This window comes from Neophocaena asiaeorientalis, unplaced genomic scaffold (genome assembly GCF_003031525.2).
Source record: "Neophocaena asiaeorientalis asiaeorientalis breed wild unplaced genomic scaffold, Neophocaena_asiaeorientalis_V1.1 scaffold371, whole genome shotgun sequence".
Taxonomy (NCBI): Eukaryota; Metazoa; Chordata; class Mammalia; order Artiodactyla; family Phocoenidae; genus Neophocaena; species Neophocaena asiaeorientalis.
Genome location: NW_020172369.1, coordinates 6,227,221 through 6,292,618, shown reverse-complemented (window position 1 = coordinate 6,292,618; position 65,398 = coordinate 6,227,221). Strand labels below are relative to the sequence as shown.

Below are 65,398 nucleotides of genomic sequence, written 5' to 3'. Positions count from 1 at the left end.
ACAAAAAAAAAAAAAAAAAAAAAAAAAAAAGAAGAAGACTGAAGCCATTATGGCTCACTCAGCTGACTTTGACCAAAATGAGAACAAAGTTATGCTAATAGAGAAATGTTACAGTCTTACCTTAATGAAGGAGCGGAGTTCAGCAGAAGTCCAGCCAAGAGTTCAGCAAAAGCCATACCCAGAAATAAGACAATCACTTTCAGTCACAGGATTTCTCAGAAAACTCATAAATAACTAAAGTTGCCTTCCCTGCCAGTCCCTGATGAATGCCACCTTGCTTCAAGGAAAATGTTCCCCCTGATAAATTTTAACTAATAAATTTTAACTAACCACCTTGCCCATGGACCAAAAATAATATTTCACTGTTCCTCTGATGCTGTGGTTTTTGCTTTTATAAACCATTCGTTGCCTCAGTTCCATGATTGATCTTCATCACATGTGAATAAATATCAGCTATGCTTTTAATTAAACTGAATACATCCGAGTTATTCTTTGACAAGATGATCCTGTATCTAATCAAGACTTGAAATTTGACTTCCATTTACAGGAAACTCAGTAAAAAGTTAAGTGACCAACTTACCTGCAGAATGTAAAATAGTTCATAGGAAAATTGACCCAGTTTCTGCAATAACTCAATGGCAGGAATTTTTTAAATGAAGGGATGTCTGCTGCAGATTAAAAGAGATTTGAGAAACATAAAACAGAATAGAATGTGTGCACCATATTTAGGTACCATTTCAAAAAAATAAACTGTAAAAAAGCATTTTCAAAACCATCGTGAAAATGTGATTATGAGCCAGGTATTAGATGTTACCAATGAATTACTAAAATTGTTAAGTGTGACAATAGAATTGTATTTATGTAAGAAAAGGTGCATATGTTTTAGAGATACCTACTTAAATATGTAAGAGCAAATTTAAATAATGTCTATTTCCTCTTAAAGATTTCAACAAAGGTGGAAAAAATAAAGAAAAATTTAAAAATAGAAGCAAGGAAATCTTGATAGTTTTTTAACTTGATTGATATGAGTTCATTAATTGTTCTCTCTTCCTTTGGGTCCATTTCAAATTGTTCATCACAAAAATATTCTTAGTAAATATTCTTAATTTTGATAATATAAGATGTGTGCACAAGTTTTTGAAACCGTTTTTCCAAAAGAAGACATTTCCTGCATATTCTAAATAAACCCAAAGAGGAAAACTGTAGGCACCATTTGCTACCTAATCTGTACATTTCTCCCTTGTCGCTGACCTGAATTCCTGAAAAGTTAGCTGTAATTAGTCACCCTATGATTAAGGAAGCAACTGAAGAAAAAAAGAGGAAGAAGGAAGAGTCCATGAAGGTATGAAAAGATGGGCTTCCCTGGTGGCGCAGTGGTTGAGAGTCCGCCTGCCGATGCAGGGGACACGGGTTCGTGCCCCAGTCCAGAAAGATCCCACATGCCGTGGAGCGGCTGGGCCTGTGAGCCATGGTTCTACTGTCTATAGCAGAGCTCAAGGCTAATGTTACTGTCAAACTGAATTTTTTATGAAATCACTTTTTAAAAATTCTACCTATATCTATTAATTCAATTCCATCTCATAATAAAGCAGGATGGGGTGGGGAAGTTCAGAGGGTTAGAGAATGTGTTAATAAATGATTAGTGGAAAAGTATCTTTGGAAGGCTGTACAATCAATTGCTTTTGCTTTTCTCTTTCCTAATTCCCCCTCCTCGTCCTTCCAGATGCGACTTAAATAAAACAAAGTTCTTAGGCAACTAATGTTAACTGTATGTATAGTGCAATGTTTATGGTGGGGCTTCTGTTTAAAAAATAAAATAGAATAAGCCCTGTGGGATAAATGCAGTGAGTCATACTTCTAGGTTTCTCTTCCAAACACTTCAATATTGCCTCTGTTGTGTTCTCACTCGAGTGTTGAAAGCTAAAATGATGAGTGGAATCCCAAGGGGAATCAGCTTCCCAGCTTCAGTGGTGTCCACCGAATGTTCTCCTCGGACTGAAGTTGTAAGTCAACACACAGAAAGAAGGAAAACATTACAGTAGTTGCTGTCAAGATAGCAAATAGTTTTTCAACATTACCAATTTAATGTAGGGATTCAACTTATTAAATGTTCATTAAGTCTTTCTTATGATTAGTGCAAGTTCATTTCCAGAAAAGTTCAATTATAAAATCGTCAATAATACTTATGAATTTCAATAAGTCATTTTGCTTCTGGGTAAATTATTCTTATTACTAATATGTGCAAGTCCCATTTGGACATAAAGAAAACCCCAGGGATAAGAAATGAGATAATAATTAACTAAGCATTCTTCATTTTTAATAACTAACCTAAGAGGAAAATAATGATATGTTCATTCACCACTGCAGAATCAACCAGAACTTACTGAACGATGTAGATTTCATTGTTAATAGAGAACACTAACTCCCTCCTTGAAATGATTTTCCTTTTAAATAAACCATATTGGATGGTTCTATTAAAGAACATCACTACAAACAATAAATGCTGGAGAGGATGTGGAGAAAAGGGAGCCCTCCTACACTGTTGGCGGGAATGTAAATTGGTACAGCCACTATGGAGACTCCTTAAAAAACTAAAAATAGAACTACCATATGACCCAGCAATCCCACTACTGGGCATACATCCTGAGAAAAACATGGTTCAAAAGGATACATGCACCCCAGAGTTCATTGCAGCACTATTTACAATAGCCAAAATATGGAAGCAACCTAAATGCCTAGCGACAAATGAATGGATAAAGATGAGGTACATATATCCAATGGAATATTACTCAGCCATAAAAAAGAACAAAATAATGCCATTTGCAGCAACCTGGATGGACATGGAGATTATCATACTAAGTGAAGTAAGTCAGACAGAGAAAGACAAATATCATATGATATCGCTTATATGTGGAATCTAGGATAATCGATACAAATAAACTTATTTACAAAATAGAAACAATCTCACAGATGTAGAGAATGAATTGATGGTTACCAGGGGGGAAAGCTTGGGGGAGGGATAGATTGGGAGTTTGACATTGACATATACACACTGCTATTTTTAAAATAGATAACCAACAATGACCTACTGTATAGCACAGGGGAACTCTGCTCAATATTTTGTAATAACCTAAATGGGAAAAGAAATTCAAAATGATAGATACATGTATATGTATAACTGAATCATTTTGCTGTACGCCTCAAACTAACACAACATTGTAAGTCAACTATACTCCAATATAAAATAAAAATTTTAAATAAAACAAAAACAAAAAATAAATACATGATAAAGGACATCGGGTCCTTTTATTTTTCATTAACCTATAAGGGTTTAAATGTGGCAAAATGATTAAAATGTTAATCAGTTAACTTTTTTCATGTGTTTGTGTTACTCTTTTAGGTGCATCTCTAGATATTTTCAGCTTTTACTGCATTTCCAATCCCCTAAAAAAATTCTATGCCTTTTTTTTCTTTTTCATAAACTTCTTTTGTAATCAACTGAGGTCAGATCAAAACAATTAATTCAATTCTAGCAATATTTTTCATATCTCACTAACTTTTAATAATTACTTTAAGATTCCTTCCCAGACCCTTGATTATTATTAGCAGAAAATCACATGACTGTATTAGATGACATCAGCTAATCCTCCAAAGCAACTGCTCCTCTACAGTTTGGAAAGAAACCAACACCTCATGCCTCCTTGCAGAGATAATACACAATACACCACCGAAAGCCACAGTAATTAAAATCTCTGTTAGCACGCCTTTGATTTCCACAACTTGCTCTTACTGCTGTTAAAGATTTTTAAAACTACCAAGGATCTTCTACTGACATGAGCTTTATCCCCTTAAGTCCTTTTGGGAATGGGGCAGGATATAAATAAAGAAACAATAGTAAACAGCTTAGTACCTGCTCCCAAGATGAGCTAAGCAAAGAAGGGCTGTTAGAAGCATCGCTATGGTTTCACTGGGTTCAGTCATCTTGATTTATTTTCAACAGTGTTGAAAATTGTTGTTGCTGTTATTATTTCACATGCATTTATTGACCATCTACCATGTGAATCATGAAGCCAAGCACTAAAAGGGATATAAAGATATACACTACCCAGTCCCTACCTGTAAAAATGTTAATTGTATTAAAAACCATAAACATCGTAGCCATAATTTATTAAACATTCATGGTGATTTAGGCAGTTTACACATGGTAACCCTTCAGCCTATCCCAAATTCTGTAATATAGGAATTGTTGTCCTTATTTACATTGTACAGATCTAGTACCTATTCTTTAATTTTGGCATCCACCATCCTCATCAAAACCATTTGCTTCACGAGCAGCTGCATGGCACAGGGAGCTCAGCTCGGTGCTTTGTGACCACCTAGAGGGGTGGGATAGGGAGGGTGGGAGGGAGGGAGACGCAAGAGGGAGGAGATATGGGGACATATGTATATGTATAACTGATTCACTTTGTTATAAAGCAGAAACTAACACACCATTGTAAAGCAATTATACTCCAATAAAGATGTTTTTAAAAAACAACAAAAAAAAAACATTTGCTTCATGGAAAGCTGATTCTCATCTTCAGACCTCTGGGACCTGCTCAATCTCTATAGTTAGATGAGCTGACAAATCCCCTTCTATTATCAAAGCTAGTTTGCATTGTTTTTTCTATTCTTTGCAACCAAAAGCACTCTAACTGATACACAGGATAATATTCATCCTTCAAAATTAATAACATTTTCTTAAGAAGGTGGGGGTTATAGCTTCCTTTATTTTATAATTTTTTAGACACTAAGGAGAAGCTTAGCTGATTTCATAATATAAAAACCTGAAATGTCATTAAATAAATATTTGCTGTATGAATGAACTGAACAAATGAATGAATAATGATTAAACTATTGAATATGAGATAATTTCTCTGTCCCTATTTTGCCCCTACCCCATCAGGCTAAGATGCATGATTGACATTGTTATGTTAAAAGAACATAAATATATAACAATAATTGATGTAACTCAGCTCTTTGAATTTATTTAGTTTTTCTTAGGCAGTTGATGATAGCCCCAGCTTGACATTATTTGAAAATCATACATAACGGGGGTTAAGTAGCTAGCACCTAGAAAGTCAGAAATAGATAAGAGTCACCCATCTAACACTTGCCCCTGTGAATACTGACCTCCATCTCACATTCCTATACATCAGTAAGTAATGTTCCCAGAGAGTGAGAGATTAGACCATAAAATGTGTGTTTTGTTTTGTTTTACTCACAGTGATCAAAAGTGCAATAGATCTTGTTCAACTGTTAATGGTGGTTGTTAAAGACATTAATGCCATGACTTAGGGACCTTTTTCTCCAAGGAAGCTAAAGAATGGGTAGTAATGACACATAGCCTGAGGGGAAAGGGTGTGGTGGGGAGAAGAGGAATACTTTAAAGATATTAATCACACAGACATACTGAAGATCCCTCATCTCACGATTGGAAACTACTCCACTGAGAGGGAATTAGCTCTCACATTTAAAGTGGGAAGTGACTATAGAGAGGGAGAAAAGGGCTGTTTATTTCCAGACGCTGCCAAATTCCATATTGCTCTCTTGCTGTGTCATAGTCACAGACCTGTACAATGACAGGAAACATAATTTCTAATCTTCCTGTTCAAGAAATGATTTTATTGATCTCCACTTTATCTTTTATTTTTCCTATGATTCAGCAGGTTAGAACTGCTCCAGCTCCTGTAGCTTTCTATCATTCAGCAAGATGTCCATGGAGTTAAAATGTCTTACAAGTTAATAGGAGGTGAAGAAATTTATTTCAGCACCAAGGAGAGTACCCTGTTATTTTCAAATGGTTTTATGCATTCAAAACTACATATTACTCATGAGGCTAGAAAGAAATTTTGAAAGGTGGTTTGACAGAAAGCTGCTAAGAACTTATTTCATTCATGAGAAAAATTCTAATCATTTCTATAAAATTAAAAACTTGCCACTTTTGTACCTGTACATGATTTCAACAATGCACTATTCTTTTAGCTTCAAAATGCAATGGGATTCGAGATTATTTGTCTATTTTTCAAATGTCAAAACCACAGATTCTGGATGGACTTAGATTGCAGGAAGTTTCAGTGAAGTCACAGAAGAGTTAAATTAACAGTGATGTTCCATGATGCAGCTAGAGATTATCATACTAAATGAAGTAAGTCCAAAAGACAAATACAATATGACATCACATATATGGAATCTAAAATATGACACAAATGAACCTATCTATGAAACAGAAACAGAATCAGGGACATAGAGAATAGACTCGTGGTTGCCAAGGCGGAGGATCATGGGAGAGGGTAGGAGTGGGAGTTTGGGATTAGAAGATGAAAACTGGTATATATAGAACAGATAAACAACAAGGTCCTATTGTATAGCACAAGGAACTATATTCGATATCCTGTGATACACCGGTCAGAATGGCCATCATCAAACAATCTACAAGCAATAAATGCTGGAGAGGGTGTGGAGAAAAGGGAACCTTCTTGCACTGCTGGTGGGAACGTTAGCAGTAATTAAAACAACATTGTAATTCAACTATACTTCAATAAAAAATAAATTAAAAAAAAAAAGCTCCATGAGAACAAGTCCTAAAATCTTTCTCACTGCTGTATCCTCAGAGCTTGGCTCATGGTAAATGCTCAATGAATATTCATGTCAGTCAAGTGAGAAAGAATGAATTAATGAATGGCATTCATTAAGTGAGTAGGAAGGAATTAAGGAATACCTTGTTTGTAATGAATCACTTTCTGCAACTGGTCTCAGAGATCCTCACATTGCTCAGCCTGAAACATGGACACATCTTGCTTTGCCCTGTATCAATGGTGCTCTGGATCTCAGAAAAAATCATGCCCCAGATCATGCCTCTCAGCTCCATTAAGCTTTCAGTGTAAAGGGTTCTCCTTAGAGCCCTGGAAGGGTCACTGAGGTTTCTATCCATGTAATCCTACATCTCCAGGGTAGCATGGCATCCACCCACCTGTGGCTCGTCCAATGCTCAAGCCAACCAGTCAGGTTGGTTCTGCCCTGTTACCAGTCGGACAGGACCCAGTCACAGGAGGCTAACTCTCATCCTTTTCCACAAAGTCCCCAGGTAGACCATAACTACTTGTCCTTATTCCCAAGCAACCCAGGCAGCCCCTTCCTTCTGTGCCAAAAGTAGAAAATATCAGGCCTTGCTCTACTGAGAGATCCTCAAGAGTCCAGCGACATCTTAGTTCAGATGTGCTAGGAGACAAAGGACAATAGTGCAGTTCTCCTCTGAGTTACCACCATAGCCAGACATGAGGTCACCCTGAGAGACTAGAATCTACCAGAGACATGGCCAAAGGTGAAAGAGGAAACATGAACGAGTAAAAACAGTGTTGAAACAAATGTTTCTGACAGTCAGCATGGCATGAAGACTTCTCAGGCCTCTGAATCCCTTTCCTTGTTTTATGTCTATTTGTTCAATGAAACACGTGCAAATCAAGTCAAGCCTCCTGGCTCCCAGGTAGGTACAGCCCAGTTCTTAGCTCCTAGAAGGATTCTGGGCTAAGGCTCCACTCTACTTGGACTGTACTATCAGGCCCCCAAAACGGGGGGAGCTGGCAGGGAAGGACTGATTTCCATTTCAAACTGCATTCTGGTACTTTGTACTCCAGCACCATTGGCCGATCAATATTTAATGCTTGGAGATTCTGACTCTGCGGGAGTCATGTCAGGGGACCTTGGGAGCCAATCTGCTTGAGCTTCTGAGTGATAATTATTCATGGGCTCCTGCCTCTTCTTGCTCTTTCTCTCGCACGGTCCCACTCTGCAGACTCAGTGCCTTATTCAGTCTTCTCTCTCGCTCTCTCCGCTGCTGTAGCTGGACCCTCCGCCTTCGCCAACGCTCAGCATCTGCACATCCCTACAATGGCTAAAACAGCAATGGGTAAGGCATCGCGCCTCGTTCTTCCTCGGCTCGACCTGGAGCCCACCTCTCACCCTCTCTCTTACAGCTTGGAAGACATTCGGAGATATTTTATAGAGAAAAAGTCATTACTGTTAACATAGCAATCGGGAAGGATGGAGGCCGCTCTGGGGTTTGAGGGAGGGCAAAAAGGGGATCCTTGAAAATCTAAAGCTAAGGATTTTTTTTTAAAGGTGGAAGAAGGTAAGTTGCCGTCCCATGGGTAGCGAATTTATTCTGTTTCCATATTTAAAATTAGGGCTCAGTCGTGGGGGGGAGGGGTCTACTCGAACTGTATGCCTTAAATGGGGTTAAGGGACATTTTGGAAAGTGCTTTGTAACATCCTTTATTTCTTCTCTAGTTAAAAAAAAGAAAAGAAAAGAAAGAAAATAGGGGAGAGAAAAGGGGGCGGGAGAAAGGAAAAAGAAAAATGCAAAGTCAAAGCGGTCCCATCTAGGCTGTTTGAAAGATGGGTGGAGACGAGGGAGGCGGGAGAACCGGGCAAATGTATCGCATTGTCTGGTCGGAAAAACTGATGGTCCTGGGGCGCGGTGCGGAGAGGTGAGGGCGCGGGGCGGGGTTGGCAGTTGGGGGGAGACCTACACTCTTTTGTTTTAGGGAAAGGGAGGGGAAGGAGACAGGAAGTCGGGAGGGCACGGAGGGCGCGGGTGGGCAGCTGCAGGGGCGGGGAAGCGCGCGGTTGGGGAGGGGTGGAGGGACAGCGGTTTCGCAGGCTCTCGGGTGGGGTTTCTTTGTGTGAGGACGAGCCGTCCCGGGGGGGAGGCACCTGCAGAGCTGGGCACACAATGCGGATGGCCCCACCCTTTGCGGAGCCGCGCTGGTGCCCTCCCCCTCCCCCCTCCCCCCAACCCGGTGCCGCGGAAAGGGGGCCGGGTGCGGAGCGCAGCGCGACGCCCAGGAGCCCAGCCCTGGGGAGACAGCAGCGCCACGCCCGGAGCCTCGCGCTCCCGACTCCCACCCTCGGCTTCCGAGTGAGACCTGACCATTGCCCCCGCCTTTCCCACCCTGGCCATATTGTTCCGTTTTACAGAGGGAAGGGGGGAAAAGTGGGTTAACATTTTTCTTTTCAAAACCGCATTGCATAGGGTTGTTAGACATAAACGCGATAAAGCCTTCTTTGAACTCATTTGATCGTTTGGGGGAAAAGCTTCTGGAACCTAGATACGAGTATACATAATAATACAGACACAAAAGAGGTCAAGGTCTTAAACTGAGCCAAGTGAAACATGTTTTGTAGGTCAGACAGGGCCAAATATCGGCAATTTTCATAGGCTCAGCCTGTATCGGAGAGACGGTCGAGACGCAGAGACCAAACGAGGTTCCGGATCCAGGGCCGCCATCCCCACCGGGTCTTGCGCCTCCAGTACCCCTCGGTTCGGCGCTCGGTGGCCCCGGGAGAAACAGGCAGGGAGGGACCGGAGGTCGGGTGGCGGCTGGAAGCACCCCTTCCGCGGGACCCGGTGCGGGATAAGGAGAAGGGGGAAAGAGGCCAAAAGGGCTTGCTCTGGTCAGCTCCGCCCTGCCCTACCCTCCCAGGCGGAGCCGGAAAGACCTCAGGCTCAGATACTGGGCAAGGAAAGGGGGCTGGGGAGGGGCCCTTGAGCGGTCTGCCGTCCTAGAGTCCTTTTTTCCAGCCCCGCAGTCCATAACAGCCCGGGGGCCCCTCGATGTGCGCAGACAGCGGGCGTTGCTCGGAGTCGCAGCGCCGAGCCCCTCCCAGCAAAGTGCGTGGCTCTGCGGAAAGGCCGGCTCGAGCCCCGCCCGGCCACACAAAGGCGCCGCCCCACCCCAGCCGGCCGCGGGACCGCAGAGGTGACCCCTTCCTAGGAGCGCGGGGAGGGTCTCTTCTCGCCCTCCCACAGCCCGTGGAGCATGGGGCTGTTTCCCGTAGCCGAAGCCCACGGCCCACGCCCTGTTCTCCATGCTTTCCTGGGTGGAGACCCCTTGGATGGTCTCGGTAGGAGAGGCCCTCGCTCCTTGAGCCAGCGCCTCGGCCCCACCCTTCCCAGCTGGGGCCCAGGCCCGACAGCCGCTGGCCGGATGGGGGCGCACGTGGCGAGCCGGCGAGTGGAGCGCAGCCAGCCCTGCAGAGCCCCGCGCCGCGCCCTGCGCTCCCCTCCCCAGGGCTGGGCGCTCGCCCGCGTGGGTGCAGCCGGGAGACGGGTTTCTGCGCAGTGTCCTGAACTACCCCGGCCTCCCGCGGTTCGCGGTTCGCCTGGCAGTCCGGCAAGGTTCTGAGAATGGGAGGTGGGGGCCCTCTCGCTCTGCGCTCTGCACCCCCACCGAGAGGTTTCTGATGCAGGCGGGCGTCTGCAAACTCAGCAGTAGCAGCATTATTGCTATTATTTTAAATTACTATTATTGTTTCCTGACTCACTGGCCATATTTGTTCAAAAGGTTTGAATGACTGCATTTGAATAAGGATTAACCCTTGTTGTGCTCACTTTTCTTCCTCCTGTTCCCAACCCCCCCTCCCCAAAAAAAGAATGCATTCCCCCTTTCATTTTACGTTATAAAACAAATACATGTTCGGTTCCTGTAGGGACTTTGTACGTTCATGTGGGTCAGATACAAGTGCAGGTGCTTGCTTAGGGCAAGGCTTGTGTGCCAAAGATTGCTGGAAAATTCTTCGCGGAGAATTGTTTGTGGCCGCAATGGATGAAAATATCCGTATATAACTGAAATATTTTGATCTTCACCTTGTAGTCCATAGACCCTATCTATAAATATATAAATATAGGTTATGCACAAAATTTTAACTTTTTGTTTTTATTGCTAAACTCTTCTTCCAATTGCTGATCCTTGATACCGACTCGATTCTGCACAGAAACATGGATGGTGAAATAGCCACCATCCCATTAATAAAAATCCCACCCCAAATATGACAAACGTAACGGCCCTTTCTGCCATGAGTAAGCAAATCATGAAAAGAAGAACAACCTCTGCATTATTAAAATAATGGATTTTGAAGTCATTCCAGTTGCAAAGCATAATCAGTTAATCACCAGGGCGGGAGATTTTTCCTGATTCATTAAACAATTATTGTATTCAGCAAGATTGTACTAGGTGTATATAATATTCCCTGTTAACTTCTCAAATGAAGTGGGCACCTTATAAATGGATATATAAATAACTAGAAGTGTAAAGAGGAGGATTTTGTCAAATTTTCAGGATAAAATTGAAAGAGAAATAGCAGTAGTTTATCACTTAATCTTATATGCATAGTTCGTACCAGGAGAGTAAGCTGAGCCTGCAGTAAGCATTACTGACTGACCCAGTGTAGCAGCGTTACTGACCCAGTGTAGCTCAAGGCAGGTAGCTGGTTTAATGATATAAATTAATACACTGGGTGGTGGTTGTCTACCTACGCATGGTAAAATTCTCTGAAAGAAAATTAATTTTTCAATGATAATTATCAATGATTATTGGATTGGATGGTTTGTCATATTAAAATACACAACTTTAAAGTTAATTAAAATTAACCATGGTTTTGTGATGTGACTTACCGAATAATTGTACTAAATTATTCTAACGGGGAAGGGAGTGTTTTTATTGTCAGAGCAATTGTCTCTGCCCTTAATCATTAACAGTTTAGGCAGAATTGTATCTGTTGCATTAAAAATACTTTTACTTACTTTCATATTCTTTTAATTGTTAATGGCTAGATCATGGAATAAGCATTTAGTTATTTGGCACAATATATTTACCTTCAAATAACTTGTTCTCAATGGTGAAATGCTGCAGGAGGCTACATTTTCCTCAGATTCAAGAAATGTCCTCTCAGAGTGTCATAAAGCCGGTTCACGCAATAAAATAGCTTTCCTCCCTGTAATTTAGAATCAAAATAGTTACTCAATTCTGTGAATATTTGGTAGTAGCCATTAAGCAGAGTTTTAAAGTTAAATCTGTACAATTAAAAATGAAATGGAGGATAAGTCAATTACATAATTAATTGAGGATTTTTGTCATTGATAAATCCAGACCATCTTTAGGAAAATTCCTGACTTATCGGTCACTCGTGTTTTTTATTCCAACCGACTATACACCCACCCCAATAGCTCACTGCTCACACAGGCTGGATGAAGCTGGCCTCAGAGCTAGTGACTGCCTGCTTTGGGTGTGGCCACCCCAAGCTGTTATATCTAACTCCAGCGCACACCAGTTTTCCTCCGCGGTCTTAGAAAAACACACATTATTCTGTTGTCACAGAACCTGTGACCTTATGTGAAGAATGCAAGAAATTTTCCCGGAAAAAAAAAAAAAAAAAAAAAAAAAAACGGAATTAGCCAGTGACCCAGATGTTTCCAGAACCAAGGCTTGGAGTCTGCATTAACTTTTCATCCCACTAGAGGGCACTCAGGTTCTCCAAAGAAGTAGATTGATTTAAACCCTGTTCCAAATACTTGCTATTTAAGAATGTCTTTTATCTGGAGCATTCAATTGCTTATTGGATAAGTTAATGCCACGCTTAGCCTAGTGAATGGAAAGAGTTTGTACTCTTTTTCAAGGAGACGAGATGAAATGAGCCATGTTCATAATCTGGAAGTAGGTGTAGGTCCTGGTTAAGTATTCTCTGATGATTTTACTTTCTAGTATCATTACATTGTTACTGTAACATCATTTATGTTATTAGGGGGTTTGTAGTGGATAAATAGTATACGGTGGTCAGTAGTAATATCAAGATTATATAGGAACAGAATGTTTCAATGTTTAAATAAAGGAATAATTAAACAAAAACATTGTTTAGTTATTCATTTATTTAAAATGTGCTCAGTGTTGAGGACACACCTGAATGTCACTCACCACTTCCAGAGAGATGTCATGTTAGTAGATAAAGCAGGTAGATACAATGTGATACTGAGAGGGGGCCCCCCAAACTGGCTGTTACTCTTTTTCCCACTTCCTGTTTTTGTTTTTTTTTTCCATTTAAAGGATACCTTTTAAACCAAATCCAGTGTGATTTCAGCTTGAATATTTAAATCTAATGTTATGTCAGCTTTCAATAATTATTGAGTACCTCCTTGTAGTTTTATTATTTAGTAGAAAATTGATGTTAATTTTCATGAAATAAGAAATAGATAAGCATAAACTAATTTTTAGGATTATCAAAAGTGGATTTTTTAATGTTTGCTATGGTAGGAAATTCTTTTTCTCTTATATGTCATATACTATAATCCAACCATGAAATATTTAATAGGTTCATATTACTATGCTCCCCAGACTTTAATGTGCATGCGAATTACCCTGGATTTTCATTAAAATGCAAATTCTAATACAGTAGGTCTGGTTGAAGCCAGATATTCTGCATTCCTAACAAGTTTCCAGAAGATGCCAATTCTAGCCACCAAACACGTCAGTTTAAGCAATATAAAATTGTGATATATACATTCCTCCCACAGTAAGCTCTGGCATTACGTCTTAACATTCAAGCCTATGGCAATCTTTACAAAATATTTCACCTCCAAACTCATACACTTAAGGATTTTATTCCTCTGGGAGTTATGTGTTCTGTGCCATCATTCTCTTTTAATTGGATTTTTTAAATATATTCATATTGCAGGATTCAGCAAAAGACCTTCAAGAGAAATGTGGAAATAAGAATTTGACTCTGGGTGGGGGGGGCGGTGTGTGTGTGTAAGAAAAAAATGAATGTGGCTTGCAGCACAGTTGAGAAGGACGATAAATCAATACTGCTAGTTTACTGTCGTTTACAAAACAATGCACAGAACAAAAAGTTCAATTCGGAAACTTTTAGTTATGGAATACAGTGCAAAAGTCTGTAACCCCATTTACCATATGGCTAATTCATTGCAAGTACTCTACATACAAAGGAAATTAACACAGAGGATTGAGCAGCTCTAAAGTTGTCCCTCAGCATATCCCGTACTTATTACTTACCAAGTTATCCAACAGAACACTTCTTCCTGGATACCACATGAGCAAATTATTAATCATTTATTGAGTATGGCTGTATATTTGAAAACATTACGCGTGTGTTTTCTGCTTACTTAAGCCAATAAAGGAACTCCATTATTCTATACTAACTTTCTAAGAAAGTCAACCTAGAGGTAAAAAATGGGTCTTCAGGGAATATCATCAAAGATATACTATGTCAGTCCTGGCATGCAGTGGGTGGCTGACCCTGCAAACATCACCACATCTCGGGAAATGCTCTCCTGCAAAAATGATACTATGCATGAAATATCTCAAATTAGAAATTTACCGTTTCCCAAATAGGGCACTAAAAACGTGGTCCCAAATAAAACTGGCCATAGAGATAATAAGATGTACTTTTTCCTCATGAAGTTGGATTAAGCCTAAAGCTTATCCATCCCTTTGTTCCTGTTGTTCATTTCAGGGTCTCTCAAAAGCTAGAGAACTTTCAATTTTGCAACTCCTGGTACATTTAAAAAGGAAGAAGACATGCTAAGACAGCATTATAAAAGTAAAATGTGTTTTAAATGTTTAATCCTAGCAGTCTGCTGTAGCTGTATGTATACTTCATTTGGAGATAACAGAAATTTAAACTAGTGGACCCCGAAAAATGAGGCAAAAAATTTCCTGACTGGTCCTTCAATCAACAATTTTCCTGTGACATTGCTTATTTTCAAGGATCATTTCTCTGGCATAGAAGTAAATTTCAGAGTGTCTATAAGAAGTTACTTTAATTTATTGCTTTCATCCTTACATAGTGTATATAACATGCTAGGCACTAAGCACTTTACACATATTAGCTATGTTCATTTATAACATGTTATAACATGTTCATCATCCAATAATCCTAAAAAGTATGTACTATTACAGATGAGGAAACTGAGGTGCAGAAAAGAGGAATGACTTGCCCAAGGTCACACAGTTATTCAGATCCAAAATTTGAACCCAGGCCTTCTGGCTCCAGAATCTTTGCCTTTAACCAGTACCCTTAGACTTCAGAGGTGTTCCCATCATGGGGTTTGAACCAGTGATACTACTATTTTGTTTAACAAGCCCGATGGTCTTACCCTTTCTGAGCACAGATCCACCTTGAAGATGAAATACCTTCAAATTAATGACTATTTTAATAGCTAACCTGGGACTTATTAAAATAATTGCTGTGATTTAGGCTTTTGGTGAAAGAGAGCTATAAGACCTTGGGGGCTCTAATGTATGGGATCACTTTGCTCTCTGAAGGCTCAACTAAGAACACAGCAGGGACTTCTCTTGTGGACACAGTGATTTTTTTTCTGGAAAAAAAGAATTCTTGACTTATCTAATCAGTATCTTCCGGTTGACACATTTCAAAATGGGCTCTTAGCTGGTTCCGTAGACCCTAGATGTTTAACCTTAATATTTTGTTTTATGAAATAAATCTAGAGCTAAAAGAGAGATACAGCCATGGCATCCACATTTAACATAATCATTAGATATTACTTCAAGATTTTCTCCATCTTCTTACCTCAAAAGCAGACACTCAGGCAAGAGAGATCTGTGGGAAGGCTCTGACTCCCTTGCAAAACATTTCTAATTATCTTTTAATAAAGGAATCAGGTCCTGTCATTTGTCAAGGAGACATTTGCAGTAGTAAAACCTGTGTTTATATAACCCATTTTTATTAGTCATGATTAAGATAACATTTTGTATACATTGTTCTCACAAAACACTTTTATGTGAATGTAAAGGTTAATTAATGCATTTCAGCAGTCATTTTGCTAGTCATCTAGAAATATAGCTTCTCTGGGAATTGTACTTAAGAAAACAAGCCACACGTTATACTGTAAAACCATAGCAAAATTTTAAGGCTTTTCCTCATTTGCAATTTTGTTGACCTCCAGATTAAAATATTTAATACTTTGAACAATTATAAGATTTAAAAAATTTGTTTTTGTGATCAAAAATAATTACAGTTCTTGTATACTCCATTAAATGTAGTATTATCTGGAATTGATTTTTTTTAATTGTAAAGCAATGACTATAAGTGTGCTTATTTAGCAGTTATTCTTCTGGAATAATTGTACTTTGGATGTCAGAATTTGTACATCACCCATCAGCACAAGTACTTAGTATCACAATAGATGATCAGTAATATGAATCTGTCAACCTTTTAGTTGTATGCCTTTATATCCGGAAAAGAAATAGATGAAATTCATCTAAACTTAGTTCCACAAATACTTGTACAAGAAAGCATTTTCAAGTTTAAATTTTCATTCTACTCCCTGTTTCGGAAGATTTTTTTTTTTTTCTATTAATGGCAGCCATAAACTTTAATTTCCTTCAACAAAACTGCTTACAGTAAACCTAATAACAGTCTTTCAGTTTGGGCTTCCTAGTAAACAGAAACCTAACTCTCATGATAAATCTAAACGGTATAAAACATTTGACTGTTGCAAAAACTGAGACCAGAAAATCACATCAAGATGTCACTTGTTACCACTTCCAGACTCTGATGGGGAGGGGCGCCAACCATCTCAGGCAACTGAACAGCAGCTAGAGTTACAGCAGCCTGCCTTGGAACCCTGCTTCAGAACATAATTGTCTTTACTACTGCGTGGTTCTTTTTTGTTCCTGACACACTAATATCTACTGCTGTTTTTTAAGTCTTACAGCTTTATCTGAGCAGTGCCAGTTAGCATCTGTCTCATTGTTCAAACACGTGACAAATTACCAGAGTTGATTCTAGCCTTTTCATGCACAGATTACATGATCCAAGACCCCTGTCGCTTTTAAAATCATCTTTTCATTCTATTTCTGACCTAATCTTTACTTTTAGAATAAAAAAAAAAAGGAGCAGATAAACACAGAAGACTGAAAACATTCAAAAGAAAAATTGGATAGCATGATCTATCAATGTGGGACCTTGTAGTTCTCAGAAAATACTCACCTGTGCTACACTTTGTAACCTTCCTATAATTCTTATGAGATGGGCATAGTATACATGTCACTCTGTTTAAAAATGAGCAAATTTAAGCTCAAAGAATTTAGTAACATTCACATGTGGTAAGTTTTAGAGCTAGGGCCAGAACACAGGTCTAACAAAGATATATGTATCTATGTATACATACAATATATGTGTGTGTGTGTGTGTGTGTATGTAATTTCACTGATATGTGGAATCTACAAAACAAATGAACAAACAAAACAAAATAGAAACAGAGTCATAGATACAGAGAACAAACTGGTGGTTGCCAGGGGGCAGAAAGGGGGGTTGGGCAAAATAGGTGAGGGAGACTAAAAGGTACAAACTTTCAGTTATAAAATAAATAAGTCACAGGGATGTAATGTATAGCATAGGACATATAATCAATAATATTGTAATAACTTTGTATGATGACAGATGGTAATTAGACTTATTGTGGGAATCGTTTTATAATGTATGAAAATATTGAATCAGGGCTTCCCTGGTGGCGCAGTGGTTGAGAGTCCGCCTGCCGATGCAGGGAACACGGGTTGGTGCCCCGGTCCGGGAAGATCCCACATGCCGCGGAGTCTGCGCGTCCGGAGCCTGTGCTCCGCAACGGGAGAGGCCACAACAGTGAGAGGCCCGCGTACCTAAAAAAAAATATATATATATATATTGAATCAATATGCTGTGCACCTGACACTAATACAATATTGAAGTCAATTATACTTCAATAAAAAGATATAGATATCTAATATATATTAATATATATGTATTAGATAGGATTAGATTAGATATATATATATGAATATATCTAATATATATTACATCTATATTAGATATGATAATATATAATAAAAACAAAACTAATAAAATGTAGCACTTTCTCCTGTCCAGTAACAATATGCACAAGTGAGGAAAGGCACACACTAAGTGGGTTTACCTTCAGTCTAAATTTATTAATAGTTAATGGCATTCGCATAGCACAGGGAGATCAGCTCGGTGCTTTGTGACCATCTAGAGGGGTGGGATAGGGAGGGTGGGAGGGAGGGAGACTCAAGAGGGAAGAGATATGGGGACATATGTATATGTATAGCTGATTCACTTTGTTATAAAGCAGAAACTCACACACCACTGTAAAGCAATTATACTCCAATAAAGATGTTAAAAAAATAGTTAATGGCATTAACTGCAGTAAAATAGATTCAAATACCAGCTTTGTTCTGAAGCCTATGCTAGGTATTGTAAAACTATAAATAATCATGGTCCTTACCCTTGGAGAATTTAGTCTTTTGAAGAAAACAGGACCCTGTACATACAAAAAAAATTAATAACCAGTAATTGTAGCTTGTAACTATAAATAGAAGTCTCCACCATTTTAACAATCTTATTACACTACCCTACAATATTATGAGGCAGCATATAATGATACACTAAGATCATCAATTAGGAAGTACAGAGAGCCACTCAAGTGCTCTAAGAGACCTCTTGCAGATAAGAGGTGGGTATGGGAATTAGATGGATGTAATTTTATTTTTATTATTATTATCATTTTTTTTTTTGCGGTACGCGGGCCTCTCACTGTTGTGGCCTCTCCCGTTGCGGAGCACAGGCTCCGGACACACAGGCTCAGCGGCCATGGCTCACGGGCCCAGCCGCTCCGCGGCATGCGGGATCTTCCCGGAGCGGGGCACAAACCCGCGTCCCCTGCATCGGCAGGCGGACTCTCAACCACTGCACCACCAGGGAAGCCGGATGGATGTAATTTTAAATCTTACTCCACCTATTCACTAGTTGATAATCCTTGAGTGAATTATTATTTCTATACTACTGTTTTCTTGGTTATATCTCACAGTATATCTCAGGTATAGCTCAGTTATATCTCGGGGAAATAAGACCACCTAAATTACATGGTTGTTGTCAGAGAAAGAAATACTGTATAATATTACTTATATGTGGAATCTAAAAAGAATACAAATGAACGTATATGTGAAACAGAAACAGACTCACAGACATAGAAGATAAATTTGTGGTTACCAAAGGGAAGAGGGAAGGAGCAAATTAGGTGTATGGGATTAACAAATACAAACTACTATGTATAAAATAGATAAGCAATAAGGATATACTGTATAGCACAAGGAATTATAGCCTTTCTCCTAGTAACCTATGATGGAGTATAATCTGCAAAAATACTAAATCACTATGCTGCACACTGGAAACTATTATAATATTGTAAATCAACTATACTTCAGTTTTTTAAAACATCACATGTTGTGGAGGGGATTAAGTAAGTAATTCAGTGTTAAGCACTTTGTAATCCAAAAGAGTAATCCCCTTCCCTGACACCCTAGATGGATGACGAAAACACTAAATAAAAATATTATTTAAAGTAAATAACTAAATTCTTATACTTTGTAAATTTCTACATATAATAACAAATCTACTGGAATTACTTGGAATTCAGGAAATAAGCATCACTCAATAATTCTTCGTGGTAAGGGGAGAACTGACGTGATATTTATGACACAGCGGCCAATATAGAACACCTCCAAGATAAATCCATTCCAGGCAATGCCAGAATTAAAAATACATTTCTTTTGCATTTATTTCTCATCTCATGTTTCCCCGTTATACTTCATATCTCATCCTCCTTCAAATGCGTATATAGCTTCAACAAAACTAACCCTTCTTGCCTACCCAGTAAGGCTCATCAACATAAAATGTCACATTCAGTAGAAATAAAAACTGATTCCAGAAACATTAAAATGTAAAAGTCTTCCCTGACGTTTCTTGGAGAGCAGGAAAGGGGAAATTATATCACATACCACACACACGCACGCACGCACGCACACAGTCTCTTGTTCCTAAAATCCTCTTAACCCATCAATTTCACCCAAATCTCACATCACTTGACCGTTTCATAATCTCTCATTTCTGTTTCTCCAGCCTCCTCCCTGCCTGGAACTCTCCTGCTCTCCTACTTCCATTTTCAACACCTATCCTTCAGCTAGATCTTTTCTTTCAGGGATAACTTCAGGTATTTCTTACCTGGGTCCATTTAGCCTTGCTACTCTCCACCCATTAGTAGATAAGTACAACAAAAATACTAGAGCCAAACAGTACAAACAGAATATTCCTTAGATGACTGTAGTAAGGAAAAGGATATAGATACTTAGAGTTTAGTATATTATTCTCCCAGTACTCATGAAAATAATATGTTTTCAATCAGTAGTGTTCCAGGTACCAATCAGTAAAACACTAAAATGTTACTGGAATGTCATTATTAAAATAATAAAGATATCCTGAGAAATCTAATTAGCATTCATCTGACATCTGACTTGACAAAGGCTTAAGGGAGCGTAATTCTGCTATAAAAGAGCATTACAACTATTTTGTTTTGCCTTCAAAATATCATTTCATATAAACACATGGTACATAAAGTTGGAATTATATTTATGACATAATTACAGGCATATTAATAGAAATATGTTTACATTTACAAGTATAGTCCTTTTTCAAATTAGATACTGTTGATAATAACAATCTACATATAAAAATACTCAATATTGTTTGTATTTATAGGCCATAAAATGCAGAGGATAAGATATACTCCTACTTTCTCATAAACGTGAAATAATGAAAAAGGAGGAGCTTTATATGAAAGCATCAATACAGTTTAAATGCTCACGAGATCATAAGATATTGCAGTGGGTAGAAGAGTTCAGCTTTAAAGAAAATGTAGACATTTCTTTCATTTTAAAAAAATTGAACACGCTTCCAAAATGCCTAACCAAAACACAACGGTAGAAAGAAAAGAACTTCGTCTCTTCTATCAACCAAAAATCTGGTTTAAAAAAAAAAAGCTTAGTAGTAGAACAAATAAAAGAAAATGAAATTCAGTATCTGGGATGAGAATTTTTTCTAAGTTCAGCATTAACGTTGAAGAAGTATTGAATTATGCTGCTTTGAAAGAACTGGATTCCACGTGCTGAAATTTTTCTTAAAATGAATTTTTTTCGAGCGTGTACAGTATCCAGTCTGTATTTGTTATGAGTTGCAGGAAACTGTATTCCAACTTATGCAAGAGAAGAATTGCAGAAAAATATAACTTGGGAGAGAATGATGAACTTTATGACCTGCTTGCATAGCTGAAGAGAATAAACGCCTACCCACTTTTGCAAAGGGACGGTGCTGCTGACAACAAATAGCCAACATTTTATAACTTTTGATAAATTTTAGACGTGAATGGTGAATACATAGGGTGAGGACAGTCAGCTAAAAAGTCAAATAGGATTTCTCAGAATTGCTTCTGAAAAAGCTTTGTTCTGCTTGAGAAAAAGAGTAGCAGGCTTTGCAAGGCAGCCTCAAATCTAGCTTTGCATGATCTTCCTGTGACAGCTCCTCCCTGCTCAGCCACCAGAAGATAAACAGGTTTACTGTTTAACAATGAGCTTGGGGATTAGCCACATACCTACTTGCAGCACCTTTTTGTGGTCATCATATTTCCCATCATTTATTGTCCCCTACTATGCATGAACCAGTCACATGTCACGTGTCCCTATGCTCTTTTTCCCGTTTCTTTTTTTTTTTTTGCGGTACTCGGGCCTCTCACTGTTGTGGCCTCTCCCGTTGCGGAGCACAGGCTCCGGACGCGCAGGCTCAGCGGCCATGGCTCACGGCCCCAGCCGCTCCGCGGCATGTGGGATCTTCCCGGACCGGGGCACGAACCCGTGTCCCCTGCATCGGCAGGTGGACTCTCAACCACTGCGCCAACAGGGAAGCCCTTCCCATTTCATTTTTATGGCAACTCTTAGGTTTCATTATTCCCACTGGACAAGGAAGGATAGGAGAAACCAAGGGAAGTGACTGTCGAAGTCACACACCTTGTTCACGGCAAAGGTGGGTTTCAGATCTCAAGCCCTCTCTCTTCACTCCAGCTGCCTCACTGGGAACAGTTGTTAACTGTGTTTTGCTACAGACATTTCTTTATCTTATACGCAACTATACTGAAGGCTTCTTTTAGGCCAGAACCACGTTTCATGTACTTTGTCGCCCTCACAGCATCGTATGACCGGCAGTAATGATACTACTGGGTAACGTGTATTGAGTGTAGTGTGCCGAGTGCAGTGACAGCTGTCCCAAGCACCTTGAGAAGATTATCACCCCCATTTCCACAGCTGGGAAAGGAAGGCAGGGAAGGAAAGCCACATGCAGCCAGTAGGTGCTAAGGCCAGGATTTGAAACAAATCAGTCCCTGGAGCCCTCTTAGGCAACCACTATACCTACAGTCTCCCTTGGACATAAGTAGGGGCTCTGTGTTCGGTAATTTGATGAGCTAAGGATGTAGACTTCAAAAGTCACTCAAAGAATAAAGAGCAAATCAGAGAAGGTTAATCTTTGCTAACAAGATCTTACATGAGTTAGCACTTAAGTTTTGCAATACATTATTTAATTCAATCTTTACAATAATATACCCATTTTGTGGATAAATAAACTCATGTTTAGAAGGTTTAATAAATTGTTAAGTTTGGATAGATCCTGAGCTAGAGCCTAAGTAAGTCTTCAGCTCTTACTCATAGTTTTTTCCATTATCCCAAGGTAATATCTACTCATCTTAAGTCAGTATTGTGGCCAAAAAAGCAACAGAACGTATAAATGAATGCAGAGGAAACATTCATCTGCCTCCTTTTTCTCCTTGCATAGAGAGAGGTGATTACCTGTTTTCATGAAGTTGACTTTATGAAACATAGAGGTAGGTGGGGCTGCTTAAATTTTGCCTGGGATCCAAGCAATTACAGCTGTGCCACTAACTAGTGCCATTTTGAAACTATCGCCATAGCTACAGCTATGGGATAAGGGCTAAGTGAGATAAGTAGGCCACTTCAAAGCACCCGGAAATACCAGTCTGTAGCATAAAAGGAAGTTAGTAAATTTAGTGAAGATAATCGTTGAGCTCAATCTGGCTCCAACATCTGGACTCTTAATCCCCACTCTTAAGCTAGTCTCAATGGGAAGCCAGCTGAGCCACTGATAGATCCAGGGGGTATCATTTGGAGCTGGTGACAGCTCCTCCCTGCTCAGCCACCAGAAGACAAGCATTTATAGAACACTAATGGCTACGTATAACTACATGCATGCATTAAATGAGACACCTTCTCTCGCCCTCAAAAAACTTAAATATAGTTGGGAAGAAATGATTAGCAGCGAACCCAACAGTAGAGAAATAAGGGCTAAGCTTTGTGAAACAAGCCAGGAACATGACTGTGTCTTTGAAAGGAGAAGAGACTCAAAGCCCTTTGCGAAGGAAACCATTAAGTTTGAGTCACTTCTATTTTTAGGGAGATGCGAACTCAGCCTTATGGAATTGCATGAATCAACCACTGGAGACATTTCTGAATTGTCGCCACATCCTCGTACACAGATCCTCTGTCCTGCTCTACACATTATTACTTGGCCAACTTTTTGAAATTGTGAGCAATATCCCAAACCACAAGTACACTTTTTCATGAATGTATTTAGGCTGAATAAATCTAGAGAAAACAGAACGTGAAGGAAAGCCCATATTGTGCCTTTAAGTATTATGTATTACCAAGTTATGATTTTTAAAATAATATCAGCAATTTATTATGCCAAATTCTGATTCATATTTTTTGAAAATTTAAATGATGAGTTGCTTTATGAATGACATTATATATAACATTTTGTGTCTATCATGTAAATATTTATTATGAAATACCAAGATTTGGAAAGAGGAAACAATTTACAAAGCAGAAATATGAAGAGTAAGTTTTCCTTTTCTTTAAAAATGTAATGCCTTAAAATAATCTGTTTAAAAGAAGGTAGGTAGAGAAAACCCTTAGTGCAGAAAACGCAAAAAACTGAATCTGTGTGTAATGAGGAAGTTAATTCATTTATAGACAATATTTGCTAAATTTGTAGAATCATAGAATTCCAGAGCTTGGAAATACCAACTATCAATGAAAAAAAGGTCCAGAAAAATTAAATGACTTGCTCAAGTTCTTAACAGAAAAATCTTAAGTTTTAAGAAGACCTCAAAGGTCATATAACCCAGCAACCATCTAATACTTCTTTTCCTACCTGAAACATGGGGTTAATTAAGGCTTGAGCTACTATCCAAGAGCGTAGTTTAATCGCAACACATTACATAATTTTGTAAAGTAAAAGAGAAATGCCATTCTTCATGAAAATTTTGTAAATGGAGGAATTCTACAAGTAATACATGGTACGTATATATTGCCTTGGTCAGCGGAAGCAGCAAGTACCACCATTCTGGGTGCATTCCAAGAATTTTGTATGTATACGTGAGGCACTGGTCTTCACATGCAGATGAATTTGCTTCCCAAGAAGTTTGAAAATGTGTGAAGCCCTCCGAAAGGCTGTTCCAAGTGCTCTGGAAGAGGAGATCAATGATCCTTAGGTTTTAGGAAAGGAAAAAAAAAAAACTGCCACAATGCAAATAAATTTCTTTGTATCACCCAACATCAAAAATGCACAACAAGATTTAGAAGCAGGAGAAAGAGTCAAATATCGAAGAAAGATGATTTTTTTAAAAGCCTTTCATCACTTCCACTCATTACACCTTTCTCCCATTGCTGTTTTCCCCTCTGTCCCTGTCATCACCACCACCACACCATCTACCATCCCCAAAGTGGGGAAAGGCCTTTAAAAAACTAAGGTTATCAAGTTTGATTTCTTCATGTATAAAATGAGACTATCATTAGATTATTTAGATTATTTCTGCTGTTCCTTCCAGTTCTACAATGCTAAGGCTAGTGATTCCAATTACATTAGACAAAATGCAGACTTATTAATAATCTAAACATATTTATATTGATGACCTTAAAGCAACTCTTTGAGAAACTGCTCACCAATCCAGGTCAACCAGATTTCACTAAAGTACAGAAACAAAATGCATAACCAAAACAAACTAAAAACCTCATACTATATTTCCTCAAAGTATGAACAAACCCTCCTGATCACTCAGGTATTTTTATTTGTATCTTATAGGTTAAGCATATTATGAAATCCACCTGTAAGAGAACATACAGTTACTTTTTTAATCTTTCTGGGTTTTTTTGTGATGTGTATTGCTTATTTCAAATAAATCAAAACCCAAATTTCAATCTCTTTATCCTTTCTGTAGCCATTTACTTTATTACAAAAAAGGCAAAATGATACTTTGGCATGCAAAGAACAATGACTTAACAAAACTACACTTATCGTAGCATGAGCATACAAAACGTTTGCATCACTGAAAATTACCGTTTCTTAGAAGAGTTTTATTTCCAGAAGAAACAAAACGCATGTGAAAGAAAGAAAATTTAGAAATACTTTTCTTGGGCCAAGTTGTCTTTTATATTTTAATCTTGTTTGTAACAGTGATGACACGAAAGGGACTGTGGAATTCAGAAGCTCCCGACATTTTTCTTACTTTCTTTTTACACTGCTTTTCATTCCTGGCAGAAAATCATACGAATTCAAGTTCTAGTATATGATGGGATGAATCCTATTGCAGAAAATGAGGCTTTACGTGGCAAAGCTTGAGGAAGTAGCATTTGATTTCCAAAACAAAAAAGCAATTTTCATGGCATATCTACATTAACCTGAGGATTTCTTCCACGCTATTTAGCTGCCTCAAGAATGGACACTGAAAATAATTACACAGTGGAAACCGTAATATGAAGAGGTTTCACACTCATCTCAAAGGCTCCAGTACTCTCACATACTCGCAGAGATAATCAGTGGTATCGCTCAATTTTTTTATTATCAGTGGCAATTCTAAACCTTGACAATATTTACATTTCCTGTAGTTTTAAATATATATTTGTTCATTCTATTCTCTTTGACACAAAGTGACTGTAGGACACATTACTTAAGTGTGACTAACAAAGTCACAAGACTTGTTTTCATTCAGGGGAAAAAATTTACCTGACTGCTCAGTTTTTGTTCACTAAGCCAGTTACCTAAGCTTTTAATACACAGGTTTTGAATGGATGACTAAAACCAAACTCTAATAAATATGATTTAAAAATCCAACTTTTAGAGCACTATTGAGTAAATGCTACATACTGTTGCATTTTACAAAGTTTCATTTAAGACTCTAGAATTCTTAGGTTTTGGGAAGCAAGCAAAATGCTGGCTCCTACATGAGGCTTTTGTGGCCTTTTCCTGAAATATTGTCTATTAATCATTTATATGCTGTTCATTTCCTAAGAAAGAATTTAGAAAAACTGCTCTAAGGACAATTTGTATACTACCCAGATAAGGATTCTATTCAATGGAAACTTAGTAAGTATTATTTGGCAATAACAGCAAGTTAAATACTTCTTTTATTTGCAGTTGATGCTAGTAACTATTACAAGTAGTAAGGATTTTGTAAGACGCACTTAGAACTAAAACAACAGCATGGGACTCTTTAAATGTGTAGAAACTTTACACCGTTCCAAGGGAGTTGAGGTTTATGGGCAAACTTCAAGAACTATGCTTTTGACTTTTGGCAAATTTTCAGATTGGTAGAGGAATTAAATCAGGATATAACTGATAAGGCTTATCACACAAATTACTGCAGAGTCCCCGCTTAATCGGACTGTGTTTCTTCTCAGTGTTCTGTATTAATTAGCATATTCCATTATCTGAATACAGGCAACCCCATCTTGTAATGATAGAGAGGATTTTCTTTGAAATCATTGTTTGTATTCTCAGCATCTAAACCACTGGTTAATTCATGGGGAAATTCAACTGACCTATTAAGTGAGATAAAGTCATGTGAATCTTATATTACAGGTTTTTTGTTTTGTGCTTGTAATAAAAGTCTTGCATTTTTCATTTCTGGAAGTTCCTGCTTTCACTGAGAACATAATAAGAAATTCACCATATATGCAGTTTTATACTTCCTTATGCAATACAAAAACATGAATCATAGTCAGACTTAATTCTAAAATCCATGTGAAGGAGAAGCCAGGGCTTATTTTCTAGAGAAAGGCTACATGTTACAACAAAGTGAAAAAGGAAGCCAACATCCTCATCATCAATGACCAAAACATTTTTGATTCTAGAATTTATACCACAAATGCAACAGTCAGTCTGCATAAGAAGTATGTTTTGCTGAATTAAGAATGGATGCAAAGTATTTTTTTACTCTTCAACCAAAAAATTAAAAAATAATGGGAAGAGATTTAAATCACTTGGGTGTCACATTCAGCCATTGTGGAGACACAATTCAGAGAACATCATGGCAGCCCTCAAATGGAGGTTGCCTCCCCATCAGGAGACTGAAGGGAAGGGGAGAAAAGAGTCATTCCTCTATGAGAACTCCACTCAGCCAGATGCATGGTCTCTCTGTTCTTTCACTCTGGCTTTGTCTCATTTAAGTTCCAACCAATTTAGCTATCATCCTAGGCTTGTGACTACTACTGGTGACTTAAGAAAAACACATCCCTCGGTACCCAGAATTAGGCTTGCCAATAAAACTTGAATTGCAGACAGAATAAAGTGCTCCCATTACCCCTGTAAACCACAGCGTAGTTTGGTCTCCATGTAGAACTACAAGAATTTCTTTACCAGGGGAAAGATAAAAGAACAAGACCCTGCATGATAACAGCGGAATTCTCATTAACTCAACAGGTGCTTGACCTGGAATCAAGAGTAAGGTGAGGTCCCAAATTGATACAATTTACTGCTTTTATTACAATTTTGATCACAGGGACTGATTCCCGTCACCCAATTTCTTTTCCTTGTCACAATTGTTTTTCCAAGAATCAATGGAATTGAAATTTAAGAGCCTCATATGTTTCTGTAAAATCCAATGATGGGTTGTACAGCTTTGACCTTCTTAAATGTTCCTTTATTTGATTTGATATCTATTCCTACAGAAAAAATATGCTGCTCTGGCTTATCAAAATATTAATCTTTCAGAACCTCCCTGGTTATTATAGCTTAGGAGATCATAATCCTTGTGGGGAGATGTGAGTGGAATAAATACAAACCGAACCCATATTTATTTGGATTAGCATTACATCATCATGGCAGAAATATCTAGAACATTACTTCATATCAGTGATCTTCTGGGATGTTAAAATAGATCTTGAAAAATTTGAGATTTATTTTTCATGTAAATGTTGAATTCTCAATTACATATTCATCAAGCTAAGTTTTTTTTAGGGTCCAAATTGAAGCCAGTATAGTATGCAAATGTTTTAAATAGAATCATTCTAGTCTATTTCATCTTTCAAGAAGAAAATCACAGTGATGGAACTCCTGAAAGTATTTCTAAACGGGATGATAGATTTGACTTTTAGAAGATAATCTGACCTCAGGCTCTAGGACCTCAAAGCAATCAGACTACCAAACACAATACACATACACACACACACACACACAATAACACAATACGGCCAAAATCAAGTTAAGATGAGCTGTGGGAGCTTAATTTATGACATGGATAAAGAAGGCATCAAAAAAAGAGCTTATAGGTAACAGATTCCCATCTATTTAAAGACACATAATAGGAGGCACAGAGAGAAGGCAGATCTAGGAGATCAGTGGTAGAGTGTGAGTTCAGTGTTTAATGACTGGGTGTACGTCTTGAGTCTTTTTAGAATCAATTAGCAGAGTACCCTGTTTCTCCCATTATCTGTCATTTAAACCCTGGCAACAGCAACGAGGACTGCCAGGAATGTCCACAGCTATCGCCCCCAGCTTGCCAGATCCTAAAGATGCCCCTACCTGGAAATGACAGCGATTTTTCCCAAAGAAAGAGGTGCTGCTTTTTTTTTTTTTTTTTTTTTTTGCGGTACACAGGCCTCTCACTGTTGTGGCCTCTCCCGTTGCGGAGCACAGGCTCCGGACGCGCAGGCTCAGCGGCCATGGCTCACGGGCCCAGCCGCTCCGCGGCATGTAGGATCCTCCCGGACCGGGGCACGAACCCGTGTCCCCTGCATCGGCAGGCGGACTCTCAACCACTGCGCCACCAGGGAAGTTCGAAAGAGGTGCTTTTAATTCACTGTTTATATAAATTGGAAAGCTTCAAATAAAAAAATGTTGTCAATGAAATCTCTTAGAAACCAATGCAAATCTACTTGCTGTAAAATCATTGCAAGGAACTTATATCCTGCGTTCTGTATATCACCTGTGTCCTTTACTTTCTTCCCAGAGACCTTTCAAAAGAAGAAATTTAGGTTGACTCCAAACTGAGTATCTTAGGACTTGCCAAGAAACCCCACCCCTACCCCCTACTGGACTAAAATGATCAATGATTGAAGGTAAAACATGAGAAAGGCAAGGAGGAAAATCAATGTGCTAACAGACCCTGAGCATCCCTCATCGGAGCCCCCAAAACACAAATCCATGGTCAGGCAACGAGTGCCTTGAATGACTCTGTTCTTATGGTTAACACTGCTATGTGGGAACACAGACCAGTAGCACATCCAGAGATTATGAGATATTTTCTTCCAAAGTAGTATATTAATGACATTTTCAGAGCATTCCTTAACTGTCTTTCACATGTTAACAGGAAATCTAATACATATTATTTCTTTTTTATACTCTGCATTAGCCAAAACTGAGTCAAATAAAATTTTTCCCAGAATGAATAAATGGAAGATATTTTTGTGATACTACTGATTCTAAATCAAATAACAACACAGTAAGTATGAGAACTCATATTGATGGTCGTTCCCACACAGCCAGGTGAAAAAAAAAAATGAACATTTTTAAAACATTTATTTTTAATTATTCAAGCCTTTCAAAAGTAATGGAGTATATTGTCATGAATAATATAGATTATTGTCTTGTTGAAACACAAAGTATATAAAATTAAGATGTATTTGAAATTTTGAGCAAAGGGCTTAGAGCTTGTGATATATATTTAGAAGAATGGGATAAATAATTTTATATGTATATACATACATATGTGTGTGTGTGTCTATTTCATATTTTACTAAGTAAACAAAATCTCTGCTATTTTAATCTATGCCAAGATCTAATCTGATAATTAAATCTCTAGTACGGATTGTATTGTTCTCCTCAACCACTCTTTGTTCCTCGAGGGAGAAGTACAATCTCCAGATTCACACACACACACACACACACACAGGAAAAAGCCAAAAAAAAATTAAGAAAATTTAGGTGATTGCCTGCCAAAATATATCATCCTTAAAATAATAATCCAAATAACTGATGCAAAAGTATTTGTTTCCTAAAATACCTAGATAATTACCACTTTCTCTTTTTACCTCATTAGCTGGAATATGTGTAAGGATATATTTACTCATATAATAAAATATACATATACTCAAAGTTCCCTTTGAGAAACTGTTCCTGCGTTTTCTAGCCATCTCTGTACCAAGTAAAATCCACAAGTTAAAAAAAAAGTTACATTTTCTTTCTATAAACCCCTACACTTACCTATAGCCATGCAGTCAATAAAGTTAAACAACAAATGCCAAAGAAAATATGGGAAAGAAAAAAGTCTTGAACTCATCATTTTAAAAGTCAGTAATAATATGCATTATTTTCTAGTTAGAGACAATATGTAGATGGTGAAGGTAAGAGTAATACACCTGAGCAAATTCTTGGGGCAGTGAATAACGTTAGCAGCAAAGCGTTTGGAGTCAGGCAGACCCACATTCAAACTAAACTCCACACTTTATCATCTACTGCACATTGGGCAAGCTACACCACCTCTCTGAGTCTTTTAATTTCATCTGTAAATCTGGGCTAATTATAGTACCTCTTATCGTATTGTTGAGATGATTAAATGAGAAAATACATGCAACCAGCTAGCACCATGCCTGGTACATTGTTTGTTCTCAACGAATCGCAGCTGTTGCCATTATTCATAGTTCATTGTAGCCATTTAGAAGAGTGGAAAAAATATCAGCGTTCATACACCATGAGGTTAAGTGGATATTGCTATAAAATCACTATGCATCATGTGGATTGAATTTTAAATGAATTTACTAGAGAAATACACTTACCTGTAAACATCAATAGTAAATAGCAAATGCAAGTAACAATGAAAAACATTATATGGAATTACCTATCTCCTTCCACATCCTTACAAACATGCACGCTCTGCTTGGTGTTGGGTATAGTGAAAAGATGAATATATGCTGATTTCCAAAAACCAATGAAGAAAATGATTGTCAATTCAAAGTATGAAATTTCAATACTGAAATCTTAATAACATGTTTCTAATAGCACTCACATTTGCTTGGGATTTGTTTTACTGTCAATAAAAAAGTTTATTCAAATTATATATATTTCCGTACCTCAACCCATGGTCTATCTTCTGCAAGGCCAGCTCATTCAATACTGAAATCTTAATAACATGTTTCTAATAGCACTCACATTTGCTTGGGATTTGTTTTATTGTCAATAAAAAAGTTTATTCAAATTATATATATTCCGTACCTCAACCCATGGTCTATTTTCTGCAAGGCCAGCTCATCCTAGATGAGCTGGACTCAGTTTTAGCAACCCTTTTTCTGGAAAGCTTCCCTTGGCTACCCATCCATTAGGATCTCTCACTCTCTTCCATCTGCCCTTGACTCCAAATTTAGGTATTCTTTTCTATCAATTCATCTTTCATAAAGTCCCCTGCATCTTCCCTTTCCTTTTCCTCTGCACTACCCTTTCCCCAAACCACACTGCATTACCTGCTGAACTTTATTCAACTGTTTCTTAAGTGTGTCTCCTAGCGATGGACCTTTCCTGCATAAAACGGCCAAATAGGTCTAAGAAGAGCTTTTATCAGGTAATTCCACTTTCAAAACGTTCAATGGCTTCCTGTTGCTAGGATGACTCGTAATAGCCAAACGTTTCGACCGTGAATGGGGATGTTATTAATGTTACTAATGGGCTTAAACCAGAACGATGCAGGCAAGCCAGGACTTACAGTGAACCAACCGATTGCCAACTCTGTGCTTTTCAAACTTTCTCACCTAAATATTCCTAAGGGTGGACTCATAACTAAACTCTCAAATTCAAATTTCTTTTAAGTTTACACATTTAAAATTCTTGAAATTCTAACATTCTTGTATACATCCATGTTTTAATGTACACATAATGTTTTTAAGTCCCAGCAACCCTTTTACATGAGCAAAATTTCAGAACATCTTACCCAAAATCTTGGAGCCAAATTGACCTCAAAGAAGACTTACTATCAGGACACAACTTCTAAAAACCCTTTGTAGTGTAGTCTATGAAAAAGCTGTCTCCTGAAACAGAGAAGGCCATTCGCAAAGACCTGGAATTGAATTATGCTCCCTGAAGTTGAGTTGAGTCATCCATCCTTATGTAAACTCACTGTTCCACTCACAAAAGTTTTCCATATGGTCTCTTTATAAACCCATTTCCATGTCAACAATAACAAATATACCTCCTCTCTTCTTTGCTTTCCTCAACCCTACTCAGTCTTATGACCCTGGTCCATTTGCTCTGGTTGCCATATAAAATAAAAGGTACCCAGTTAAATTTGAATTTCGCAAAAGCAAGGAATGGTTTTCAGTATGTCCCGTGCAATATTTGGATTAAAACTGAACTAGGTATTGGTATTTTTATTTGCTAAATCTGGCAACTCTAACTGTAAAGCCATTGCTGACCACCCTCCCTACAGCCCCAGGGCTTTGAGGTTCTTCTGAATTTCTAGTACAAATCACCTACCTCTATTTGACACTTACCCTATTTTGCATGTGTTTCTATCGCTTTTTATATCCATATACTTCATTTCCCTGACTTGAAAGCTCCTTAAGAATGAGGACACATATATATCTTTTTAATTTCATAATGCCTACAGAAACTCTTGACCATAGGTGGTGATCATAAATATTGATACTTGTCAATTGAGAGACTGATTTAAAATCAGGACTTCCCTGGTGGCGCAGTGGTTGAGAATCTGCCTGCCGATGCAGGGGACACGGGTTCGTGCCCCGGTCCGGGAAGGTCCCACATGCCGCGGAGCGGCTGGGCCCGTGAGCCATGGCCGCTGAGCCTGCGCGTCCGGAGCTTGTGCTCCACAACGGGAGATCAGTGAGCAAAATAGCCAACAACTATTTATTAAGCAACTGCTTTCTGTTCCATTCAGAACCATGCTGTAAATTATTTCATAAATGAGTAAGATGCAACATTTGCCTTCAAAGAGTTTAGTTTAGTAAACAAAACTTACGCATCAGAAACCAGTAGTGAATGACCTGAAACAGTATATAATCAAGTATAACAGTGTATAATCGTGATTATGTAGTATAGCCTACTAAGGACAACAGGGGATCAATGTGGGAGTATCCCAAAGAGGGAAACGCTGAAGAGGGGTGATCTGAATTGGGATTCAGATCTTGGGAAGGATGTAGATGAGTGGAAACGATTAGGAAGGGTAATGCCGTCTGGGGAAAGTCTTGGGCAACTGCAGCAAGTAGAAAGGAGACCTATCTTCACAGTATGCCTTTGCTGCATGGAAACAATCAGAATTTGCTTGCGCTGTGGTTGCAACTGGTTTTACGGGGTTCCATAGGATTCAGAGCAACTATATCAGCGAAAATCTATGCAATGGCTGCTACTGGATAGAGTCGTGCCATGTAGAGCCACAGGCCATGATGTTTAAAAAACATAATCAAAGTAAGGATGCCGTTAAAGAAGTCACCCACGGAGATGAGCTGGGGTTTGTCCCCAGACCACCTAAGAGAGGAAAGAACAAACATTTTTATCAGTCACAGTTATATATTACACATGGGCTCTAAATGTGTTGGTTCCTGACAACGTTTACACCTTTATCAATCTTAATTAGATCAGTGACCTTACTGAAAATTGGTGAACTTCATTTCCAGGAAACTGAGGACAGATGTTGAGGAATGATTTCTTCAGTAGGAATTCATTTTCTATTACAGCTTTAATCTGTTACCTCTCTATAAAATGGAAAATCTTTTTTTATTGAAGTATAGTTGATTTACAATATTGTGTTAGTTTCAGGTATACAGAAAAGTGATTCTGTTTTATATATTTTTCGGATTATTTTCCATTATAGGTTATTACAAGATATTGAATATTCTTCCCTGTGCTATACAGTAAATCCTTGTTGCTTATCTATTTTATGCATAGCAGTTTTTAATCTGTTAATCCCATACTCCTAATTTATCCCTGCCCCCTCCCTTTCCCCTTTGGTAACCATAAGTTTGTTTTCTATGTCTGTGAGTCTGTTTCTGTTTTAGATTAGATTAGATTTCTGATATAGATTCTTTTGTATTATTCTTTAGATTCCACACATAAGAGACATCATATATTTATCTTTTTCTGACTTCATTTAGTATGATATTCTCTATGTCCATCCAGGTTGCTGCAAATGGCAATATTTCTTTTTTATGGCTGAGTAATTTTCCATTATATATATATATATATACACACACACACACATATACACTCCCTACATTTTCTTAAACCAATCACTGGTGGATGGGAACTTGGGTTGTTTCCATGTCTTGGCTATTGTAAATAGTGCTGCTATGAACATTGGGGTGCATATATCTTTCCAAATTAGAGTTTTCATCATTTCTGGATATCCAGGAATGGGATTGCTGGATCATACGGTAGTTCTATTTCAGTTTTTTTAAGGAAACTCCATACTGTTTTCCATAGTGGCTGCACCAATTTACATCCCTACCAACAGTATAGAAAGGTTCCCTTTTCTATGAGACAGAATATCTTTTATTTTGCTTTTGGATTGCCCTTCCCTAATAAAGTTGATGTCTTTAACATGTGCTTCTAATATGTGCTTAATTTTGCAAAATATTTTGGGTAGCATTTGGCATCCTCTTACCAGAAAAAGGTACAAGCCTACAAAGGCTTGCTGTTTTGGTTTTAATCAGTTCATGGAATTAAATGCATTGAACCACAAAATGCTTTTATGTGACAGATACTGTGGTTCACACTGAACATCCATGTGAAGATAGGCTTGGACCTTTATAAGTGACATAATTTTATTAACTAAATAGACACATAGGACAAAGAAATGTGGTTTCAGCCTTCTAAAATTCCAAAGGCATCCAGTAAAAATCTCTCAGAATGGGTGTTGGCAGGACTATTCTGGCACAAGGCAAATTGTGTTGCTTATTTTAAGGAAATAAGCTAAATAGGGATGGAGATTCTTTTAGAGAGATGCTCTGGATGTATTAGGTTGAACCATATGCAGTATGACACTATTGGTCTTTGTGTATGGTTCAACGGTGTGCAAGCATGTCTAGCCCTCTTGGCACATTGAATCTCATTCTGAAAGTAGAGCTAGAAGAAAGCCTCTTGGCAATCTTAAGACAGATTGATTTACTACATTTTATCCAGAGATCCCAACTTTGTCACTGGCCATATATGACTTCAGCCTCTGTGGGCCATTTCATTTGCAAAATTGATGGTACAATGGGTGGACAGTTGACTAAATGATCGCTTAGAATCTTCCCAACCTAAATTTCTGTAGCTCTAAAACATCCAGATACTGAATCTGTTTCCTACTGGCTAACCAAAGATGCACCTGGCAATAATGCCCAAACCATCTTCTGCAGATTCTCGCCTTGCCAAGGTACTCCTCTTCCATGGGTTACATAACGATCAGAAGACCCTGCCAAGAGGTACATGCCCCCTGTGAGGTTCAATATGTTAGGACATCACCATTTGTTTATACTTTCTCACAAGTCAGTGCACATTATCTCTATCATTTTTCTTCCATTTTCCTTAATTTATTAATTTTGCTAATTATATAACCAACAAAGGTGAGAGGATCCCACCTCTTTATCCCCATCTGGTCACTTGTCCCAGTGATGACCAACGTGACAAGAGGCCCTCTAAGGTTTCCTAGACAGGAGACCTCTTGAAGGACAAAGGGGAAAATGAAATGGGGGTAGGGGGAGTGAAGGGGGAGGAAGGTCTGAACTCCAGCAGCTGCTTGGCATCCAAACTGAGTGTGCAGAGAGGAAGAGACATCCTTATCAGATCTCAGGTCCAGGTTTTTGGTGTGTGTGGAAAGAGGGAGATAAAAAAAAAGTGCACTTGGGATGAAGAGAAATAAGCAACATTGGCCCCTGCAAGATATATCGATATTTGCTTAATAACTGTCCTGATGAGTTCTCTGACTCTCTCCAAATGTGTATGTGGCCATTCAGGGTCAACCAGCAAAGGACAGCTCCTGAAGCTGATTTATATACAACAGACCTGCGTGCAAATGTACTGGAATGGACCTTTCTCTTTGCCCATTTTGTCTGTTTCTGCTTCCTCTGTATCTTCCTGTCTCTCCCTCCTACCCTGCTGGATCTCATTTCCTCACTTCTTATCTAACCTGCAACAATTTGTGTTTTATGTCCTCTGTAATAAGGAATATGCACCCCAGAGTCCGTTTCCATCTTTCGTTCATTTATATTTTGTGAAAGAGAGCAGTGTCCCTGGCAACATTCATTCTGCAGGAGGCTACAATTATTACTCAGGTTAAAAGAAACGTTCAGAGGAAATTCAGAAAATGATAGATACTAATCTTGAGCCTTTTGTTTCAGCCTACAAGGAAAAAATGAAGGAGCTGTCCATGCTGTCACTGATCTGCTCTTGCTTCTACCCGGAACCTCGCAACATCAACATCTATACTTACGACGGTAAGATGCCTACGATAGAAATGCCCCCGCTGGCTGGATCACTTGGCAAAGCTTGGATATATTTGTTTCTGTCTCAAAGTTCCTGATATAATTAAATCAATATTTTGTGGATATTACTATTGATCTGCCGGGTCTAGCTAATGGGTCTTATTGATTGCCGTTTGCTCAAAACAGTATGAATTTGATGTTAATGACAGCACATTAATGTCTCTTAAGAAACATGGCTGAGTGCTTATTAGCCATCGCATCCAGCATGTCAACAACCACAATATGTCCGAGGCTTTTCTTTGCAAATAACATGATATGCTAAGCTGTAATCGGAGATCACAATTTGCAAGAAAATGCTTTGTAGTTAGAAAACTCAGGAGAGAAAATCAACCACCATCACAGTTTTTTAGTGTAGTCTTTATAAAATCCCCATATTTTGTGTATGCTGTCAACAACCTAATAAGTTCCAGTAGTAAAACCGACCTATGAAGCCCCAGATAAAGAGGATTTTTTTTTTTTTTTTTTTTTTTTTTTTTTTTTTTTTTTTTTTGATAAAGAGGATTTTAAAAGAAAATCCTGAAGAACTGGCATAGCTATGAACCTTATTTTGCAGTAAAACCTTTTTGGTTTGATTTATCCTGATTCATACTACTTAATTTTATTACCTTCCTGGTTCTGCCAGTATCTGCATGACCTCGGGCAAGTAACTTAGATTCTTTGAGCCCAATTTAACTCTAATATCTTCCTCCCAGTGGTGTTGCTGGGTTTAAATGGTTTCATGTTTAGCATAGAGCCTGGTCTCTTGTAAGCATTCAAAATAGTAGCTGACATTATCAACAATACCATTTTTACGTAATTCAGTCCATTTAATCAAAATGTTTGGTGCAGTTACATATGTAGTAGATAAAGCTGAGGCATATCTGGCTACCTGTTTGGCTCACAACGATTTTCGTTTCCACATGTATAAGGAAATACATTAAAGGTAAGGTGAAAGGATCTATGGCAGTTAATTCCTTCTATGCCTTTAAAATATTCCAGGACTCAAAGACGCTTTTCTTTCAAACTGATTCTCTCATGGCACAAGCATCATAAATATGAATTAACTGTTTCACAAGGAAATGTCTTTCATGCAAAAAGATTTTGGTTTCCAACCAAAACTCTCATTAGAATGCAGGTCCCACGCCTACTTCGTATAAGTTCATTCAGTCAACAAACACACTGGTCCTTCCTTCATCTGCTAAATGTGGCTGTGACTAGCAATCCAGCTATGTTTCTTCTGAGACTGTATCTCACCATGTGTTGTCACTGAGGCTCCAGTGAAGAATGCAGCTCAGGCCTCTTCTTTAAGGCACTCATGGCCTAGTAGAAGAGAATTACAACATACAGATAACCAGAAAGTGGAACTCAGTGTGATTATTTGCTAAGGCAGCGTTTACTGGTAGGACACAGAAGACAGGGATGGTTTCTGCCCTCTTAGGGACTGGAGAGAAGGAAACGAAAATCAAAGGTTATATATAAGCTGAGTCTTAGAAGTCAAATAGACAATTCAACATAGCTCATTAACTGCTTCCTAAAAGAACTGGTAGAGAATTTCAAATTCCCAACGTCTGTAACCTTGTCTTCTCTTTCTATATTAGGTAATAATGTGAAGTGTTTATTGTAGACAAATATTATCACAAGAATTAATAATTATTATTTACATTTATAAACACTAAGTGCTATGGCCCGTGCTTTACATTTAGTATCCTTTATATCTTTTTTTTTTGGAACACCTTTACAATTTAATTTTTTTAACAGCTGTATTGAGGTAACTTACAAATCACTGCACATATTTAATGTATATAATTTGATTAATTTGGACAAGTATCCTTCATCTTTTAATCTTCACAACAGTCTTATGAGAAAGGTGCCTTTTATCTCCATCTTTTAGTTGAGGAAATGAAAGCTTAAAGAAGTGAATTAACCTTCCCAGTATCACACCCTAGTAAGCAGGGCTTACTATTTGGATGCAAATACAGGCAGTTCTGATTTCAGTGTCTCTAACTCTATCCATTTAAAATCCCATCACCTCATCAAATAAGTGATTTTTATTTGCCTCTGTTCTCTTGAAATCCTTTTCCATAAATTTACACGCTTTTTATAGAATTGTACTTAAGATATAAGTACAAATTTGGATGCCTTCAGGAAGATTTAAAATATTTTTATATTTGTGAAAAAAGCCACATCATTTTTAAAATACTTACTGAATTGACTTTGTCTATATGATCTGTTAGTATTCACAGATCTAAGTAAGTAAGGTCAGTTCCTGTTCACCTGGTGTCTTACCTGACCACAAACTGAAAGTGCACTAACCAGGCTGCTAAAAGAATGTTAACGGAAGCTAATTTATAATTCTTCTCTGCTCTGCTCTAGTCAGAACTAGCCTGGAGACCTGGCCAGCTTGGTTGCCACAACTTTTAAGGGACATTAATAAATTAGTGAGCCCTGTGAGGTTAGGGAGTGATGCAGTAGCAAAGATCTAGAAACCGTGTCACTTAAGGACACTGAGGATGCTTTAGACTGGGGAAAAAATTTGAAATGGAAAATCATAACTGTTTTCAAATACTAATGTGATGCACAACAGAGACTGGCCTGACTTTGGGTGGGTTCAGAGGACAAAACAAGGACTGGGGGGCCGAAATGAGAGGGGTGTAGTCTGGGGTTCAAAATAAAAAACACTCATCTAAAAGTTAGAGCTGTCCAATGAGCTTCTAAAAATCAGTATATTTTACGAAGCTGTACGTTGTGTAATTACACTAATATCCTAGCAGGTGCTAGCTATCACTCTATTTTATATTATAAATGATATTATTTTACATTATAAATTATAATTTTACATTATAATTTATTACATTATAAATTATATTATGCATTTTCAGGTTTCTGCCCATTTAATTACTATGCATATTATACAGCTATTGAGTTTAAATAGTTTTAAAATGTACAGAGTGTATAAATTAGATAAGCAGATGTTGCCCCCTCCCTCCCCTACTACAATGCCTCTTCCCCCGGTTCCTGTCTACAGCTGAGGGATGATGAAGAAGGACATTCTAAGTAGCAACAAAGTAGAAGCAAAGAGATTACCATGGTACCCTGTCTTATTGTCTTCATTAGACTATAAGCACCTTGAAGACAGGGACCCCCACCACAGTGTCCTCCCCAGAGAGGACATTACACTGCTTGATGACTCAGATCAACAGACACACTGAAGGGCAAAACAGGAACCAGCAGGATGCTTTGCACATGAGCCTTGACTGCTGCAGGTATTTCCAACCATTCAGGGAGCTACATCGGTTCCAACACAGCTCCTGTGATTTCTAACCACAGGATTAGGTGTGAGAACTGGAGGACTTTGTTATTTTCCTCATTATGTAATCTGAAAGTGTTTCCAGCTATGCTAATTTCCAAAACAATAAAAAAATCTACATCTGTGCTCCTTGGTTTTCATATGAGGCTCATATTTATTCAAAAGGAAAATAAAGTTAGTTTAAAATCGATTCAGGCTATTTTTTTCTGGGCACGCCTACCATGATGCAACTCCCTATGGACATTATTGAATTTCCCCACACTGTAAATATTTATCCAGTTAAAATATATCTAGAATTATACGAAAGAAAGAGGTCTTATATGTTCAAACAATGTAGAGTAAATGATCATATGCAGCATTTTACTCATCTTTGCCAGAATAACAAGGCTACTTTTAATTGCCAGAATTCACATTATTTTAGTAAACCCATGCCTGTGTTCTGTGTGCTTAACCTTCTCAAATATTCATCTCTCAGATATGGAAGTGAAGCAAATCAACAAACGTGCCTCCGGCCAGGCTTTTGAGCTGATCTTAAAGCCACCATCTCCTATCTCAGAAGCCCCACGAACTTTAGCTTCTCCCAAGAAGAAAGATCTGTCCCTGGAGGAGATCCAGAAGAAACTGGAGGCTGCAGAGGAAAGAAGAAAGGTAACTTTTTTCATAGGTTTTTAAATTCTGCTCTCTCTTTTCCTTGCCTTCTCTCTCTCCTCTTCCCTCTCCCTTCCCCTCCCCAACCCCTCTGCTTTCACACACACACACACACACACACACACACACACACACACACACACTTCCATCAGAAGTTCCAGGAGACAATGATGCCTGAACCTGCACATGTAGGTCTTCTAGACATAGATCCAGGCTACTTCAAGTAAAAACTGCTGCTTTGAGGCTAGTTAAAACCAAAGATCTCAGGCACTGAAAGAACTTCAGTGCCCTAGTGCCCTCCCTCCATCTTGGACCCATTTTGATAAAAGCCTCCCTGCCTTAGCCTATCCTTGCTATCAAGAAAGCACAGCCTTAGGTACCATAACTCCAGGGGTTGTGGTGGAGAGAGGTGCCCAAGTGGTGAGTCCTTGCTCTCAGACTCTGCGTCCTGCCCCAAAGCATAGTACATGGTTTTCCTCGGAACTAGAAAGCACCAGATACTCCCTCTGAGATAGTTCTGCCCAGAAACGCTGTTCACCCCAGGGTAAGGGCCAGAAGCTTGCCCCTGTCCCCAAGGCCTCACTCCCTGTCCTTGAAGTTGGTTCTTCCAAGATCAGAACCCTCTCGGGAATATATGAGTATCTTCCTCTACCCATTTCTAAGCCTTGATGGCATTTTTTTCTTTTTTCCATTGGTCCTTGTTTGTATTAAAGAGCTTTTTCTTACAGAGCTAAATCTTTAATTTTCCACAATCAGTTGAATAAGAAAAGCCAAGGGTATTAAAAATGGAGGGCATACAGAAATCCCTAAGACTGTATACATAGAGACAGAAGTTATGTCTGAATATGTGTGTATCAGCTGTGTGATTATGGGGGTACATCCCATTGAGACGCTCTTGATTAACCCAAATGGATTACTGCAGGTAATTCATTCCTATGTTGTATTTTCCACTGACTTTATCATGATATATTTTTAGAATCATGTAGTCCCTAAGAATATGCTCCACGCGTGGTCTCATGATTTAAATGGAAACTCTGCATTTATAATAATTTTTAAGTTTTATTTAGATGTTTATAAAAAGTTAGCCAATACATTAAACACTTCTATGTTGGATACTTACAAAGAAAAGGAAAATAGTCCTTCTCCTAAAGACTGAGTTCTCTAACAGGGAGTGCAGAACAAACCCAAATGTGTGTGTATGTATATGTGTTTATATATACCTACATGCACACACACACACAAACACACTCACACATATGTACATACATAACTATAGCATCAAATAACAAGGCTCAGAGATTATAAATCCTAGATTAAGTTTTCTGAACCAAAAATACTTTTTGTTTTCATTTTGTGGTTGGAAAATCTTCTTATATTGTGTAACTTTCTGATCACAATTTCAATTTTTACTCAGGTGAAGTTCTCTTTGCATCCAGTGAGTATTTCTTTACATATTATTTATTGTATTTGACCAATTACTGTTGTTATAAATTTGGATTTCAAAGGAAGGAAACTAAGCTACTAACCCAAGCAGACATACAGGAAGTTGCTTTAGAAATATTTATCATTTTTTTTTGTTGTCATTTATAGCTTTCTTCTTATAGTAAAACTGAATTAACATATTCAGAGTTACAGTCCTTTGAGACTGTCGCCAACAAATATGAATAACTAACTACAATAGTAGAAAGCATGTTACAGTCAAGGTAATTTAAGTTCTCACCGAAGCATTGGCATCTTATAGCTAACAGTTGTAAGTAGAGGTCATAGGTTGACATATAGAGATGCCATGACTTGATTAGAAGTCAGTAACTGACCTGAAATTGAAAATTAAAGATGAAAATTCAACATCATAGCTCAGAATGTTGCTGGTATGTTTAATTTGAAGGAAATTATTAAAAGAAAAAGAACACAGAGATGATCAAAATTAACTGGATGTTCTCATAAAATTCCCTGAGTTAACTAATTACTGATTCTGGTAAAATTCATGTACTCTGACAACAACAAATTATCAACAATTACACATTTAAACCATTGAATTTAACTAGAAATTGGCCACGTGGCTAAAAGACATTTACAAATGTAATCATCCAGCATTGTGACACCCAGGAAAAATATTCTTTGGAACCTTTTAAAATCAGTATTCCACCACATTTCTGCTCTTACTAAAATTTTCAAAAAAATGATTTTCAAAAACATCATTATATAGATTTTGTCCAGGTACTAGGGTTTCAATTAGAAGAAAATACAACTGATTAACAGAAAGTGACAGCTTAAGAAATCATTAATTGATTAAAATCAGTATTCCACCACATTTCTGCTCTTACTAAAATTTGCAAAAAAATGATTTTCAAAAACATCATTATATAGATTATGTCCAGGTACTAGGGTTTTAATTAGAAGAAAATACAACTGATTAACAGAAAGTGACAGCTTAAGAAATCATTAATTGATTTTTTTCTATTGGGTTGTACTGACTTAATTAGCACTCATTTGAAGAACTGTTAATTCTCTTTAAAGAGAATTCTTTAAATTCTTTAATTCTCTTTAAAGAGCCTTTAGCAAGTGCATATATCTCAGTAACTATCTAAGTGAGGATATGCATATAACCAAAACCCAACTCAACTAAATGAAGCAAAAAGAGGGTATGGGACTAAAATCCTCAGAGTGGTTACAGCTTCAAACACAGCTTGATCCAGGAGCTCAATATTTCTTTTTACATTTATCATTTATTTCTGCAACTAATTGGTCTCAATACCAAGGATTTTTTGTTTCAGTCAGTCCCAAATTATTTTTCTCACAAATTAGCAACTCCAGCAGAAAGAGAGCTTCTCTTTCCTAATAGTTCTAACAGAAGTCTTAGAATTGAGTCTCAGTGACCTGTGCCAGGTCACATGCTCAACCCAGTAAGATGGTAATAAATAAAGTAGGACAAAGAGAATTGGTAGTTCTGGGGCGAAAAGTGCTATTCATATGGGGTGGTCAGAAAAGCCCTCTTGAATATGAGAACATTTGAAAAGAAGCATGAAGATAGTGAGGGAAAACATTTGAAAAAAAGGCAAGAAGGTAAGGAGTGAGCCATGGGACTCTTCTCTGGGGGACAGAGTTTGAAGTAAAGAGAATAGCAAGTGCAAAGGCCCTGAGGTAGGAGTATGCTAGGACTACTCGAGAGATAACACAGAGGACAGTATGGTGGGAGCAGAAGGAGCAAGGGGAGACTGAGGTAGGAACTGAGGTTAGAGGTAGCATTTTTAAGGACACTGACTTCAAATGAAAAAGAAGTTCATTGGGAAGATGAAACCATTTCACTCCTTGTGAATCACAGTCTCTGTTCAAAGAAATATCTGCTTTAAAAAAGCTGGGTGACTAGAAAAATAATAGTGTTAGATAAATAGAGAAGACATGAAAGTGTGCTAGATGTAGAGAATGGTTCCAGAACTAAGGATACCCAGAGGTGAGAGTGCAGAAAGTGTGTTTTCAGGGCAGTGGGTAGACCAGTAGTTTGGGCTAGTGGCCTTGGGTAGGGAGTTGGAGAGTAGTGAGGTGAGATTGTGGAGGGCCTTCGATGCCAGGTTAGGTATCCAAACTCCATTTTATCTAAGAAATGAGGAGTCACTAAAGGCTTTCAAAAATACTCAGATGTCCAACCTAGCCGAGTGACCGGCAGCACTTATATTGCCCTGGTTCCATTTCCTTTCCTACAAGCTAAAAGTTTGTAAAGATTCCGCCTACCAAACATAATACATTTAAATACGTATTAATCAATTCCTTTTGTCATGGTTATAATCAAAGCATCTATAACTGCCAATTACTATTTCTGATTATCATAAAATAAGCCTTCTCTCACTGAATTAACATAATTCTAACTCAAAGTAAGGATTAAGATAGACACAGAGGTATTTCACAGAGGTGAAATATGACTCCTGATAGGGCTTTTAAAACAAAAAGGTTATGAGACTCCTCCCGTCCATTAGTACCCTTGAAAGACTTGCTTCTGGGACCTGAATTTAGAGATCATGTCTGGGAAACAGTGACCTACCTCGGCCGTGCTGCTGGAGCCTGCTGGATCTAGAGCTGGAGGGCTGCCACTGACTCATCTCCGTGTGGGCTCCAATTCACTTTGTGTTCGATGTTTTGGCAGTTTCCCTAATTCCTCACTCCATCTGTTGATACTATTGCAGCACTGACCATCTCATCACTATGTTAAATGCTCATCCCTTAGGCTCCTTTGAACCAGAATTAATGCTCCATTGATCAGTTGGTAGAAGATTATTATAAAAGGAATAAGTCCTTTTCCTGATGTTTTTCTTCCTTCTTTGATTATCTCTGAGAATCAGTATTCACCTCCATGAGACCACATTACCTCATGAGGTCAGATTTGAAGCTCATTATTTGAAATTATAGTTTCCATACAGCAGCTTACCCATGTGGATGAAATGATATGAACTCTTCGGTTATCCATCCATCTATCCATCTATCCATTTATTCATTCAACAAACATTTATTTAGTGAGAGGCAGCAGAGCTAAGCTAACCATACATTCCAGTTGGCCCAGGACAACCCCAGCTTATTCCTACTGTTTGGTTATCATTATTATCTCAATCTCATAAGTATCCCAGTTTGGACAATAAATTATGTGATATGGCAAGACAAGCACAGTGTTTAAGAGCATCTTTAAAAGCATAGTGGTTAAGAACACATGGTTAAGAGAATGCCTGTGATCAAAGTCTGGTTTCGCCACTTAATAGCTGTGTGACCTTGGGCAAGTCCCTAATCTCACTATGTCTTATTTTATCCATCTGTAAAATGAGACTAACAATAGGACCTACATCCTGGAGTTATGGTGAGAATTAAAAGAGTTATTCCATATCACAAGCACTGTGAAAGTGTCAGCTATTATTGTGTAAAAACACATCCAGTTCCAACCTCACAGAGATGATGATCTAGCAAACTCATGATTTTATAAAGAAAGCTTCTCATTAACACAGATGCTGAAATGTTACTGTATAATACATTTCATAAATATTTTTAAACATTATAAAATATTAGTTATCAAATTACAGAGGTGGTTTGATAGGTAACAGATATATAAATAGTTCAGCCCAACTAAAAGTGGCTTGGAAAAATTAGTATTATAAAAAAAATGATGAAAACTTAAGGAATTGAATGATATTGATAAAATCTCATGCTAAAATCAATTAAATTAAAAAGAAAGTTATTCAAACCACTCCAGTAAACTATAATTGGCATACTGACAATACTGGCACAATCAACTCCAAAGTCATGGAACCTCCGAAAGAAATCTGTGTTGCTTATTTTTAATAATATAGCCTCGAAGTGGACCATTTGTCACCAAACATGATAGACTTACCTTTTCCATTTGTCGGCATCTCACATTGTAGATGGCAACTAAAGTCGAATCCAGTAAAAGAGGGGTGGTTTGTATAGCAATGATTATGAGCTAAAGTGCTGGATTATTCACAATTCAACATTCAGGAAGCGTTCTGCTCCTTAGAGAATGTGACATATGGTCCACAGACTCTTCCCGTGTGTGAAGAGCACCATGGGGACCTCCCGGCAGTCTAGTGGTTAAGACTTCACCTTCCAATGCAGGGTGCGGGTTCGACCCCTGGTCAGGAAGCTAAGATCCCACATGCCTCACGGCCAAAAAATCCAAAACGTAAAACAGAAGCAATATTGTAACAAATTCAATAAAGACTTTAAAAATGGTCCATATCAAAAAAAATACTTTAAAAGAAAATAGAGGTAGAAACGTGTATACTTCAGAACACATAGAAATAAAAACTAGCACTATCTAAAATATAGTCTTAAATCCCCTCTGTGTACACAAAGTAAAATGAGTTTTATTATACCACTTAACTCAAATTTATCTTCCATTTCATTATACAGTAATTAAATGCTTATACTCAGTAATATAAGAAATGGTAATGAACCTCTTTGGAAAATTATATAGTTAAAGTGTTCCTAAATGTACAATAATTCTTCTCACCATCTCATTATTTTTCCCTTCACGTATGTCTCTTGTAATTATTTCAGTGATAGTGAGTTCAGTGTGAGGAAATTTATGCCTAGAATAGGTGTTCACCATCCTTGTGGCTCCGCTATTACAATAGGAAGGTGGAGATGATCTTCATCTTCCAGAACATCATATCATGCTGGATGTCTTAGCTCTATAAATACTTTGCCTTGACGTTCGCATTATACCTGCATCATGCCCTCATTTTCTATTTCCGCGTTTCAGTGACCTTCAACATTAGGTACATGCTATTCAGAAATGCGCCTCCATGGTCAGATCCTTTTCCCTTAAACAATTTAGTTTTAACAACCTTTAGCAAATCCCACCTCTCCAGCCTCCCTATAAGTCAATCAAGATTCCCTTCTGCTAATTTGCCCAAACAAGGAATAAAGTAAGAATACCTATTCGACCACGTAGCAAAAACTTTACTCCGATTGAAATGAAGGAAAATGCTTCTACTTTTATATATCACATCCTCACACTCATTTTCTGTTTTAAGGCAGTTTTCCGGACAAAATACTTATTTGCTTATTGATAGAAATATTAGAATCAGGATCAGTGAGGCTGTGACTGGGGGGATTAAAGCTGTATTCATAGAATCAATTTCTCCCCAGGAACAAAGTTAGAGGTTATAGGTGGTGATATCTGGAGGCCAGGCTATGTAAGAAGGAAGAAGAATTATGACTCTCTGCCGCAGTGGAGTTCCAGAGACCCTAGGAACTGAGGTCAAAGCCCTCAGGGCTGTTAGCTCCATGGAAGAATTTAAGAGTTGAGTACGTATGAGGAAGAACCAAAACAGGGAGGCAGACGTATTTTCTTGGTGAGGAATTCTTTCCATAATCAACTTCTCATCCTGTATATTTTTTCCATGGACTTGAGCTTTAAATATTTGAAACATATATAATTATTAGATCCTACTAATGCATGAGTTGAGGCAATGGTGGTTATAACAATCCCTACCAGTGCGTAAGGAAAGGCTCCATGGAGTGGCCCTGAAGGGTGGCCTGGCCCAGTTAGGCAGGTCTTCATCATTGAGCAGCGGCCTCACGTGAGAACGTTCTGTACTGCCTTCTGTTTCTGTTTCACCCCATTAATTGTGCTAAAGGAATGCACTTGACACCTAGGCTGGGTAATCTCATTTAGCCCCAGTGGCTGCAAAAGTACTAACACCATTAATTGAGGCATTTCGAACTGAGCCAAATGCCACACTCCACAAATGCAATAGGCCTCCCTCCTTTCGTGATTATGGGCCCCCGAGGGAGTCTGTGTTCACACAGACCAAATGTGTCCCACCAAGGCAAGAGATCTGAAAAGGAATGTATTGCTCTATTACCATTTCAATGCCAAGGCCTTCCCTTCTCAATCCTATTCCCCTGCTGTCTCCCGACTGGTTTCGGCTCTTTCACAAAAGAAAATTAAGAGCACAAATATAAACATCAAGTTACAGCACGATTTCACAAAGTGCCAAAGTTAATTTGAGCATCTGAAAATTAAAAATTACGCAGTTGCTTCTGGATAACTATCCACGGTAACTCTGCGAGAAAGGGCCACAGAAGAATCCAGGTAGATCCTATCCAGGGCAGCGCTGGAAGCACTGATCTATGGGAGAAAGAGGAGGGGAAAGGGACTTACTAACATACGGAGCAGAAAGTTCACGTATCTACTGGCTTCAGCAGCCTTGGCTGATGGACCCTGTCGTACAGAGGAATACAATCTAAAAGCACTGCTATAGAGGATTTTGAAAAATTTTGTTTTGCTTTATTTTGATTGATTTGGTGTTCTTTGGTTTCCTGAAGCCGCCCCATCGTTTTCTGCCCATTACAAGAGATACCTAAGGCCCCAATCTTATCCATAATTCTTGGACACATTGCACCCTTGTTTTGTGATAACCCAGACTTCTCTCCCTCAAAAAGTTTTCTGGACTTAGGTTACGTAAATTGAATTGAACTTTCTGAAATGAAAGATCAAAGTCATTTCCTCTTACTTCTTTGTGGTGCTTCCTTAATCGTGAAAATTCTTAGCAGTACAGCCCCATTCAGTGTACGTGTGCCGGTGGAGAGGACGGAGTTAAGGAAGGGCTGACTGTCACCAACCACGAGGACACCTGAATCTACTCACCGTCAATAACTAAAGGAATGTGAACAGATATCCTGCACACGTGAGATAACCAAGATTCTACATCTGAGCTTAGGTGTAGCAGGAGGTTCAATTGCCGTCCTCTCCTGTCACAAGTGTTTTGAGTTTTCCTTTCAATAATAATGGCTGCCGTTTGCTCAGTACTAACTTCCTCCATATTAGACACTGTGCTGAATCCCTAGCAAACATTATTTCATTTGATGCTGACAAATAGTCCTATGAGATAGCTACTATCTTTATGCATATGCCAAAAAAATAATTTTGTGAAGACTTTGCTCAGAGAGAAACTTTAAACACTCACACACCTTTTGTCAGTCTCTCTTTCCCTGTGTCACAATTCAGTAGTCCCGGTAGCAGTAGATAAGCAAAATCCATGTAGGATGTTTTACCAATAGCCCCACCTAGAGGCAGAAGGATGAATAAACTAGAAAATATTTTTTCATGTTTTTTCCAGAAAGGCTCCATTTGATCTTGAACTTACTTTGTGTTAACATTTTATCATTTTTCATAGTAGATTTTTTGCAAGTTATAACAAAGCAAGAATGAAATGGGTCCACTAAAGATGTCAGTGAAACGATTACGGGGTTAAAACAAGAAGTGGGGCTGGTTCCCAGAACTGTCTGTTTAATCTCCAGTGAGTCACTAGACACATTCCTGATAAACTTCAGAATAACCACATCAACAAAGACTCTTAAGGCTGTCTGTTTTTACCATTCCTGTAGAATTTTATCTAAGGAAAAGTTTCTTTCCCTGTCAGACTTCGTATTGTTTATACATCACAATCTCTCCAGTAAGGGCCCACGACCACTGCCATCAACTGAAATATCTTCCTGTTAATGTTTTTAATGGTAACCAATATTTAGCCCATGAAATCTTTGTTTGATCTACCGTTGTTTAGATATTCACATTTACAATGAATCCTCTGAAGCCTCACCTCAGAGGACCAGCTGATCCCAAGGAATTACCCAGGAACTATGGATGTGTAATAATTTAGTCTTAAACCTGGGTAGTTCATTATTGGGTAAGACTGCTCTTAGCAGCATAATTGGAGGAGAAGGTGAATGTGGAAAGATGTTAATATATCCAGGGTCATTGACACAGTCAGCACTTAAACACAGACCTGACGCCAAAGCGCATGCCAGTGTATTTTTCAAAAAGTAGGCTGTGAACTGCCTGCATTACAATCACTAGGGCTGCTTATCAAAAATATAGCTTCCTGGGTCTTACCAAAGAACTGCAGAGTCAGAATCTCGCGGGTGGATACCGGGCCTCGGCATAATTATCAAGCACCCCTCTGACTGTTAGCATAAAGAACCGTGTAACCTCCTGATGCTGCGGGAGAATTACGGTGTGCAAAAATGTGTGGGACGTGCAGGAGTGGGGTACACAGGTTTCTGATGTTTCTGCTGTAATCACTGAGCAATCACAGGGTTTCACAGGTGACCCGGGTGGCCTTGGCATATTCAAGACGGGGCCAGAAAAGGACTTTCTGTTGTCTGTGGCCATATGGAGATGAAGTTTGCACTGTTCCCAAAGTCTCCAAAGAGAATTTGGTGCATGGTAAAAAAAGAAAGAGCAGAGGTGGGCATGGAATAAAATGAGAAAGTGGATTTAACAATTTAGGGAAAGTTGAAAGGCTCATTGCAGGGCCCGGCCTACAACTGATCAAAAACAATGAGGCAGGAAAAAGATGGGAACATGCCCCAATCCTCACCTATTTTCCTCAGGCTTCCAGGGATGTTGCCATCAGGTGATTAATTACAGCATTCCCTGTTGCATAAATGCCTAGCAGCAACTTATGAAAACAAAAACTCTTCCAGGAGGGTAAAATGCTTCTTCTTCTAAAACAATCTGTCCGGAAAAACTCACAGCTGAAAATTCAGCTCACTGCATTTCCCCACTCTGCGCATTCTATAGAGAATTCTAAGGCATGCAGATGAGCAGGGAATTGACAACAGTGCTCAAGGCTAGAAGTACTATTCATTTGAAAAGAATGCTGTCTTGAATCAGTGGACCATTATTCCACCAGGTTTGTGTCTGGGTGATTCTAAGATGGATATGTTTTTCTTCCCCAGTCTCAGGAGGCTCAGGTGCTGAAACAATTGGCAGAGAAGCGGGAACACGAGCGAGAGGTCCTCCAGAAGGCTTTGGAGGAGAACAACAACTTCAGCAAAATGGCAGAGGAGAAGCTGATCCTGAAGATGGAACAAATTAAGGAAAACCGTGAGGCTAATCTAGCTGCTATTATTGAACGTCTGCAGGAAAAGGTAATCATAACAGAGTCCCGAGCAGATGCATACATTCGTATGCAACACGGCCAGATGAACTCTCAAATGCCCAGGCACCAGAGACTTAATCAATCTCTGCTGTGGGTGCATAAGGCACCTAAGCCCATGGGCAGGGTTTCCCGGGGTAGCATGGCCTTAGTGGGCACTGCAACATGGTTGAAGAATGAGAGTAGGACTTAAAGCTGGAATTCTGTCAGATTTTTCCAATGGTGAATAGTTTGAGGGAGGCTGATTCCTGCTTTTCAAATGTATAACAGACTTCGGTACAAATCTCAGGAACCCATCTACTGGAAAAATATTAAATTGGAAATATTAAATATTTCATACAATCAGTAATAAAAGACAATAATATATAGTAAATAATAAATTTAGTCTAATAATTAATATATAATAAATTTGTAAAGGTTTTGTCAAAATATGTTTGGACATATTTCCATACATTTGGAAAAACATTTGTCAGAAAAGGACAGAATGTTTATGAACAGCGGAAAACCCATTCTCTCCATGTAGGAAAATCTACACTAAAAGCTAGTAGGGGAACTTCATTTACTCAATTTTCTGGTGCCTTCAATTTCCCGGTGCTTTTCTTCTCACCAACCTGAACATATAACTATTCCCATCAGTCAGGATGAACAGCCCCGGAAATCCTCTAGAAATTGTTCTCTCAGAACCACTGTACCTTTTACTCAGGATAACTGTGAATCAACCTTCATCTCTCATCCTAGGCCCTAAAAAAATAAAAGCAAATGGCATTGCTAGGAATGGGGCATGCTGCTTTTATTCCAGGATTGGCAATTAGACCTTTAATATCTAGTGCAAGATTTATATCAATCCAAGTGGGGATGAATTGGGAGATTGGGACTGGCATATGTACACTGATATGTATAAAATAGATAACTAATAAGAACCTCCTTATAAAAATAAATAAATAAAATAAAATTGTTAAAAAATTAAATTAAATTTAAAAAAGACATATCAACCCAAGGCTATCCAGGAGCATTACTGTTTTTTAAAATTACACATAGTCAAACACACAGCAGATCCTTCTTGATTTCAGTTGTAAAATAGTTCATAAAATTTGCATATTTAACTATTATTTCCAGAAGTGCTGGATTTTAATGGGCAATTTATTTCTCTCTGTGTATTTTTCTTCACCCACCCCTCTGGCCAGCTCCTTTTTTCTCTCTTCTCACTCTCACCCAGAATTGGTCTCCTCCCTCCATGCATACATACTTGCATACACACTTGCATGTCTACATACATGCATACATACGTACGTACATACATACATACAGTTTGTCCTGGAAATAATCAACCTGTGGAATGCTTAATATTCCTGGCATCAGGCTGCAGAATCTCCAGGGGTGGGATCCAGGCATCCATATATTTTTTTTTAACTCTCCAGATGTTTCCAGTATGCAGTCAGGTTTGAGAACTAGCGGTTTGTAGCTTTTTCTGATGTAAATCTCAGCTGACAGCATTTTATCCTGTGCTGAGTGATGCAGCCCACATCATTTTTAGGGCCACATTTTCCCTGGTATTCCATAGCTAAAGAGACACTTTTCAAATCTAATAGAATCTTTGACCAGTGACAGCCAAGATCTGTTATCTTCTCAGTAAAGTGGAGATACTCCTTAGAGCATACTAACTTTACTTCCATTTGATGTATTTTAAGTGCATTGTAGATTTTTTGTTGACATATGGTATATGTGTTTGTATGTACTAAAACTACTATGCTTCTTCCTAAAATAAGACAAAGTTAGTTTTTTATTGTGATTTTTTCTGAATGAAATTACTGCAATGAAGTTAGAAATTAAAAAGAGGATCAATAATAATCATTATGCTGAAAGTGCATGAAACTGCCGATATAACATAAGCTTTTCTGGAATCTCCCACGTCAAAAGATGGTTATTACTGAAATGACATCTATTAGTGAGATAGTCATGAGGCGACCACACTAAGTGCCCACCACTTTGACAGCCCTCACTGGCCCTACCGATTAGCCAAGAGATGTGATACAATTCCACGTGAGCTTTTGCAGCAATCTGCCTACCACCCAGCCCTCAGTCCCCCTCCTTCTCAATTAATCGAATTGAGCACTTGAGCAGAGCATGTCCCTCGATGGTGGCTACGATGGTATCCTCAGTGTAATTCACTGATGAATTCCCACAGACCTCTCAGAGTCCCAGCCATGTTAGCACAAAGCCTTTAGATAAGACTGAAAGCCTAAAGCAAAATCAATCCCGGTAGCACTTTAGAACTTACTGAAGAGCTCTTTAAAATGAGAGCTTCTGATATAGCTGTCTGGGGCGGAACCCAGAGATCAGCATTTTTAAAGCTTACCCATAAGCACTCATATTTAGCCAGGGTTGAAAAGCACTGAGCTAAAGCCTTCTTAAATATGTTCTGTTATGTTGTCATAAATGATATTTAAATCTTTTTGATTTTTTGTTCCGTAAACATGTTCTTTCTCCCTTCAACTATAATGTTACACTCTTTTTTCAACATACATTACTATTCATTTCTTGAATAAATGAGCACCTATAAAAATATAAAAACACTAACATGTGAGTAGTAGGTGGGCAGGTACTGTGTCTATATTGTTCACCACTGAACACACAGTGCCTAGAATGTGGAAGAGCTCAACAAATATTTTTGAATACATACATACATACGTACATACGTACATACATACGTACATACATAATTCAGCTCATGATCTCTCTTTTCTCTCTATTCTATTCCCAGGATTCCTCATGCCTCTCACAATTTCTACTATCCCCTATATGAGAACATATCCTATGATTATTAGTTTATTAATCATTCGGCTAATAATTATTAATGATAATAAATGTAGTTGTGATGATGATGATGATACATTTACTGAACACATGACACATATTAGCTTTGTGCTCAGTACAATTTTGAATGTTACACTGTTTTTAAATTTCCGTTTCTGTTTCCTTAGCACTTCATCTCAGCACTCCAACTTATCATATAGAAAAGAATCAAATGAAGAGGGTGTGAGCAAAAAGATGCCTGTGCCACAAAGACCTGCATTAGTCTGACCTGTTTCAGTCACTCAAATTGAGTGACATGAATAGTCATGCTCAGGGCTCAAAATTGTAGTCTATGACTACACTGCGGATTATGACTGGCCCTGCAGTAAAATTAAAAATGTTCTTATTCTTGGAGTTTCTATTTCTAAAAAATAGAAAGAGACAGAGAGAGAGGCAACACCTATTCTCGCCATACAGAAAGGATAAGAGACACGTTCTCCTTCCCCCACGTGTGCTTCTTCCCCTAACCCACTAGACAGTATCCCACAGAAAATCCACCACCTGACCCATTTGGAACCCTGGGTCATAGCAGCTCTCTTGTCAAACACAACCAGGAACTGTAGTGAATAGCTAGTTTTGAAAAATCAATTAAAGCATGTATAATCATTTTGACCATAGATACATTCATTAAACATATAACTTTAACATCAAACATTTAAATGTACTTCTAATTACACCCTTTGAATGTGGACCAGGACCTGTCTGAGAAATGGCTCAGTAAATTGGAGTTCCATGTCCCTTTTTCCTTGTGTTAGCCACACCTATATCACATTAGCTATGATTTACAGTTTCCTTTTTTTTTTAATTGCGTGAAGGCTAAAGACATAGGCAAAATAATCTGGATATAGAAAGGATAAAAAATGTTTTTTCTTCAGGGAGTAACATTCTGTGATTCTTTTTCTAAGAGATGATTTTGATGATATATAACCCTTTAGATAGAGATTTCAACCATTATCAATTTCCATCTGTTGTAACCTTTCATGCTTCTCATCTGACTTTTTTTTCTTTATCATTCTGATTCATGAATGCTACTTGTGTAACTATTTCCTATGGAATATGTCTGATAAATGAAAAATGAAAGGGAAAAGAGGATTAAACTAGGTTTCACTGATTTCTCACTGTAGGCGAGGCATTTGACACATACTATGGAATTTAATCCAAACTACAGCCCTAGAAGGAAATACTGTTATCATTCCCATTTCGCATCTAAGGAACCTGGTCCTTAGAGAGGTTAAGCCATCTGGCCAAGATCACAAAGCTAAGCAGATAGCAGAGTCTCGGTTTGAACCCATGTCTTTTTGACTCCAAACTTTTATACTAAGCTAAAGTTGTAACTTTGGCCATCCTAAAACACTGCACAGTAAGCAGACTTGGCAGCGGCATTGGATGTTGATAATGCTCCCATGACCAACGTCCTCTTCATGTATGAAAATGTGCTTTCCTGCACTCCTGACTCACTCCTGACCCCTCTTTTGCATTGCAAGCTCATAGTTATTAGCAAAAAGAAGGATTCTGATGATGTTGAATCTCATCTTGCATTTAAATACTCATATAATAGGATTTCATGGATTGGAATTGATACCCTAGGTCATCTAGTTCAAGTCTTTTGTTTAGATTTGATACCTAGTGAGGTGAAGGGGATATTTAAAGGTAAAGTAAAAGAAAGACCTCATATTTCTTCGCTTCCAGTACAGAAATCTCTCTAATCAGATTTTCTCCAAGTATCAGAATTTTTTCCTAAAACCATCTCTTACACATTTTTGCATATCAAAAGAATAGTTGCGGGCTTCCCTGGTGGAGCAGTGGTTGAGAGTCCGCCTGCCGATGCAGGGGACACGGGTTCGTGCCCCGGTCCGGGAAGATACCACATGCCACGGAGCGGCTGGGCCCGTGAGCCATGGCCGCTGAGCCTGCGCATCCGGAGCCTGTGCTCCGCAACGGGAGGGGCCACAACAGTGAGAGGCCCGCGTAACGCAAAAAAAAAAAAAAATTGTTGCATACAAGTGCTCAAGCGCTATTATATTGATGGGAGCGAGGGGGTAAGTTGTAGAGAACATCGTAAATTTAGATCTGCTTCACTCTGTCTAACCCGGCGTGTCTGACAGTGCCTGGCAAATATTAGAAGCTCAATAATGAAATGAATATTATCAAAGAAGAGACTTGACCTCTTGATGCACTTTCTCAGAGCATCACAACTTCCTCAGTAACCTCTTACTCAAGGTCTGACAATTGCCAACATTTTGCTGATTAAAAAAAAAAAACAGACTATGTTGAAAATTACACGCCCCCTGCCTATCTGCCTTTGATTCTCCCACATTTTTATACGAAATCACATTACAATTTTGAGTATATATTTGATGATTTGAATGTAAGGTTTTCAAATAATAGATTTACTAGAATGCCTGAAAATAAACAATATTTTTCCCAGAAGCTCAGCATTTATTTAAATTTCCTTTTTTTTTTTTTCATGTTATCTCAAGCTCACAGATTATATTTCTTCTTTCCTATGGCAAAATCCATTTCTTTGCAACTAATTTTGAGCTGAATAAGAAGTGTGCTCCAAAGTAGCCTAATAATACTGATTATAATCTTTCCTGTTACATTATAAATTTGAGTTTATATGAATCTTTAGACTTGAGGCTGGTTTTCTTCCTAACGTAGTGATGGTCTGGGCTTTCTCTCAATTTTTGTCAGAGCTCAGGTCTTACTAATTAGTTTCTTTCTGCATGAGAAAAAGATTTTATGGCATCTTTTTCCTCACCATAACAGAACAAAAAGAAAGAAGAGTCAGCTGCATTCATCCTAGTTCCCCTGTGACATTTCCAGACCGGACATGATTTCTCTATACATGCTTTTTCCCTCTTCTCTTCATGGCTTTTGAATACAGACAAAAAGCTCATTTAAACCAATTAAATAAAATTGCTTTTAAACTCTTTCTCTAGAATCAACTTCCTGTTTACTCTAACTCTGTATCTTTGAAAGAAATGTAAGGCTGTACATGCCTTTCTCTCCCAGAACCTACATTTGAAAAGACATATTTTTCCATACAACTCTAAGATTTTCTCCTCACGTTCACATTGAGGCTATATAGCCGTGGTTGAATGGGGGCTGTATAGCCAGACTCCCTGGGTTGGAGTCTCAGCTCTGCTGCTTCTTAGTTTTATGATCTTGGGCAAGTGACTTAGCCTTTCTGTGCCTCAGTTTCTTCATCTGTAAAATGGGCACCAGAATAGAGCCTCCATCACAGGACTGTTTCGAGGATCAAGGGAATTAATACAGGTAAAATCTGTACCTATGCAGAACTGGTACATATTAAGTGCCTAATAAATGCTTAGTATTATAAGGAATCTATAAGCAGAGACTACTTGAGATTAATAGAGCTTAATGATAAGATTTACTTTATAGCTGGTCAAGAGCATTGCCTCTGAACTAAAGGAATCTATAGAGCAGCAGTCCCCAACATTTTGGCACCAGGGACTGGTTTCGTGGAACACAATTTTTCCGTGGACCCGGGGCGGGGGTGGAGGATGGTTTCGGGATGATTCGAGCGCATTACATTTGCTGTGCACTTTATTTCTATTATGATTGCATTGTAATATATAATGAAACAATTCTACAACTCACCATAATGCAGAATCAGTGAGAGCCCTGAGCTTGTTTTCCTGCAACTAGATGGTTCCATCTGGGGGTGATGGGAGACAGTGACACCCGAAGTGTGTTGCTTATGTCCAGTCTACTCTGTAAGATGCAGCTTAATTGTCACTTGCCACTCACTCGTAGGGTTTTGATATGACTCTGCAAGCAGTTGGTTTATTATGGTCTCTGTGCAGTTAAACCTCTCTGCTAATGATAATCTGTATTTGCAGTAGCTGCCGAGTGCTAGCATCACCGCCTCAGCTCCAGCTCAGATCATCAGGCATTAGATTCTCATACGGAGCGCACACCCTAGATCCCTCGCATGCGCAGTTCACAGTAGGGTTCGCGCTCCTGTGAGAATCTAATGCCGTCGCTGATGTGACAGAAGGCAGAGCTCAGGCGGTAACTCAAGCCATGGGGAGCGGCTGTAAATACAGATGAAGCTTCGCTCGCTTGCTCGCTCGCCGCTCACTTCCTGCTGTGCAGCCCGGTTCCTAACAGGCCACGGACCAGTACTTGTCTGTGGCCTGGGGGTTGGGGACCCCTGCTATAGAGCCACAAGAAATTTCTGGAGCTGCAGGGGAGTAAAGTAGCAATATAAATAATATTCTAAATAGAAAAATAAATAATACTAATAATTAATATTTTAAAAATTCAATTTCAATTTAACACTTATTTATTTATCACCTGTGATAGGCAAGACCATGTGCTTATAATCATCCAAGGCAGAACTGTGTACTAAAAATAGAATTCCATCTTTCCTATCAGTTCCCTTCTCAGAGAGTTTAGTTCCCAAATCAAGTTTAGTGCCCCAGATCCTCATGTAAATAAACATCTACTGATCATGCACTATGTGCAAGAGAACCTGCTGGGCCCTGCAAGTGCAACAAGAGTGAGAAAGTGCAGCCCTGGCCCTCAGCGAGCTTCTAAGTAGGCATCTGCCTAAGAGAGCTGCTGAGATAAGAACAGAAATGACCAAAGCACAAGTTAGAATAAAACGGCTGCCACAGAAAAAGGGAAGATTAATGCAGGTTTTCAAATGGAAAGTGAGATAGTTTTCAGTCTCATGAAAGTCTTCACGGAGAAAGAGACAACCGCTACAGGGATTAAAGAGTTTGTTTACTATCCTGGTGGTTGGAACTGGAAGGCTTGGAATCTCCAGCATTGAAAAGTGCAGGAAAAGACAATTCCGGGGCTTCCCTGGTGGCGCAGTGGTTGAGAGTCCGCCTGCCGATGCAGGGGACACGGGTTCGTGCCCCGGTCTGGGAAGATCCCACATGCCGCGGAGCGGCTGGGCCCGTGAGCCATGGCTGAGCCTGCGTGTCCGGATCCTGTGCTCCGCAGTGGGAGGAGCCACAACAGTGAGAGGCCTGCGTACCGCAAAAAAAAAAAAAAAAAAAAAAAAAAAATTCCGTTAAAAAAATAAAAAAAGACAATTCCGTTAAACCGAGAAATCAAGCAGGCGTAGGAGAAGGGTGGAGGGTAAGACTGGAGAGGTCATTTGGACTCAAGTTTTGAAAGCTCTTGACTAAGGGGTGAAGAATTTAGGAAGCATACAAAAAGTCTTGTTCCTGCATCTCCTCCTCCCAAAGTGTCCACTGGCAATTATAAATCCCTTAAAATGTTAGGGAAAAGGAAAAACACCGTTCAAAATGATAGAGAAGACAGGATGATACTTTATTGCTATTCTCTGGATTTATACAGTAGTCCTAATAGTCAAAATTCTCTTAATCAAAAAATTTAATTTTTTTTTAAATTCTCTTAATCATATGATCTTTTGTTCATCATTTTAATCAAATACAGTTATAAAATTTTTTTAGACACTATTAGTCTTCTATGATCTTCTGTAATGTGACCCTTATTGCATTCCACGTTTTCCTTTCTTTGAAATGAGAACATTTCCTAAAGGTAGGCGCTAAAGGGGGTTACTTCCAGTCAAGCGCATAGTAGCCAAATTAGTGGGCGAGCCCTCCTAATTCTCTGTGGACCAGACGAGGTTCCTGATGTCTCGTCTCCCTTCGGTGTTTTTCAGGAGAGGCATGCTGCGGAGGTGCGCAGGAACAAGGAACTCCAGGTCGAACTGTCTGGCTGAAGCGACAGAGGGTATGGCACGCCCCACCATTAGTAAATCCCCCTGCCTATATTATAATGGATCATGCGATATCAGTATGGGAAATGTATGACATGGTTTAAAAAGAACTCATTATAAAAAACAAAAAACAGAATCAAAAATAAAAAAAAAAATCAATGCGGTCTCTTTGCAGAATGTTTTGCTTGATGTTTAAAAAATACCTTGGATCTTATTTTGTAAATACTTACATTTTTGTTAAAAAATACAAGTATTGCATTATGCAAGTTATTTCATAATCTTACATGTCCTGTAACAGGCTTTTGATGTTGTGTCTTTCCACTCAAATGAATTTGCTAGGTCTGTTCTTTTTGAAGCTCCCCATGTCTGACTCCATTCCCTGCCCTTTTCATTCCAACAGAAAAATGAGGTCAATAGACAGTCTTTGGTGCTAGAAACCCACCATTGCCTACTGACCTAGACAGCTTGGTAATCTCTGAACTTGACTGAGACCATACCTAGATCACAGGTATTACAACTCCACACAAATCACCACATTTGTCCGCTCATAATCTACTAACTGCCTAAGAACTACAAAACCAGGCTAAGAGAAACCACTACTCGTAGCATTTACTTCTGCTTCTACTGGATTATGTGCTGCAAATGTGCTTTGGCTTTAGAAAGGGATGGACGAAAAAGACAGATCTGAGATCAATCTGGGTAGAAGCAAAAAGCTGAACCTTTTAAAGTGCTGAACACAGATCCTAACCCAGATGGTTCAAGCAGCCGTGAAATCGCTTTTCATGAAGTGGGCTTATTCTCTAGTTTAAGTTCTTTTGATGGAATGAATTCATGTGTCAGGTGGCTTATTTGTGGATGCCATGATTGATGATGTTCATTTTAAGCTCTTACCTATAGTACAAGTACATGATGCTACTGAATATTTTTCCACTTGGAAACTGTGAGCTGATTGTTGCATTCAAACACACACGCAAACAAAATCAAAAACACTGCGGACTTTCACTTAAGCTGGTCTTTCTTCCCCAGTGTGAGGCAATCCTGCCTATTTAAAAAAATATTTATATATATTACTCCATCTATGAGGGCTGACGCAGTCAAGGGGGCTAGGCAGGGCGTTTGTGCCAACTGAGAGAATCAACAGATACCCACCATAAGTACCTATCGCAGTTTTGAAGTCGTTTCTCCCCCAACTCCCAACTCCCGAAGGTTGCTGCCTGCATATTTACTCTTCATTAGTGCTATTTTCCTGTATGTCATTGTGAGCAAGCTGTGATTAATAAAGAATTGGAGTTCTGTGAACTAATACAGGTTTGGTCTGTTCTCTTGCCCCTCCGTGTGTCAGACCCTGGAGTTCAGATTTTAAAAGGGTAGCCGTTGCATTAGGCAGTCTCAGAAGCAAAGACAGTAATTAGAGTTTGAAGGAAACCAGGGCCCTGCTGATTCACTTCCCTTCTGGAGCAGCAGGAAGCATCACTTTTCTCTCTCCCTCTGACAGTCCAACACAGCAGGAGAGGGCTTCAATCTGTTCCCCTTAAAAAACATTCAAAATTGAAGGAGCTACCACAGGTTTAGAGTGATAATTCTGCAGGAGAGAGCCCTTCTCAAAGAGCTTGGAAGCTTCCTGGCACCGCCTCACGTTCTCCCACGCGGCCACAGGACACCTTCCCCAGCCTGTTAAAATGTGATTTCCCTGCCATACTGCCGAATTTTGCACTGCCAATAAACGCACTGCACACACGGACACAGCGGGGGCGTGCCAATGACCCAGATGGATACTGCAGGACCAAAGGAACCGCATCCAGTTTTAGCAGAAAACCATAAATAATTGAGACCACACAGACTTATGAATAAACAAACTGAGCTATTCTCCATAGGAGTGCTAACAAGCCAAGTTTAAGGTGGAGGCCACCTGGTCCCTATCTTGAATATCCTTTATTTGTGGGCATCTAGCACTGCAACCATTGATACACATCCTTAAAAACATGAATTCCATGATCTTCCTTTCAGAAGTCAATCAGAGCTTCTGATTAGCATAAAATAAATTATACTTTCACACTGCTTTTTATGTTGCTTAATTCAGTAAACATTACTTGAAGGGCTTCCACTGGGCCAGAACCTGTGATTAAGCCCTGGATTTCCTCAGGATTACGTTTAAATTGCGTATATGACTTTGAGATGTTCTTTAAAGAAAACTCACATCATCCCATTGATTTGAAGATTCACCCTCCTCTCATCTCTTCTACTCTCAAAAATGTGTGAAACAGTGGACTGATAAATGTTATCCTCCTCCCTGGATCAGGCACCAGACTTTACAACACTTGCACTGATAGCCGTACTCTAACCCTCCCATCAGCCCTCCCACTGAGGGAGAGAATGAGAAGGGAGACACGGCACCCTTGACTTTATAGCAAGCAATCACCTCTTGCATTCCCAGGCTGGACAGGACAACGGTCCTTGACTTCTAATCAGGCAATTTGCTGAAAACTGCTAAGGCAAACACAGAGCCTAAAGCAAAACTAACATCCTCAAGCTCCCCCAAATTATCCCAGATCATCTTAGATTCCCCTCTGTCCCCACTGCCCACCTCCAAGTGACCATCAAGCAGCACTGATTTGACTTCCACGTTGCCCCTCATTCCTTGCTTTTCTGCTTTCATAACCACTGCCCTAATTTGGATGCTATCAGACTCTTACAGGAGCCAACTGAGAAGTCTCTTCCGTGCCAGTCTACAGCCTCCTCTACACACTGATCGGGTCCCTCCCACATTCTACTACCACCTCCCCTTTACCAGCAGAATAAAATCTGCACTTCTTTACATGACATTAAATTGTCCCCAACACACCTCTCTTTTCTCAAGAACGTCATTTTCCTTAGACACCAAACCATGCATCCTGACATACCAATGACATGAAATGTCTGGCCTCCATGCGTATGCTGTACTCTCTGTCTAGAATTATCTTCACTACAATGTCAGTCACGAGAGCCTAGCTTGCTCTGTAATAAAACCCCCCAAAATCTCAGTGAAATAAAACCACAAAAGTTTATTTCCTTCTCCCGCTGTACATGTCCAACATGAGTCACAGTGGACGCTGCTCTGTTTCACTGCTCACTCTGGGGCCAAAGGCCTACAAGGACTGCCTCTATCTGGAACATCGCTGGCCACCGTAGAAGAGGAAAAATGTAAACTCAATGTCCAGGATCTCGGTGGGACACAGTACTCTTTCCGACAGATGTGGATGTGAGTCCTCCTGACAAGAGACAAATAAATTTAAAATGCAAGTTATCTTCCCTAACATATTCAATATACGGTGGTGAAATGAGGACAGATAAATCACAATAAACAAGCTTGTTCTAAAGGGGAACAATAGGGAATACATGGCATTCACTGAAGATAGAAATTCTGGTGACCCATTGGCCAGTAATTATGAGGGTCCTCCTTTGGGATAGGGAACGTTCCTTGCTTCTGTCTCTATTCTACTCCCAGAGAGGGACTCCCCACTCCATGGCTCTTGGCTCTGTCAACTAAGCAGATCTTCCTGTTCCTTTATTCTCCATGGGGCGTTGGAGAATACGCCCTCCATGGAACCTTAGCAGCTCCTTGCCATCTTGCTGCCCACCAAACTTGTAGATCCAAGACTCATTACGTTTTTACTATCATACCCTCACATATTAGTCCTCAACCTGGCAAGAAATAGATGGCATACTATAAAGGGGTAAATGAAGTCTATTTAATGAAGATTCTTTTATGAGGATGTGGACAGATTAAAAGAAACCAACAAACGATGGTGAAGGACCTAGTGTGTACCACCCAGAGAGAAGCCATTTCCACCTGTGGCCTACAGATCCAAGAGAAAGTTGTAGCTGTAGAAGAAGGCTGTCTGATCAGGGGCTATGACCTTAAAGAGAGGAATTCAGCCTCTAACAGATGCAACCCGGCAAGGAGGGATCCACAGAATAGAACAGCTTTCTTCTGTTACTCTTCCATCTGTAGCCAAGGACTCGCAGTGGCCAAATCCAACAAGAAACCAGACGGCAAGGGAGCCCAGGTGAGGCAGTGTGTAGAAGTCAGTCTCTGGGGCTGAGGAGGATGAAGAAAGGCAGAAAGAGAATCTGGAAGGACAGAGTATATGGCAACCTGTAGTACAGACCGCCGACAGAATTAGAGGACAGTGTTCATGACAACTAGGATACCTTCCGTTTGTTTGTCATTAGTGCTATTCACTAAATATTTCTGGCTTCTTTTTTTCTGGGATTGATTGCTTCCCTGACACTTCTAGTTAGGCGTGGTTGTGTAATTCCCTTTGCTCAGTGCACGTTGTGTGGGAGTAACCTGTGTCCCTTCCAGGTGGAAAACTTAAGAGGAAATGCACAATTCACCAGGCCTGATTTCCCCCTGCTACCATGACCTGGAAGAAGAAAACAGAGCTCAGCCCCCATCTGTGAGAGACATGTATCAGGAATGGGGTAAACTCTTTTTGTTTTATGCCCGTGAGCTCTGAGATTGTTATTCACTAATAACTATTAATGAATTGAAATTCTTTTTACCATCACACACCGTAACTTTGAGCCAACCACATCATCCCCAGTCTGAAATTGAATGTTTCAACAGCTTTCAAGTGGCTTACGTATTTTCAGTTCATTTGAGTCCTAAATGGCAAAGAAACCATTTAACACTATGATATTGGGAAGGGGGCCTGACCTAACCAACTGAGCTATTTATCTCAAACATGAAAAGGCAAATTGAATTTTTTCATTGGTTTATTTTGAACTATAGTCACCCGCATTGTTTTAAAAGATAAGAGAGCAAAACGTTTAAAACCTTATACAAATTCTAGCATACAAAAATCTTCACATACATACTTGTGCCAACTACCTCTAAAAGTTATTTTCCTAACACACATATTCCCATGACTGAGGCTTCAGTAGACCCTTTTGTGTATGAAAGGAAGTAATACGTTTGACTAGCCTGACACAGCATGGAATATTGTGAAGGATTCCATTTCAATTAATGGAGACTTCCAGAAAGTCTTTTAAAACCTGCTTGTGATGTTTCCTAAATACTAGTTAAATAAATGTATCAATTCAATTCTGTAGGCTACATGACAGACACTGAGCTAGACTACATGTTATATGCAATGGCACATACAATCATTGAAATGATCCTCTCTCGCTCTTTTTTTTTTTTTGGCCACACTTCACGGCATGTGGGATTTTAGTTCCCCAACCAGGGATCAAACCCGTGCCCCCTGCAATGTAAGCGTGGAGTCCTAACCACTGTACCACCAGGGAAGTCCCCCCTCCCTCTTTTTTGAGTCACATTCATCTCTTCTCTGTCCCTCACCTCCCACCAGCGGGGTCATCTTGTATGGAGGGGCAAAGATGTGTTGGAAGCCAAACTTCAATCCAATGGGGCCTCTCTACTAACTCTCAGGTTAGCATTAAGCACTCAGGTCTCTGAAGAAAAAAAAAAAAATGCTATCTTCTATCCTATTCCAATCCTATTGTCATATTTTTTTCTACCTATCTTAGTCAAGCTTCTAGAACCTGTTTCTCTTCTTTCACCTCCCAAGCACCTTTCAACCTACCACCATCTGCCTTCTGCTCTCACCTCTCCAGTGAAACTGCTTTCACCACTACCAATGGCCCCTTTGCTACTAAACTCCCAGTCTGGCCAAATACTACTCAGGATCAGCTCCAGTCCCTTCCTTCCCTACTGACGCCCCAATAGGCTGGTGAGCCGCATCGCCTATGTGCTCCCAAAGCACCCTGTGCAAAATAGTGTAGTGGTCAAGGGCATGGGCTCTGGAGATTAAGGTCCCTAGCTCTCTGACCCTGAGCAAGTTGTTTATCTTCTTTAAATGTCCTTACCGGGAAGCTGGGGATGATCTCA

The 65,398-nt window shown here is 39.0% G+C and overlaps 1 protein-coding gene across 1 annotated transcript; it reads left to right on the top strand.

Annotated features, from left to right (window-relative positions):
* The first annotated feature begins 7,557 nt into the window (after window positions 1-7,557).
* On the top strand, window positions 7,558-60,813 carry STMN2 (stathmin 2). Its single transcript, XM_024731539.1, has 5 exons — window positions 7,558-7,948; window positions 36,408-36,503; window positions 40,313-40,485; window positions 50,731-50,922; window positions 59,452-60,813. Exons 1-5 carry the CDS (start codon window positions 7,930-7,932, stop codon window positions 59,509-59,511), a joined length of 540 nt encoding a protein of 179 aa, XP_024587307.1. The 5' UTR covers window positions 7,558-7,929; the 3' UTR covers window positions 59,512-60,813.
* The last annotated feature ends 4,585 nt before the right edge of the window (window positions 60,814-65,398 follow it).

Excerpts from the sequence above, each read along its gene's own strand:
- STMN2 (XM_024731539.1), top strand. Across the intron at positions 36,504-40,312 it reads CAACATCTATACTTACGACG|ATATGGAAGTGAAGCAAATC; the intron begins GTAAGATGCCTA and ends TTCATCTCTCAG. Across the intron at positions 50,923-59,451 it reads TTGAACGTCTGCAGGAAAAG|GAGAGGCATGCTGCGGAGGT; the intron begins GTAATCATAACA and ends GGTGTTTTTCAG.